The 72,089-nt window shown below is 34.6% G+C and overlaps 1 long non-coding RNA gene across 1 annotated transcript; it reads left to right on the forward strand.

Annotated features, from left to right (window-relative positions):
• The first annotated feature begins 17,899 nt into the window (after positions 1-17,899).
• LOC147069728 (uncharacterized) lies at positions 17,900-51,282 on the forward strand. The gene is made up of 3 exons (XR_015071199.1): positions 17,900-18,623; positions 25,396-25,456; positions 50,957-51,282. It is a non-coding gene; the product is annotated as an uncharacterized LOC147069728 (long non-coding RNA).
• The last annotated feature ends 20,807 nt before the right edge of the window (positions 51,283-72,089 follow it).

Genomic DNA, 72,089 nt, shown 5'->3' on the forward strand with positions numbered 1-72,089 from the left:
AATACATCGTACTGTAGGATATCGGCTTTGGTAATACTAGCGTTAAAGTTTCAAAGATTGTCACCTATCTCGGCATTCAATTGGACACTGTGTTGGATTTCGATCACCATGCCAGGACCCAGATCTATAAGGCTGGGATGAACTTCCAGAGAGTCGGCCGTATGGCTCATGACGGATGGGGTCTACGATTAAGGGCGTTTAAAATTGCCTACGACGCCATATTCATGGGTATCGCTGCCTACGCTGCTAGCGTTTGGTGTACACGTATCCACAAAAGTGTCAACATTAGGAATATCCTTTTTAAGTGGGCAGCGCAGTGCGTTATTATATATCACAAATATCTACCGCATACCTTGCACGGACGCGCTTCCTGTCCTGGCCGGAATCATTTCTCTTGACCTGCACATACAGGTACGCGGTGCATCCACGATGCTCTTCAAAGGTGAGAAGGCCGTTGTTGGTGACTTTCACCTTGCCCCGCCTCCAAACCTTGATGCTGAAAAAGTATCCTTGAGGAGGCGGACAATACGTCTTATGACGCTGGATGCGGCGTCGAAGACCTGGCAGTGAAAGTGGGATGCTTCTACCAAGGGCAGGCATACATATTTGTTTTTTTTTTCAGATATATAATGGGGATTGAAGATAACCAAATCGACTCCTGTCCATTACACCAGTCAGTTTTTGACAGGCCATAGTGGTTTCGATGCAAAACTCTACGAGTTTGGACTTGTTACCCGGCCAACATACCCATGTGGCGGAGAAGCACATAGGTCAAATATATTGCATTTAAAAAAAATGCTGCGTTTTATTGCGGACGTGAAGACCTCTTCAAATATATTTTTTTGTCCGTATTGTTTTAGTTTTGTTTTTTGTATCTTATAAATAATATCACTAAATTCATTCTCTCTGCCTTTCTCTCCCATGGAGATCTTCTATCTTAATCTTCATTTAAAGCTATTTTTTCAAAAACCTGTTTTCATTTTATTTACTTATAAGAAAACTGCACATTTATTTGATAAAACAAACCACGTGAATGCATGTCATATTAAACATTTTATGTCTGATGGTAAACCAATTTTATAAATTTAATTGTTATTAATTACCACCAGTACCTATGTTCTAAATCTACACAAAATAAAGTTTTTTTTAAGTTGTCACTAATAAAAAATATTTATTATAAGGTGTATACAAACTGTAAAGAAGTTAGGACTATTTTAAAGGTTTCGTGACACGAGTATATTTTTTTTGGAATATTATAAGCGCCAGATCACTCATCAAACTCATAAGTACAGTTTTTAGTAGGTATATATTTAAAACTTTTTTTATCATAAATAGTTTATTTGGAATATTTTATAATTATCATCCATTTTACTAACCTACTTCAATAATTATTGTAAATGGGATTATTACTCTTCATAAATAATTGTCAAGCATTTTTAGATTTCTTTGTGATTTTCCCAAGGAAATTGTAGGTATTACAATTTTATACAAGCAATAATGGTTTTTTGTATGGATGGCAAATCAAGCATTGCTGAGGTAACAGCAATGGCGGCACATTTCGGAACATCGACTTTCACTTGTTCAACCATAAGGACAAACGTGGCCACGTCTTTATAGAATTTGTATCCTAAACCGATTTCAGCAAAAGCGGTTTTCACAGATATCTGAAAAAATTACGTTTATATGTTTATACTATTAATATGTATAGTGTTACTATTAATCAAAGGGGTTTTAAATATATGATTTATATTCTATCCAGCTCTCAATATATTGTTAAAAAGCAACACACGACAGATATGACTTCTACCTGTGCAATACATAATAATATGTACCTAAAAGCATATTATTCATATAAATAAATGTAATAATTAAAGTAAAATAAAAGTTATAAAAATGCTACTTTTAAATTTATATAATATTTTGTTCAATAAACCAATGAGATTTATGTATAAAATGTGTGTTTTATTGCTAATATTAGTTGGATTAACATGAAAAAATAACAATATTACTTTGTGCGTAGTAAGGTAAGTCAATCATTTTTTGTGCAATTCCAGTTAAGTCAATTCCCTTTTTTTTAAACCAAATAAGTTTTAATGAAACAAAATAGTTAGAATACTTCTAGGACATATAGTTGAAAGCCAATTACATGTATTTTTATTTGTTACCCATAAAAAAACATAATTATAATTAAGGGAATGTGGGGAATTTTTTGAACTTTGTTTGTTTCTTTCTGACAATTTGTGACTTATCTGACTTCACATCCCGACCCACGAATTATTCTGTGACTGCATAAAGATCGGCCAATTTTGCGATAGTTCATGCGCGCTTCTCCATACATCGTCGCTGTCATAACTACATAGTTATTGATCGGCCGTTTAATTAATCGTTCATGCGTTTATAGCCTTATTAGTACTATTTGTCGTCAACCCCTTAAGAACCGTTGTAAGTCTGAAAATAGCGTTTTAGGTTTTATTCGCTTTTTATATTACCATATTTTTTGTGCATGTCTAGTGAAAATTTCAGATCTCTAGCATAAAAATTGACAAAGTTAGGTTTTCGACGATTGTGCAATATATCATCATAAGACTTGCTTCCTAGCGCTCGGACCGAACACACGTATCCGCAAATCGCTCCGACCCGAATTTTATTTCTCTACCTGAATTTGCTCTCTAGCCGATAACCATTTGAACCCAGCCGCCTCGCTCTGAGTTGAAAAGTTTGTTTTAAAATATTCGACTTTTGTGTTCTGCTTTCGCTTCATTTATATTGCCGCGAATACCGTGCATCCCGTTCTCGCGAGATTGCTGCGAGCCCAGGAGCGGCTCCGGGATAAGTCTGAAATAAGGAGACGCGCTCATCGTGTAAACAATATATGACAGAGCATTCTATAATTTCCGGCTTGCCCGTGTAAATTGCCCCAGTTCTCGCGGAGTCTCCAGAGATCGCCTCCCATGATACTCGAGATCGAAAGCTAAGTAATCTAACAAACAATAAAATTGCACCATAGAACCATTACCTTAAATCAATCACTATTTAATACCTAAAGTTCATAAATTACAGTCTCAATTTATCTCACTAAAATCATTTCATTACAATTAGTATACTAATTATCTCTGTAAAACCACTTAATTGACCTAACTTCAAAAATTAATTAAAATCGAAGCAAGTGCAACTCACTACCGATAGCATACAATACGTTACCTTGATAGAATACCATACCTACCGCCCGCAAATAGCTATCACAGTAAGAATATTATTCGTACGCAAACGGTAAATTCTACTCTATTCTATTACCAATTCGCTCTTAAATAATTCCATTGCAATCAGTATAGGTACTATAAATTATTGAGCTCCATCAGCATAATTTTCTAAAACCATAACTCGTTATCAGAAACTTTATACTAAACAGCACTCGCCTAGCCCTCTCAAATAAAAATTCAATTCAAATTAAATTTTAAAATAAATTAATTCAGTACATACCTAGTCCTGTACCACAGGTTATCAGTAGGTAGCTCACAAAATATCCAAAACTATATATGTAACTTAAAGCCACTTCAAACATAGCATCAGCCTTTACTTTATCTATATAATATATAACCATATACTTATTCATTTAATTCTAGAAAGCACGATCCGACCGCCCGATAAATAATAATTCCATACATACCTACCTACAAAAATAATCGTCAACTTAACAACCTAGCAGCCTTCAAAAAATTTATCTATTCACAAAAGTCTTCGCTCCAAACACAAAGTTACAAATTCTCAGAACTGCAGCCCTTAAATCAACCTTTTTTTTACCTACCTAATAACAATATCCTGAAACAAATTGGTTTTATATTCTTCATTTCAAAACATATCTGTTTGGTGGTAATTATTGTATGCGATTATTGCTATTGTGATGTTCTGAGGGAATGAGTTAGCAATACTAGTAACCTGTAGTAATTAATAGTACCTACCAACGTATGCTCTAATAACGTTTAGTAACGTCTGTCTACCTACCCTAAATCGCAGCGTTGCCAAACTGATTTGATCCAATTGCTTATTTGAAATAAATTTGTTAAAGTAGGTAACATCTTTGTTCTAAAATGGGTAAAAAATCGCCTGCCAAATCTGCCGAGGGCTCAACGATTAATTCCACTTGTCAAAAGACGCCTTCGTCTCTGACAACAGTGACCGTGACAGCAGTTACGTTTTTGGTGACCATCATCACAGAGGTTACGAAGGCTTCCGCAGAACTGGAAGCCCTCAAAAATGTCAGTCGGTCAGCGAAGGAGTCGATATCGAATAGTCTGGGCATAATCAGGCTTGCGTGTCAGGCTGCAGAGCTGGAAAAACGCGAGCTTGAGAGCGCCCTCATCAAATCTAAGGCGCGTGCTGAGGCGACCGGAGATCTGCTCAATCAAGAAAAGCGTCACACAACGCAGCTCTCAACTGATCGCCGACCTGTCACAAGAATCTTTAGCGAAGCACCTGCGCACATGGAGAGTGAACTGTTACCGCAAATCCTTACCCCTAAAAATTTGCGTAGTGCTAGCAACATTTCGCTGCGGCCAGCACAGCAGCATTCAGCCAGTTCCGCAAGACCCGAAACTGTCCTTCCCAATAGACCCGTACCGGCGAAGCGTTCCTTTGCGGAAGTTTCCGGGGCTACACGATCTTTTGGGAAGCCTGAGATTACACCTGTCTTGGAGTTCCCGGCTTCGACTGCAGCTGCATCGGAGAAAGTTCGTTCACGTCATGCTGTGATTTTGACAAGCAAAGACAATAATAAGACGAGCGAGGAGGTTGAAAAATGTATCAGAGAAACGGTGGACGTCTCCGGTCTAGGGATCGCTGTCGTGTCATTGGCGAGGGCAACTCACAACAAGTGCATCGTCAAAGTCATGAGCGAGGACGACTCCCGGAGACTGGTGGACGCTGTCAGCGGCTCGGAGGTTCTCACCGCATCGGTCTGCTCACTGAAAAGACCGAGGGTTGTCTTAAAGGGTATTGAGGAAAATTTTGATGGGGAACAATTGATAACTGCACTACGTTATCAAAATGCCTTCATCAGAACGTCACCGAACGATTCCTTCAGGGTTGTGTTCAAAACAAAAGGTCGCATCCAGGGCAAATCCAATTACATTCTGGAGGCGGAGTCCTCCTTGTATCATTAGATGGTGGAAGTTGGTGGCCTGAACGTTGGTTTCCAGCGGGTTCGAGTGCAGCCATGCTCTAGTGTTGTGCATTGCACGAAATGCCTGGGGTATGGGCATATTTGTCATACTTGCAAGGAAGCCTTTGCGTGTCGGGGATGTGGGGGGGACCACAAAATTGCGGAGTGTCCCAAAAAGGGAAAGTTGACATGCGTCAACTGCGTCCGGAAAAATAGGCGGCTCCATCTGACGGCTCCGACGGGTCACAGTCCTCTATCGCGCGCATGCATATTGCACCGCCAACAAGAAGCCAAGTCTACTTCCGCAACTGACTTCGGAAACCAATAATGGCTATACACCTAAAAGTTGCACAAGCGAATCTTGCACGGTGCGAGGTCGCCACAGTCTCTTTCATCAGGTATATGGAATCTAATAACGTGGACCTGGCTTTAATCCAGGAACCGTACACTGGCAACACGGGTCAAATCCGTTCGTCGCTTTTTTCAGGTATCATTTTTCAGAAGCCGAGCAGTCTGTATCCAGTGAAGGCAGCTATTCTTGTGCGTCGAATGTCATCTCTAACCCACTGCATTTTACTTTCCGAGTTTAGCTCATATAGTTGCGCTGTTGTAGAACTCGACTACTTAGGAGAAACGCTACTGGTCGGATCACTGTACTGCGCGCCGTCGGTGCACATCGATGAATCGCTGACCGGCATGAGCAGGCTAATGAACACTTCAAAGGATCACAGGCTGTTACTCGGAGGTGACGTAAACGCAAAGAGCATCTGGTGGGGCAGTCGACGCACTGATAGCAGAGGCACAGCCGTGTCAGATTTTTTAGCACAGCACGACCTAAACGTATTAAACGATGGTTCAGTCTCAACGTTTGAAACGATCAGAGGAACTCGTAAGCTGGAAAGCTATATTGATATTACTGCGTGTTCCAACGCTCTGCTCACCAGAGTTGAAAATTGGAGAGTATGTCGTGATGCAGCGTTGGGATCCGACCACAATGCGATTGTTTTTTCATTATAGGCTGCAGATAGCTACGCTGCAAACAAAACTTCAAATGTCAATCAACAGCGACCAGGTTTGTTTAAGACGTCCAAGGCTAATTGGATAGATTTCGGGCTTGCACTTATTTCCGAGATTCAGGATCGTGGTATCACTGTAGATAGTTTGGATAGCGTCACAGACGCACATGAGCTCGAAAACATTGTCAAAGAATGGTCGTTGGCGAACGAGTCAGCATGCGAGAGCACGATGGTGCGCTCTTCGGGCGAAGGATTTCAAAGAAAAAGTAATCCATGGTAGAGTCCGAAACTGGATACACTGAAGACGGCTTTTAGAGTAGCAAGGACAAAATTTCGAAATTCAGGCGTGGTTCGACGGCTGTTCACTCGACAGATTTTTGAAGCCGCAAAGAATAAGTATGAAACTGCAATTGCGGAAGCGAAATTAGAAAGCTGGAAGAACCATTGCTCGGCTCAGGGAAAAGAGAATGTATGGTCTAGTCTTCAGAGATTGCTCAAAAGTAAGGCGTTCAAACCACCCAAAACTCTGACAATCAACGGTCGCATGACCTCTTCGGCTCTCGAATCTGCAGAGGCTCTTCTTGCGTATTTTTTTCCAGACGACAGTATTGCAAACGAAACGGAGCAACAGACATTGATCCGAAATGTGGCCTCGATTCCTTCAGAGGAAGATGACGACGAGAACTTTACTCACGAGGAGGTCGAAAGAACAATGAGGCTGTTCAATCCAGCTAAAGCTCCGGGACACGACAGTTTCACGGCGGATATCTGTCTCAATTCATTCTTAACTGTTCCTAGCATAGTTGTCGCTCTTTATAATGCTTGTTTGCGAATTGGTCATTTTCCAAAAATCTGGAAGGTAGCTAGAGTGGTGGTCATTCCCAAGCCGGGAAAGGACGACTACGCTAACGTCTCGTCATATCGGCCCATCGGATTGCTGCCCGTGTTCGGTAAAGTACTCGAAAAATTATTTATTAATCGAGTTTCCTGGAAACTTCAGACTAAACATCTGCTCAGCGAATACCAGTACGGTTTCACCCCTCAAAAGAGTACTGAAGACGCGCTTCATGCAGCAATTGATAGAATCAGGGGGGCTAACCGCGATGGTCAGCTCGTAGTGGCGGTATCTCTTGATATCAAAGGCGCGTTTGACAACGCATGGTGGCCATATCTTCTTCAACAGTTGAAATCTAAAAATTGTCCCGCTAACATTTTCAGGCTCATCAAAAACTATCTATCCGACCGAGAAGTCTTCGTCGAATATGCTGGAGCATCTGCTACCAAAGAGACATCAAAGGGATGCATACAAGGTTCGTCTTGCGGCCCTGTGCTGTGGAACATAGTTCTCGACGATCTTCTCTCTATGCCGTTTCCTGAAGGTGTACACGCACAGGCCTTTGCTGATGATGTATTGCTGATTATGGAATCCAAAGAACTTGGTTCTCTAGAAACCATGACTAACAGCGTGCTGGAGAGCGTCGAGGCCTGGGGAAGGAAGGTCAAACTGTCTTTCTCCGCGGAGAAAACGAAGGCCTTATTCTTTACTAAGAGGCGCGTCTCTCCGCCTTCACTGGTGATGAATGGGCAACCTCTATCTTTTTCTAGGGATTTTAAACTTTTCTAAGGAAATACTAGTTAGGGAACCGTCAAACGAAAAAGTTTTAAAACCAGCGTTGTAGAAAAATGATGTAGGTAGGTATGTCATAAAGATTAAATGAATTCATTATGAATTATGATAGTTTAGTATCTCAAGTCACGATATTCATCTTGTCATATATTTTACCATATTTTAAGATGCTATAAACATAAATGGTTTAGTTATTGTAATTTAATCAGTCGAAGATGATTTCACAATATGTGGGCAACGTAACGTATATGAGAGATGATATTATTATGGTTTAAAACAGAATGTGTGACAGTTATTAAACAGCATATAATATCATAATATTGGTTTGCTTTACAACCAAAAGTGATCCTAATTAATGGCACTCAAATCGAGCGAGTCAACAAATATGTCTATCTTGCACAAAATTGTCAATTGACGGCAGTGGCGAAGAGTGGAGGTAGGCTGTTAAGATCCGACATAAATAGTACATACTAAACTTTCGTCAGTCGAACGTATTTGTTTTCATTGAACAATGACTATAATGCGTAGTAAAAAAATATTCGTTTATCTATAAAATATCTAAAATTATGCTATTAAACCATAGATACATACTTTTAGATATTTTATAGTTAGAGGAATATTTTTTATCTATTATGGTTTGGTTAGTCAAGCTCTAATGAATTTAAAAACAAACTAATCAACTCCATTTGTAATAATCTGTATTCTCAATTCAACGAAAACAAATGAGTGTATAAAGTGTGCAATTTTTTTGTCAGATCGCCCATAGCATATCTAAACTATGATGGTTTGGTTGAGGCAGGGTTTAATTGAATTTTAAAAACTACCCAACATCATCTGCAAATATTATTAGTTCAATGAACACAAATACGTATCAATGACAAAGTTATTTATGTCGAATCTTAACAGCCTACCTTCACCCCTTACCACTGATTGACCGTGATAAGTATGATAATATCCTTGCTCGCAGAACTAGAATGGCATGCAGTGCATTTTGGTTCAACTTCTTCACAACATATTATGCTTCACATCTAAACGTAGGGTCTCGTGATACGCTTGATGAATACCGAGTATGATGCGGGGCGGGTTGGCTTGGGGTCTATGTCTGTATTGTTTGCAATAAAAGAAGACTTTTGATTGCATATTTCAATCATCATTATTTTATAGTTTGCATTTGAAATATGAGCAATAACCAGCATTACCCTCGAATTTTGCAGTTTCCTGCCATGGCCTGGCTATAGTGTATGTTAAGCTGTTCCCGTTACAATAATATATAATATTGAATTATTATTGTTTTCTCAAAATGCCAGAACTCACTTCTCGTGAAGGCTAGCACTAATTTATACACAGTGCTACAGTGTTAAGTTTCACTTCCATAAAAGTAAGTGCGAATTCACGAGGCAGGCGCTTCAGATTTATCGCTCGTTTCATGAGCTTTGACACGTCTCCCCTTTAGGAGTCATTCGCGTTTAGCAGTTAGTGTTGTTTTATGTCAGCCTGTCTTGGCCAATCAAGAAAACGTAAATTGACATTTTGTATTAATTTAGCTAGCATATTATTATATAATATTCTTCTTCTGACGATATCCAAGGTCTATGAATTTTGACACACACTTCTACAGACTAACTTTTATATCAAGTCTACTACGTCTCAGCGCTGGCATTGTTAGGTCACGTGGTTTTTGCTCGCTGATACCATTACATCACGCGCTCTTTGATGTGTCATAGGAGACACTCTATTTCTTGCATTATTGACTGGAATTAAAAGCTTTCTTTTTTGTTTCTCTTCCTCACAATACTTCTACATTCTAAATAATGCACTTCGTCTTCTTCCGCAAACGTTTAAGAGCATACTTCAGTGAAACGGCAAATAATTTCCAACAATAGGTGCGACGTAATTTCGCACTCGTTGCCAATCGGAGAGCGATGACCTGTGAGCACGTCAATTTATTTTGTGATGGCGTCGGAGGAATATATTAGATGACTAAAAACGTTACGCATTTACTCGAAAAAGGAAACGTGTCAATGAATATATTATTATTATTACTGATATAACAATAAACATAACATTAAATGGATGCATGTTGAATTTTATTGACAAATTATGTTTTGTTCGTCACGCGTCGTTTGTACAATCTGCGCGTCGCGTAGTCACGATCTTTTTAGACCATGCCTCAGCTGAAGTATAGCCTTAAGCATTTTAATATCAATAAAGTCGACGCGATATTGAACACATACTGATTTATGGGTGCAGGGAATTTAATAGAGGATAAAGTAAATGTGAGAGGCAAGTTTTAGTTCCAGAATGAAGTGTTGACTTATCATAGCAAAGACTCTATCTCTGGAATTATTGAGAGACATAAAAAGCTTTCTTTTGTGTTTTTACTCCTCACAATTAATATATTCGAGATATTGCTTATCGTCTACTTACGCAAATGTTTAAGCATTTTAATGTCAATAACGTCGACACGATATCGAAAACACACTTAGTTATGGACGCGGGGAATGTAATAGCGGAGAAAATAAATGCGAGGGTGGTTTTTAGTTTTAGACCATGGTGTCGTAGAAGACTTGATATGGAAGTCGCACTATACATTCTATTTCTCTGGCACGACAACTTTGAGTGAAACTTGACTGAGTCAAGCAGACTCCTTCACTCTGCCCAGTCCTTCATTCAGTTACTCATAGCACACGTAAGTCAGGTTGCAGGCCATAAAGCCACCGTAGTCGTGGTCTTCCCGCGAACCATTTTCTTTCAGGACCATTAATAATGTAAGATGTTTTTTTGGTTTATTTTAAGGTTGCAACACACATTGTTATACATCTATAATATGTGGATCATTTTCGTAGGACACTCACACATTTAAAACCCTGCGTCAAAATGTAGTGTATTGAGATATCCCAAAAAAAAACTACCTTATTCTTAGGTCAATAATTATTATAAAGCAATCATTATTCGTAGGATAATTTATCACATTTGAATGATCAAAGACATAGCTTATAATCAGTATCTTTAGAATTATCTTCAAATGTGGTAATCTGGCCCATTTTTTGAATATTAAAATGCCTAATTCTTGTCAAATTTGGGATCACAGAAATTATAAATATAATTTGTTATCGTAAATATTTCACTATAATAACATAAATTTTACTAATGGTTTTATAAATGCGTTTAAAAATTAATAAATTTAAAAAATCTAAACACCACTGCACATGGGTGTGCTGAAATATGACTATATTCTAAAACATTAGATCGAGAGGTTTAAAAGAATACTATTTTATGTAAAAAAAATACTTTATGCAGTCATCAAATTAATGTTTAAAATAAATATAAAGGATAATAAGGTTTCAAAACTATATAAATAGATTATCTACAACGTTTAAGAAATGTTCAGGCTAATGCTTTGAAAATACCATAAAATCTCCATTTTGACCTACGTTGGGCATATGGACCGTTAAGAATATCATAAATGGTTATATCCATAGAGTGTATGTAGGTCGTATTAACAGATTTTTTCCCAATATATTAGCTCCGTTCTTGGTCCATGGACACTTCCTTGTACCTATCTAATTCATCTACTGATATATCTCTTTTTTTATGTAATACTGTTATATTTATATATCTTTGTTTCTAAATGTCATGTTGTGAACGTCTTAAACTTATAATTTGTAATGTCCACAATATGTTAAAGAAATAAATGAATGAATGAATAAATGAATGAAATTCGAACCAGGGACTCAGGGAACTCCATATAATTATATTGATATATTTATTTACTTAATTCCGACCATATCCGATCCTATGGGATCATATGGGCCTCCACAGAGTGGATGTTTGTATTAACAGAATATTGTTTTTACGAGAAATGGATGTTAGCCACTTGCTCAACCTAATAGATCCATTCTCCGACTCGAACACTAATTGAAAAAGAGTATCTGTATTTGCCAGACCCAGGATTCGAACCTGGGAGCCACGACACTAAAAGCCGACGCTTAAGCCGCTCGACCATCGTGGGCGTTGATACTAATATAATAATATATTTAATTAATAATTGTTAATTGTGGAAGTAATACATTTTCCTGACAATAGTAAAAAAATTATTGTTAAATCTTTTAATAATTAACAATAACTCTAAATGTTATTTGTTAGGATTGGCCTTATACATAGTTATCAATAAAATGTAACATCAAATAGTTAATAATAAACTTTTTTTTAAATTTGTTTCAGACGCCCAGCTGCCTACATCACCGGTGACCAACAAAAAAAACAAGACAGGATGAACGAGGCGTACTTCACAAAATAATTTTCCGAATATTACAACACTTCAAATCGTGTTGAAATTTCGGCGTAAAATAATATATCTGAGTTTACCGTTTTCCGGCAGCTAATTGAAAATTGATGAAAATTACGGAAAATAATTATTATAGAGAAGGAAATTTATGATTTTCGACGAAGTCTTCATAACTGCGCAGTTATTATTTCTTGAGTATTTTACTTTTGGGCTTGGTAAATATTTTGTTATGACCGTCTTCGGTAAAATGCTGATATTTCTAATCTACCATCACTCCTGATTAGCGATTCCAATCCCGGGATCCCGAATCCCGGGATCCCGGGATCCCGAGCTATTTTCGATACCTATGAATCCCGGGATTGATAAACATAATCCCGGGATTTCGGGATTGATTTTTTTTATCAATTTTTATGGAAAATAAAATAAAAGCGAAAATATAACAGAAAAAATACTTTCAATAAATAATAACTATGGTAGAAATAAACTTAGTTTGAATGAAGTTTGATTTATACCCATGTGTAGGTTGCCAATTCATTTTATTTTTTCACATAAATTATTAAAAATCTAATCTAGCTTCGCACTATTAACAAAGTTATTCCACCATGATATCCATACGTTTTACGGCAGTTTCAGATTTGGCTGACTAATTAGATTTATGAAGCGGAAAGGCCATAAGTACGCCATGATTATTTGCTATACTATTTTAAATCTCGCTAATCCATTCATTAAGTTTTTACTATCAGAAACAGCAATCTCCTATTACATTCACATTATTATTTATATTACAATATTATTTACTCCGTTAAACTTATGTATTTCCAAGATTGAACGTATACATTATTAACAATAAATGTCTTAAATAGTATAAATTATAGATTTATTTTTGACCGATTTTATCAATGTTATTTGTAAATATAAAAATTTTATATAAACAATGGAAAAAATGCCAATCCCGGGACCAGTCCCGGGATCCCGGGATTGTCAAATTATAATCCCGAAATCCCGGGATCAGAATTTTGGCTCGGGATTGGATTCCCTACTCCTGATGTTAAAACCCTTGACTGATTTCCTCCAAATATTTTTTCTATCATAAACAATCCAACGTCGACGTTTTCCATCAATTTGTCAGAGCAACTTATGCTGCAATATCGATAATCTCGATATGTTTCAGTGGAGACGAGTTTTATCATGGGTAGGGTACACGTGGCTAAATTGGCAAAGCAAATTGACCAGAATCCAATGGAATGCGGCTTCGAGTCCCGCCCGACAGCATATTTTTTTTTTAGATTATTTTCTAATATGTATAAAGATTTCACATAATAATATCAGTGGTTTATATTATTGTATACATGTACGTATTTGTTTATTTGTTTGAATGTTTATGTAAAATACCTCTTTAATGTTTGTTACAAAGATTTAATTATGCTTTGGGTATAAGTATTTTAAATATGAAATTTGTGAAAAACACGCAACTTTTTAAGTTAATGCTATATTTTTTTGTATAATTAAAGAAAATATATATTCTTTTTAACACTGCAACAGGTCTAGAGACCCAATGATAGTAGTGTATTTAGTAATTTAAGTGAAACAATCACAAATACCCATGCTTTGAGAAAATCACATAAATGTATATTGTGTCCTCGCCGGGAATTAAACCCGGAGCTCCCGGATGATATGCCAGCTCCTTACGCACTGCAACACGAGAGCCGCTTTTTAATATAGGCTTCAATTTATTCCTTAAGTATCTCTCTCTTCTTCTTGGTCGTGCACTCATGGCTGAGGATCGTGACCACATTTAAATTTCGCCATCCTTTGAGCGACCAAGACTTTACATCCTTCTCGATCTTCCGCTTCTCTCAGGGCAGAATGGATGGTGCCCCCAGTCAGCTCTTTCACTTGGTCGCTCCATCGCACAGACGCTCTTCCTCTGCTTCGCCTTCCCTGGAGGACCTACCAGTCTCTCCAGGTTGTCCGGTCCGCGCCTGACAATATGTCCAAAAAACTGCAGAATTCTTCTCAGACATATCGTCGAGAGCCGTTCCTTTATCTTCAGTCCCTGGATAATTGACTGGTTCGTCCTGTGCTCCGTCCAAGAAATGCGAAGCATTCGGCGCCAACACCACATCTCAAAGGCATCAATTGGCGTTCTCTTGCCTTCAGGGTCCACGACTCGACTCCGTATAGGAATATCGAGAACACTAATGTTTGCACAAGCATCATTTTTGTGGCAATCGAAATTCCCCGAACCTTCCATATAGTGGTAAGGGGTGTCATCACACTTTTTGCAATTTGTGTGCGCCTTCTTATTTCCGCTTCGCATCCGCCCTTTCCACTGATGGTCGATCCAAGATATACAAACTCGTCGACTGTTTCGAGGTTTTGGAGTGTACTTGGTGTTGGTAGCAGGTTGGCCCGATCAACAACCATTAACTTGGTTTTATTCCTATTAATAAGGAGGCCGTATTTTCGACTCTCTTCTTCTACCCGGTGTAGCAAGTCTGTGAGTTCTCTTTCATCAGCAGCGATTAGTGTGGTATCATCTGCGAATAAGTATATATAAGCAAAGACAGCAATTATTTTAATAAAAAATAGCAAGTATTTTATTCAAATAATTAGCAATTATTTAATTTCAACAGCAAGTAAAAACGGTTATTGGCAAGTAATAAAATAATCAATATGAAAGTATTTAAACAAGCATAGGGAATTATTTAAATCCATGTTATTAAAATAATTATTAATTATTTTTACAATCGATTTTTGAATATTATTACTCGCTGAAACAATATTCTACATTTAAAATTAAAACTGGAGGGTTTATACCGTTACTTTGAAATAAATACTAAAGTACCTACCATTTTATTAAAATTCTGACCATTGATATTAAAAACTTTTCAAAATTTTCTATTAATACTTGCTTCAAAAATGCGTGCCATAATTTATTATATGAGTAGTTTGAACTGTTTCGAGGTCCACTTTAAAATATTCTGACGAATCGATTGCGTCATCTACGCCGCTGCATCTTATTATGCGTTCATAAAAAGAATTAGTGCTCGTGAAATTTTACAATATTATTATTACAATACACATTTTGTAAACTTGAACTTGGAAAATTTGTTATTATTATTGAAAAGCGCCGAAAATCCTGAATCTAAAGTCGTTTATCAAATTAGCGAAGTTTTCGCCCAAAAGCTTTGGAAATTTAATTAAAATAATGAACGAATAATGAAATGGCTTTTACAAAAATAATACAAAAAATCTACTTCCGACGCGATTTTGTTTTCGATTTACATCTTTCTGGTGACGGAGTTACAATGTTTGCGGTTCCATTTTCACATTTTTTGAATTTACCATAAAAGAGACTTATTTAGTCCGTATCCGGAAATTTGTACGTAAACAGTTCACCGCAGGACACTTATTCGTGCGCCGCAGTACGTGAAACATGAGTTAATCTAATTAGAACAGTACTATTTGCAAACTATCGCCGCATTTTGTAACATACGCACAAATGTATTCCACGGAAGAACTCGTCATTTGATAAAATGTTATACAAACTCATGTTTCACGTACTACGGTACACGAATAAGTGTGCCACGATGAACTGCATACGTACAACTTACATGTAACCTATTTAGTCAGGGTAGCGTTAAATCACCTGAAGGAAAATAATGTGAGATAAAAAATCGTTACGAAATATCCCACTTCTCTGACACTAGTCAGACGAGATCTATATTTGGCTACGCATTCTTAATACTATTGAACTGTGTCCTCCTGATAACTCTCTTAGAATTTGTGTTGGGTAGGTCACTGTATCAGTTGAATTATGGCGTATGGTAAAGAGAGTTCAGATAAAAGTCTTGAGACTCCTTTACTTGAGACTGTATCTATCGGTGGTTATGTCCAACTAAATTTCTTCTGGATATAGTGTCAGAAGATATCTATATTTCGATATGCAATGTTTCCGAATTTTACGGGGCGTAAATGCTAACTCTGCCATTTTTGGTAATGCTGACCTTGTTGTGTCCCTGGCAACTAACGTAGAAATCAGAAAAATCGGTGTACTTTGTTCTCTCAGGGTGCAAGACTAGTCGGTAATGTCAATTGGGCGGGAAATAACTGTGTTTAACCAAATCGTTTCAGACATTAATTATTCCACCTGCATGAGGATGAGTTTCGTAATTCGAAATTCTTAAAATAGGGTCTACTTGTAACCATTAGTGTACTTCCATGTACCTACTTTATAGTTTGTGTATTAATTGTTAATACTATTTTTTATAATACTGCTTCTATATCTTTGATTTTACATAATATAATGTTTTGAATTTGTAATTTGTAAAGTTCACTACTTATATGTTAATAAATATTTCAGTAATTATCCAGAAGTTCGAAAAAAGATTCGGGGATTTCGAAAAAATATTTAATTATGTAGTACGTGTCATTTCCAAATCATATTTGAGCATTAAATGAATTGCTCCATTATCAGTGAAAATGACTTATTTAGCAATCCATCCTTTGAAAATGATATAGGTTTATTAGGTCATTTTCTGGAGGCCCGCTAGGGAGAAGAATCATTTTGTAAGTTCGTGCCTGTACAAAGATTACCCTATTATAATAGTAGATCCATGCCAGTTTTTATAATGAAAGATCATAGCCTACTTAAAGTTGGAGATACATAGAGCTTCTGATTTTTCGAGAATCGAAATTCTCAAGAAACATTTTTATTTCTCTTTTGGCACATATTTTCCACCGGCCGAATCCGTTCAAGTTTTTTTTAGCTAATAATAACATTTCGGTTCAAAATCAAGTTATATTTTTCTTCTTCAGGAAATTCAACAGTTTCCATTTTAGATCAGCTTTCTTTATCCGATTAAAATTCCCTTTAATATTTTTGTACTTATTTTTCGAATTCTCGAGATTCTCATTGATAATTTCCCGAGAAAAGAAATTCACATTTTACGATTTTCTGATTTCTCGATTACGAGCTCTAGACATATCTGCTCTTTATTATGTATGCAACAATCAAAACATGCTTGACGACACCTGTACAAATTGTGTGAAACTTTTTAATTTACCATACTCGTAAAGGAGTAATTATTATTAAAACTTGATCGTCCAATAGCGTACGTATTCGTCAAATTAATTATTTTTTAAGTTCACATCCCTTACTTGTTATAGAGCACGGGTGGCGAACCTATGGCACGTGTGCCACCAGTGGCACACGAGATGATTTTGCATGGCACGCGAATATTTTATTTTGAAGAGAAAAGAAATATTCCTATTTTATATAGGTATATTTAAAAAATATTTTTTTTTATAATAAAGTTTTACAAATAACTATATAAGTACTTAATTATAATAATATTAAAAAATAATGATGACATAATAATGCGTATTCTCTTTGATTTTTCATATTATGTTTATGTACCAATCGATGCGCAAACGGAAAAAACGAAATCCATGAATACATAATGACAAATCGTATTGTATAAAAAATTGCAGGCAAATCATTTAAAAAAATAACCATTACGTTTAATGTGAATAACAATTGCATAGGCCGGTCCTTAGGATCGGGGAATAGAAATAAAAATATACAATCAACAAACCTTATGAAATTAATTATCGGCAGTCATTCAAATATAATAACTGCTTGTTATTTTACCTCATACAATCTCTAAAAATGGAAAACCGCTCAGTGATGGAGAGTATAATATGAAAGAAGAGTGGTAAATGCTTCCACGATCTCTTTGAGTAATTTGAAAACAAGGAAAAAATATTCAAAGAATAAAAGATATGCCTTCAGCTATAAATGCGGTGAAAGATAGAATATCAATTACTCAATTGCAATTTTTAAACCTTTTTAATAGAATTCTTAAAAACTATTTTTTTTAGTAAACTTAAATAAAAAATTTCGCCATTAAAAAAACTGCTTGGCATGTCAGACAGTCGAAAAATATTATTTGGGAAATTTTGGCACACGTACGTAAAAAGGTTCGCTATCCCTGTTATAAAGCATTATTAGTGTTAGATTAGTCATGGTAAAAATACGTGCTAGATTGTGAGCTTAACCTTAGATGGAAACAAAATTAGGTACTTACCTCATTATTTGTGGAATGGAAGTGCGGTGAATAAACCATTATTATAGCCATACAATATATTATTTCTCTAAAATATATTTAATAATACTCCAGAAACACGTAAGGATTTCGAATGAAGGAAAAGAAAGCAATCAAAAGTTATCAACCAAAAATCTCCACACCATTTTATAAATAGACCACTTTTGAATATCGGACCAAACGATCAAATTTATTAAAAAAAACGTGTTAATAACATAATAATAGCAGATTTGTGTGAAAAAAATTAAATAGCTGAACATAAAAAAAGTGTTTCTAACAAAGGAGCTTTTGAAGTGGGCGGAAGTCGGCCGTCCATTTTGTGTGAAAAGCGCGCGAAAGTGAAGGTGGACCGGAAGTTTGGCGGGTGATGACCGGGCGCCATTCGACGGAAACCTGCTGTACAAGATGGCGGCCTTGCAAGAAGGTTAGTTGGCATATTTTGATATTTTAATGCTTTTGCCAGGTGGCGAGGGGTTTCTTACGGTAACTAAAAAAAGTCCTAAGTCAGTCATATTTCTGTTACTTTTGTTTCATCTTCAGTATTTACTGATACAAGATATTTCACTAAAAATACATATATTTTAAGAGATTTGGATACGAGAAGTAAATTGGTAGATACCTACCGTCAAAGTTGCCTATACGTTGTGGAAATATCATCAATATTGGTCTAGTAGTTTTTGTGTTATAAGTTATAACAAAGGAATACAAAAATAAGGGAAGCGGGTTATTTTCTTTATGTGTTTGTAAGAAAGTACGATTAGAGTGTGGAGAAATATAGAATACACTTAAACTCATGTTGATTTTTTTATATATTTACTTCTGTATGTGTCTGGCCGAGAACTACAGGATGCAAGCCACATCCTCTAGGAATGTTCGAGAACGTGCTCTGAGAGGGAAGAGATGCTCAAGCCCACCGGGGCGGGGCGCCCGACCTGGTCGCCACAAAGACCAATTATATTGCATTTAAAAAACGGCGCCTTATTATGGACGTGAAGATCTATTCACATAGTTTAGTTTTCTGTATTGTTTTAGCTTTGTTTTTTTTGTATCTCATATAATATCATTAAATTCATTTATTTTTGTTAAGTCTTCGTGCGTTTCTCTCACATGGCACTTTTTATTGAGTGACGTCTTTCGTTAACCTTGAGAACGTGGCGACTTTAATATCCGCTCCTGAGATATTCCCAGGCATAAAAAACTGCTGATGCTTCAGATCAAACGTGGGGCCTTGTGATACGCTCAATTAAGATAGAGTGTGGTGCGGGGTGGGTTGGTTTTGAGGGTCCATATTTGTGTTGTACTATATTACCATGCATTAAACTTTTTAAACATTCCGGGGGCTAATGGCCTGACCGTCACTTAGTCATCAAACCTTTGGTATATTGTCACTGTCTTTCGCACTTCTATGTTATTAATTTGTTATGTTATTATAACAGAACAAACGAATAACCTGCCAGACTACAATTTTATTTTTTTGTACCTAAATTAAATATTTCCTAAATACAAAAATTTACCAACGAAGAAAAAAAAATATCGAAAAGTTTAACTATTCTAGCATTTTGGAGTTCACGGTATTTAGCTATTGTGATAAATCAGTTAAGTAAGAACACTTATAAGCTACAATCCAGCGGCTTTAAATCGTTTTCGGCATACTTAAACAAACAATAAAATTATTGAAGAATTTAAACAACGATTTAATAAAACTAGCGGGATTTATGATGGATATATTGTTTCTGATTTGAAAAAATATAATTTAATATTGAAAGTTTCAGAAAATCCTGCGTATGTATAAAATAATTTGACCGTTATTATTATATATTATTATATATGTTACGCCGAATGTGCGAAATTGAATATTACATGAAATGGGCAAAATTTTGCCTAAATCATGAAAAATGCAAGCCCGTTACCTTATTCATGAATTAGACAAAATATCTGGAGATTGCGTGAATTCGGCAGTAATTTTTCTGTCTAATTCATGTATTGGACAAATTAGATAGTAGCGCTACGGTGGTATTTTTTGCAACTAAACTAAATGTATCAAAATGCTCATGCATTGGTCAAAATGTACATATATTATCTATGGTCAAAATAGATGATCGCGCTCCGGTGGTATTTTTTGCAACTAATCAAACTAAACAAATGTGTCAAATGTCATTGATTATAATATAAAAATATACCAATCAATAACTGCAATGACGTTCATATCCATTTACTATGCGCAAAAAAAAATCTAGAACTATAATATGATAACGGAAGAATTTTATTGAAAAGTATTTTCGTGATTTGATTCGTGCTTGGTCGATTGAATGTTTGTGATAGTTTGTTGACACTTGATAGCTAACCTCAAAATGGACATTCAGTTGAATACTTTAATTCAGAATTACAAAACCTAACCTAACCTAACCTAATAATAATAATATTATATTATGTCCAATTATAACTAATAAAACCATCCGTATTAAATTTACTTTTTCTTCTGTCATGTTGACAGTTCAAGAATTCCATACCCTGGCGAATTCATGTACTCAGCAGAAAATTTACCTAATTCATGAATAAGGCAACAGGCTTGACTATTACATGAATTTGCCAAAATTTTGCCCATTTCATGTAATAGTCAATTTTGCACATTCGGTGTAACATATATATATATTATTTTGAAGTTACATTGTCATATTGACTATAGCTTTAAAAAAAATTGCGGCTTCTTAAATTGCGGACAAGAAGATCTCTTCACATAGTTTTTGTATATCCTTATTTTATATATTTTATAGTTATATTTACATTATATTTATAGTTATATTATATTTATAATTTATAAGCCCCACGATAGCCGCGCGGCATAAGCGTCGGACTATAGCGACGTGGGTCCCAGGTTCGAATCCTGGGACTGGCAAGTACACAAATTGTTTTTCAATCTGTGTATGAGTCAGAGAATGGACCTAAGAGGTTGAGCAAGTGGCTGAAATCCATTTCTCCTAAAAACAAAATCTGTTAATACAAACCTCCACTCTGTGGAGGCCCATATTATGATCTTATTAGGATCAGACATGGTCGAGAAAAAAATTTAAATATTTTATACATTTGTATAGCTTTATCTTTGTATTATGTTTATAATTGAATTTATTATCTTTTATGTTAGTTTTCCGTACCTTTCTTTCATAAAGCACTTTTTATTACGTTAAGTCTACTCAGTAAATGCAGTAAAAGCTCACTTGAGAGCGTGGTGACCTCAGTCTTGAGAATCTGCTCCTGAGACATTACCAGGCGTAAAAAAACTGGTGATGATTAATATTCAAATGTACAGCCTTGTGATACACTCGATTAAGACCGAGTGTGGTGTGGGGCGGGTTGATTTGGTGGGCTGTGCTCATTGTTTGTGTTGTCATGTTGACTCATTACTAGCTTTTAAAAAAGCGTAATCACCAGTGGCGAAATCTGAGTGTAAGGACCAGATGCATAGTCATAAATGGCCATATGCATCACATGCAGGTATATATCAGTGACGACGGTTAAACGTGATAAAATAATAAAGGCTGTTATATTAGGGAACTGCTGTGGCGCGTTTAGTGACATAGAGGCCCAACGCACTGACCGATTTTGATGCCCCCTTCGATTAAAAATGAACAATTTTTAATTTTAAAAATAAATCCATGCATTCATAATCAATTTATCACTTTAATTTTGCATAAAGTGTACAAACATGCTATAATTGAAACAGTTTCCTCTCTTAAATAATGACCGCTAGGTAACTGAAAAAAACCGAATCAAAAGCTCTAAAAGTTCTACGGGTTCAATAGTTGAGCTTTTTATCCAATAAACCGCTAGGACAGAACCATATGTGCGTAAAATAACAGTTATATCTACATTTGAAGCATGGCACGTATTTTTTTGATCTCAATGCTATAGAATTCTTTCCGGTAAGATAGCTCACGGTAAACTGTACTACAGTGAAATGTAATACGTATAATTTACATGTAACCTATAGTTTCAGACAGACAGTTTTTAGACAGGTCGATAGTATTGGGATATAGTAGGCATACTATAATATGAACGATTTTTTTTGGAGAATGCAAGGATCCGTCTAGGGCCCTAGGGTTTTCAAACCATCAATGATGAGGATAAGGTATAAAAAGATATGAATTTCGCTAAATCTATAAGGAAAGTGAATATTTAATTTATTAAATGGTGAAATGGAAAGACTAGTATTCTCATATTATAACAGATTAGGGTACACTAGCGTTTCACAGTTTACAATCACTGGTCTTCCATATTAAACATTAAATAATGTTAAGCACTAGTTGGCTTTTTCAAGGCTTCGCAGTTTCCTGCTAGGCTCCAAAACTTAACTGGTAAAGTTTTCTGGATGCCTTCCAATTGGACGACGTCCAAATTCCAGGGTATTGTAGAACGGAAGGAGTATCTAATTCATTCACGGAAGTGTATGATTTGCACTTTGATTTTGATTTTGCCTACGAGATGTAATGTATCTAGAATTTATTGATTGGCTATCTGACTACGCATTTTTTTTATACATGGACTTTTAATTATGTTAAGTGAAACACAAAAAATCGTATGTCTTCGTGAAGAAAACAGAACTTAGTTTTTTTTTTTAATATTCGTACTTATTTCTGTGAAGGGTAACTGAATAGTTTTTGGAATATTCGTTTAGTTATCAAATATGTTCATAGGTTGTTTTAAGAGAAAGTCAAATGAAATATCATAAGTTTGCTGCAAAATACTGAAGATTAGGGATTGCAATACCGAATGAAAATATCAATACCGGTTTTTCGGTATTTATCATTGAATACCGGTATTCGTTAAAACATAAAAAACAGTAAATATATCTATTTAAATCAATTTAAAACATTATTTTATAGCGAAAACCTACCTACCTACATTTATCATGTTGACATTTAAAAATATGTATTGATCATGATTTTGTAGAACTGATGATTTTCACAAATAATTTCAATATATTGATAATTTTAACTAAAGCCCTCTAAAAGCCTGGTTCATTAAGTGCAAATAAGTGCGGCTGCAGGGAAAGCTCTTTCAACGCTTATACAGTCATATCAATAATTGTATTATAGAATAATTGACAATTTGTCACGGATGTTTTCTATTTCGAAATAATATTATGTTAATTTATCCGGACAATTTTATAAATATGTATATTTGATGGATTTTGTTTTGTTGTTATTTCACCTCAGTTGGATTCAGTAAATATATTTTAATTTTAGCAGCACATAACTTATACACTCAATACAGTACAAAGTAATGAAAAATAACATTAAATTCATTTTCAACACGTAAACGAGTGCGTTTTCTTAAAACCGAAAATTCCGGTATTTTGAACTCTTAAAACCGGTATTTCGGTATTGATAAACACTGGAATACCGGTTTTGTAATACCGGTATTGCAATCCCTACTGAATATATTAAAGTGGTTATCATACATTAGTTTTACGTTTATTATAATATGGAAATTACATCACTGACATATATATAGATTATTGCAATTTTCCGGGAATACTTAGAATTAAATATTTACTCGGCGAAAGGTCTGTTAGATTTTAAATACCATCACCATCAGTGGTCAAACAACCTACGGCGAGTTATAGCCTCTTTCAAGAACTTCTTACGTCTCGAAGTATCCTGGGATAATGCCCTCCAGATGTCTGCACCGAAAGCTCTAGCATTCTTATTGAAACCGTGGAACTACCGGAATATAAGTCTACCTAGGAATTGCAATACCGGTATTTAAAAACTTAAATTTCGTCGGGGTCACCACTTATAGACGTAATAGTCTTATGTTGTAAGTTGTGAAGATATAACGTCTATTATTTGCATGTAGAAGGTTGCTTTGTGTGTGTGCTAATAATGTTCGGGGGCACAATTGAAATGAGACACAGCTTTGATATGGATTGTTTTATATTGTCTTAAAACATTTAATATTAACACGGCACTAAAATAAGACTGTCACATTGTTTTCATACTTTGTCACTGAAGGTTACATTATGATTTTGAATATGACTCGAAACTTTAGGCGGAGTTGCTGGCATGATTGACTGTTCTGTTGGAGGCCGGATTTGCAACTGAATTATTATTGGCTGTCATTTCCGCTTGGTATTATTGTCTATGCTATACAATTGAACATAGACAATAATACCTCGGTTGTAGAGTTAAGTAAACCTCTACACCTGTATCCCAGTATTTTTCGATACCGAAATACCGGTTTTAAATTTAATAATTAACATAAAAACAGAACTGTATTTTTTACCGTGTTACGCGATGTTTGGTTTACTTCCGTGGTTTTTCATCGTCGTTGGTGACCAGCAATAACACATCGTCGCTGTAGGATTGGTTTGTCGAATAGACCAAATGGCAAATGTTCAGGAGATGACAAAAAAATCATTATCCTATATTTAAACACATGGAAAAATTTAAATTGTTGTTTTTACAGCATATGAATGCTGTATTCATTACAAAGCAATTTAAAGAAAAGGATGGTTCTAGTCCATTTAGATACAAAAAGTCATTCTGCATTAAAAGGTTGATTTCGACAAAAACGGATATTCGACAAACCAATCCTATAACGACGACATGCTATAAATTATTAATATTTTAAAAAGATTTTTACACATATTATATTTATTGGTAGATACTTCTGTTTTTCCAATTATTTTACAAATACCGGTATTCAATAGGAAATACCGAATTACCGGTATTGGTATTTTCATTCGGTATTGCAATCCCTAGGTATACCAGTCGACCTCTGACCGTCCGTTTTGTTTTCCAGGATGTCTTTTGGCGGTTGGGTAGGTACTGTCATCTTGCTAATAATAGAATTAAAAAAATAATTGAAACAAAGTAAACTATCGATATGCACACATAGTTATAATTAAGTAGTGTAATTAGATTTTGATGAATATATAATATACGATTATGAAAAACTATTATTATGTAAAGATGGATTTTGGAAGCCAGCGTAGCGTCCTCGTATTACTTAATTCTTATTGAATCCCTCGCAGCCTACTGCGGAAGTAAGAGAAAGAGAATACGAGAATTTGCGTGCTTTAGACTGAGGCTTAGTTTTCCGTTACCGTCGCACAGTAGGCTCTTTGCATAATTGAATAATTTTTGATGATGAGTGGAATGAGAAAGTCTTTTTAATTTTGATTTTTACTGTTACAGGATCATGGATTCGTCCAACCGGATGCAAGAAAAGAGCTCCGAAAATTGGACATTTTACAAGGTAGGCATTTTTTTTATTATAATACAAATTTTTTTAAAATAGGTATTATTTTTAGTCGATACCTACCGAATACACATAAGTGGTAGATACTTAATATTAAAAAATCAAAATTTTGAGATATCTCAGTAAACAAAACACATACTAAATTGAGGATGGCAATCCTTAGGAATAATGCCTAAATCGACTTATGATGGCCTTATACAGTGACGTCCTTAGACAAAATTTCATACAGTATTTTTAATCATCCTTTCATGACTCCAATATCTAAGAAATATGTTCTACTGTAATGATATGTTTAGCTTGAGATCGCAAAGGTTTAGGCATTATTAAATCGATAATCGATAATCGATGACGGCGTGACGCTTCGATACAGACTAAAATCGTGGACCCGGAGTAGTAGGTGGGACGCTCTGTAAGATGAGGGTGCATCTTTAATTTCGACGACCAGCGCAACTTCCGTGCGTACTGGTTAATAACTAAGACTATAATTCATAAATTTGCACGTGTTGTTTCTGGTCACCAAGGACGTAGAAGGGCAACGGAAGTAAACTAGACATCGCGAACCCAACAAAACCAGGGAGCTGATTTAAAAAAAAATAATAATAGGTATTTATATAATTATATTCCACATGATTCTCCTCGATTTGCCGCCCTTCAAGTAACTGCCGCCCCCAGGCAAAGCTCAATCTGTCTACCCCCACGGGACATCACTGGCTTTATAACCAGGGTTTAGCTACAATTTTTTAAAGATTATTAGTATTATTTATTTATTTTTCTACATACTGGCCCCCCTCACGGAGAGTTTTCGTAAATTTCAAGTTTTTTTTACGATAAATGGATGTTTCATGCCACTTGTTCAACATATTTTCAACACACATTAAAATTCAAAACCGAGACCCGAAACTTACCAAGCGGATACGTTTCCACCCGGCTATCGCGAGATTATTAGGTTTAAAAATTGTAAAATGTAACTGACTACCTGATCTTACGAATGTTAGCTGACCAAAAAATTCCGAGAATGCAAGATCAGGACGTATCGGGCCATGCTACACTCGTTGGCATCGATTATCCTTAAAATTTATTGGTTGAGCTTTTTAAGTGGACTGTAACTATTTTTAGGGAAGATGAGGAGGTCAGATCTAGTGGTGGGGGCGATGGAACAGAGTGACAGGCACTGATCTTTGTGATGATATGATGGCTCCGTGGTCTGGTTTTAACTTTCGCTCGAGCGGTATAATTGTTTTGGGTCACCCGGTTCGTACACTCCCGCACTTTATGACACAGTTTATGGATTATATGTGAGGGTGTATGAATGATGATGATAGTTTATGAATGAGTCTGTATCTATTGAGTCTATCACTTAAGCGACGGAATGCTATTAGAAGCTCGCACGCGTCCGCTGTCGAGATGCAACTGAATGTTATTTGTAACACCGTCTCTCATCACCCGTAATTGTTTATTGAATGTCTGGTAATAATAACACTGGGGATTAGGAGGTGGGTGAGGAGATAAGGAGTGGAATGGGAATATAAATGGCCCAACCATTTATAATGGCTACACTTGAATGCAAGTAGGTACATATTAATACTGTTCTAATCGATCACAGTAAATGTTTAATATTATTATAAATTAATAGTGGCACCTGTGAAAAAAAGCTAGAACTATTTTGTCAGCATATTTGATTCACTGCAGATAACTGCATATTTAAAATAAAAATTAATTTACACAAAAAAATATAAACGATGATACAGTTTGTTGCTGATACCTGGTCAGTCGGATATAGCCTATTGCCAAAGACGTCAGATTAACATTAGATCAGTGTCACTCTCCATTAAGTAAAGCGCTTCTAGATAATGATTCAATTTTGGGGTGCCATACGCTAGAGGTGTAACCGGCAATCTCACAGGAGAGATTAATAAATATAATTCCGGCAGACTATAACCCATGAGTATGTAGGTACATGAGTGTCCTATGAAATTGAACCACACACTATAGACGTGCAATAGTGTGTTTTGCAACCTTCAAATACACCAATGTTGAATGGGCGTCAGTGCATAAACCGAGAGCAGTTGTCAAAACGAAAGACAAGGTTAGAATGACGTATTATTGACACGTGTTTCAGTTTATCCCATATTCTTCCACACTCGAGATCGGTTACCTGATACTCCACACCCGTTAGGTATTTTATTTCCTATTAATTCTGTGTTCCCATGGCAATCCGCATTAATATTGCGCAGTATGTGATCTTAAGTGTCCTACCATCCTAGCCAGTCCCGCCATTCTGACCATCTTCTGATAGCCTATGTTAGCCTTTCGTCTTAGTGTATTCGACAAAAGACAACTTATCGTCAAGAATTACTCCAAGGTAGTTAACCCCTGGAGTTTTCCTTCAGATGAAGGACTTCAGTTTTGCTATTGGGGATAGTTAACAAATAATTCATGTGCATTTTGAAGAACTAGGGATTGCAATACCGAATGAAAATGACAATACCAGTATTTCTTAAACATTAAAAAAAACAAAAGTAGGTGCTTATCAATAAATATAGCTATTATTTTTTAAAAAAATACTATTTTATAGCAAAAACCTACATACTTACATTTATTATGTTGACATTTAATATTGATAACAATTGTAGAACTAGTGATTTTTTACAAATAATTTGAATATATTGATAGTTTTAACTAAAACCTTCAAAAGTTCATCAAGTGAAATTAAGCCCGGCTGCAGGAAAAGCTTATTAAATTCAACGTTTGTACAGTCATCAATAATTATAGAATAATTGAACATTTTTGTCACGGATGTTTTCTATTTCGAAATAATATTATGATAATTTGTAAAATATATTTGATGAAACTTTTTTATTATTTTTTCACCTCTGTTGGATTCACTCAATATATTTTCATTTTAGCAGCACATAACTTATAATTCATTTTCAAAAACGTAAACGAGTGTGCTTTCTTAATACCGAAGATTCTGGTATTTTGGATTTTATAAACCGGTATTTCGGTATTGATAAATACTGAAATACCAGTTTTGAAATACCGGTATTGCAATCCCTATGTAGAACCAAGTGTAAAAGTGTCCACGTATCTACTCCGTAAAACTGAACCGAAAAAAAGCATCTCACCATTCTCGTTCTGATTTTACATGTTATTTAGTAAATAGTTCATGGCTGCATAGCATATATACTACGATATTGGCTAGTTATATGATTATTGAAAACATACTCTATAGTCTATATAGTTTATAGCTGCTCGTGTAAGTGCGTCGTATAGTGTTTTTCTTCAAATTGCATTTTCATTTTCTTATCGAATGCGCGCATGAAAATCAATTTTCCACATGATTAGGTCTTTACGAGGTTTTAAACAACGGATATTAAAATAATGTCTATACCATTACGCTATACATTCTGCCCATTTAGGAAACCATTACTTGTTGCACCCTCAAGATAAAATATATATTCAGTAACTAATACATCTACCCCTTTCCTGAAAACTCCTCTATAATACATTGTTCTAACAAATTATATACAAAACATCTATAAAATATTTTAATTAAATTATATCTGTTTTTTCCCCATTGCATAAACGCCACTGTGAAATTCTTGATGACACTAATTATTAAGAAAGAAGGATTTTTTCAAATTTTTCGGACTAAAGTAATAAATTATGTCGTACAATATGTGCCTTATTGTGTTCTGCAAACTGATAGTAGTAGTCTTTGTTTTCACCCCTAGTGTTATTATGGAAGAATTTATTTATTGCACTATCCGAAGAATTAAAAAAAACCTTTTTTTGTCTCAGAGGCCAGTGGCGAACTAAGATGTAAACATTACCTACATATTATTAAGTATTTCTTTTTTACCGTTTTACCTAGATATTTTCATAGTTTCATAGTTCATATGCAAATGCAGACATAGTCCAAATAAGCATTAAGCATTCAAGTGAATCTTTCTGGTTGCAAACAATTCATCATGATTGGGTTTTATTTTTACACTGCCCAGACACGTGGTATGACTTAGATGGTAACCGGACAAAACAGAACATGACAAAACAAAACAATAACAATACAGAACATGATAAAACAGAACAGCCAGGTTTTTTCCGGGTGTTCTGTTTTGTCACATATTATAAATAAACATTTGAAATATCTCCCTTAAAATCTGTTCATCTAGATGATCTATATATATATACACTAAAATGTAAACGGGTACCAATAATAATATATTGTAGTGAGAATAATGAATACCTACCTACTACTATTGATAGGTATGTGCCTATGTACTTGTATAGGTATATGTATGTTTTTTAGTTTAGTTTAGTTTACCTTCTAGTTATGGCGAGCCTTTCTTCTGATGAAATACTTCTTCTCATAGCTGTGCTGTGTCAAAACTTTTTATTTTATTTTGTAAAACTGCTTACCTACCGAATGTATTAATAGTATTTACAACAAGTTTTTAGAAACAATGCAAGTATTCAAATTATTCACAATATTATGTTTTTATACTTCATCCTTTACTTAGTGGGTATCTATCTAGGTAATAAGGTTTTTACCCTTTCTTCGTGTATTAACTTATAATCTGTTTTTTTTATTGTATTAATAAATAATAATAGTACAAAACTTAAATCAATTAGAATTTAAATTCAAACTCCATCAAGTACCTTCGGTCGATAGTATTGATCAGACAAAGTTTATCATGATACATAATAGGCACAATAATAGGTAATTTTCAAAACGCTATCGATATAAAACAGTCCAGCTCCAAAAGAAGCAATAGTGGGAAAATAAATGTAGGTATAATGCAATATTATGTACTGATTTTATATTGATTTATTTACCCTTGTACACCACTGTAATGAGCGATAAATACTCTCGCAGCAGGGTGCAGTTTCAAAAAAAGGCGTTTATGAATCTCCTTGAAAACTGTGTTTTCTCTGTCCAGATGTTTGGACAGCATCGTCGATATATCGCCGTAAACGAAACGCAAACGAAACGCAAACAAAACGCATTCGACCCGAAAACGACGTTTGGCGGATGAATCCGAAACTTCGCTTTGCCGTGTGCGCGCAGCCTAAGGGCGTATTAATAAGCGTGTCCGGAAATTTGTACGTATGCAGTTCACCGTATCACTCTTCATCGTGAAATATTTTATCGGAAATATAATAAGGTCGTATACTTAGACTATAGATACATCCATTGCATTGCTAAATGAAGCTGGGTGCCGTGCGTTTGGTTTGTGGGAGAACGAACGCATTCGTATACAAATGTTTGAGACCATAGACCATTTCGCTAGTGCTCGCCCAAAGTGCTCGCACTAGATGCTCAGAATTAAAATATAATTTTCTATTTTTTTTACGTTATATACTATTTTTAAACGGTCAAAATGCAACCATTAGGTAAAATACTCATAATTTAAGTTATTTTAAAGAAACACTAGGTTACCTGATATTAAAATATATAATAATATACAAATAAATTATCACGAACATGTATCAACTTATAGGCCATCCATGGACTGAAACCGTATGCGGTTTAGAACAGTATGCCATACTTAGCTTATTTTTTCTATTCATGGAAATATATTTTCACAAACTATATTATAAACATCTGATCGTATCCGTTTATACCATAAACTTACACTTCTAGTGAAAATATATTTTCATAAACAAAAATCATAAGTTTAGTATGGCACACGGATCTAAACCGCATACGGTTTCAGTCCACGGATGGCCTATTATCTATGAAACGTAATACCATATTCTTGCTTATCAGTACGGCTACCACATTTTAATACAACGACAGAACCATCTTTTCTACTTGATTAACTAAAAATATTTACCACTGATTTTAAGTACCTACTGACATAAAATCTATGTCTAAATAAAACACGGTTCTTGTCGGTTTACACTTTACAGGAAGCCAGCAGCAACAAAATTTCGAAAATAGCCGATATACTGGATTATTTGAAAGGTTAGGTTAGGTTTTCATTATTAATTCATGAATTTTGCCAAAAATTGAATTCATGTTCATATTATTTAATCTAATAAAATTTGAGACCGTGTAGTATATGGTCATCTCTTTCCGATAAAAGCTCATGACGAACTTAGTTAATATATTTTTCTTCTTCTTAGTCGTTTCTTCATGACTGAAGATCGTGACAATCTTGGATTTTTTTCATCTTTTGAGCGACCAAGACTTTCTACCCCTTCGATCCTCTACTTCTCTCAGGGCAGAGTGAATGATATAATATACCCTTAATCAGTTATTTCACTTGGTCGCTCCAGCGTACCGACGCAATTCCCTGGAGGTTATCCAAAACCACCAGTCTCTCCAGGTTATCAGGTCCGCGCCTGGTCACAAAAATCGATAACGTTTACGTCAACGTATTTAAATAAGTAGATATGTTACGCCGAATGTGTGAAATTGCGTATTACATAAAATCCTATGAAAAATGCAAGCCCGTTGCCTTATTCATGAATTAGGCAAAATATCTGCCGAGTGCATGAATTCGGCAGTAATTTTTCTGCCTAGTTCATGCATTGGGCAAATTAGATAGTAACGCTATGGTGGTGTTTTTTTCAACTAAACCAAATGTGTCAAATGCTCATGCATTGGTCAAAATAGATGGTCGCGCTCCGGTGGTGTCAAACTAGCCAAATGTGTCAAAATATGTCATATTGATAAATAATTATATAAAAATATACCAATCAATAACTACAATGACGTTCATATCCATTTAATATGCCCAAAAAAAGTCTAGAACTATAATATGATAACGGAAGAATTTTATTAAAAGGAATTTTCGCGATTTGATTCGTGCTTGGATATCAGGCAATGGTCGATTGTTTGTTTGTGATATAGTATGATTTGATAGTTTGTTGACACTTGTTAGCTAACCTCAAAATGGACATTCAGTTGAATTCAGAATTACAAAACCTAACCTAACCTAATAATAATAATATTATATAATGTCCAATTATAAATAATAAAACCATCCGTATTAAATTTACTTTTTCTACCGTACTGTTGACAGTTTAAGAATTCCATACCCTGCCAAATTCACGTACTCGGCAGATAAATTGCCCAATTCAAGAATAATGCAAGCCCGTTGCCTTATTCATAAATTAGGCAAAATATTGCTGATTTCGTGTAATACGCAATTTCACACATTCGGTGTAACAGATACACTACTATGCATAGGCTCTGAGATACGAGGGTGGGTCAATAATTCCTTAGAAAAAAGCATTAAAACAGTTTTTATTTTTGTATTTTTTTTTTATTTCTCAACATAATCTCCTTGGAGCTCAATACACTTGGTTAGACGTTTCTCAATTTTTTTTAAACCGTCAGAAAAATAAATTTTCGGAAGGTCCTCAAAATAAGCATTTGTCCGATCGATGACTTCTTCATTTGAAAAAAAACGTTGTCCACTTAGCCATTTTTTTAAGTTTGGGAATAGGAAAAAGTCACTGGGGGCTAAATCTGGCGAATACGGTGGGTGGTCGAACAATTCGAACTTAAATTCTTCAATTTTAGCCATTGATCGTAAACATGTGTGAACACGGGCATTGTCCTGATGAAAGAGGATTTTTTTCCCGTTTAAATGAGGCCGTTTTTCTTCAATTTTGTTTTTTAGCTGGTCCAGTAAAGATGCATAATAATCCCCTGTTATTGTTTTTCCTTTTTCCAAATAGTCAACGAAAATAATTTCACGTGCATCCCAAAATACAGTAGCCATAACCTTACCAGCTGATTTTACGGTTTTCGCCTTCTTTGGACATGGTTTGCCTTCGCAATCCACTGCTTTGACTGTTCTTTCGTCTCGGGAGTATAGTGGTGTATCCATGTTTCATCTACAGTCACAAAGCGACGAAAAAATTCATCCGGATTGCGTTGCATGAGCGACAACAGGGCTTTAGAGGCCACCACCCTATTGCGTTTATTGTCGACTGTGAGCAAACGCGGCACCCATCTTGCAGAAATATTTTTCATGCCCAATTTGTCATGTAAAATAGAAATGACGCTACCTTTTGAGATCCCTGTAACCTCAATTATCTCACTCAACTTTAATCTTCGGTCACTTAACACCATATCGTGGATTTTATTGATCATTTCTGGTGTAGTCACCTCTACAGGACGTCCTGAGCGTGGTTCATCCTTTGTTGATGTACGACCACGTTTAAATTCATTTAACCAGTTATAAATAGTTGCAAGTGAAGGAGCAGATATGCCGTGAACTAAATCCAACTCATTTTTTATTTCCTTTGCTGTTAACCCTTTTATATTAAAATGTTTAATAACAGCTCTAAACTCAATTTTCTCCATTTTCCATTTTTCCATTTTCCACAAGCAATTTTTTTTTTTAAATGTACGAGAAACACACAACAACCCGACCAATCTGATTGAAACTTCGCAGCATACTGAATCGGTAGTGCCGCTGCATGAAAACAAACCGCTTACAGTACTAGTCGCGCCACCTGTCGGCTTTTCTAAGGACTTATTGACCCACCCTCGTATCTGTCATTTTTGCCGTCCACGCAATACTCAACATGCGCCTCCACCAACACATTTCATTGGAATTCTTAAGTGAGACAGTCTCTATAAAATGGAGATTTTGTATCATTGGAACACGCGTAAAAAAATAAACAAATGGACCAGTGGTCGTAAACCTTTCGCTCGCCGGAAAATAAAACGACGGCAATTTTGTAATTCGTTTTGATTGTTATTGCTTTTTTATGGCCGAGTGCCGTGATATATTGAATACATATATATTATATATACACTTTTGGCAGTTCTTTTATGTAGGTACCAATTACTTATATTGAAAAATACTTTACGACATTTTGTTGAAAAAGCTAAGCCAAGGGTGTATAGGGTTATAATTTGTCACGGGCTGCAGTGGATAAAAGTAAATAAATAATGATATAATATTATACTAGACGACACATACATTTTATTATTTTAAATTCAAATTCGAATTCAAATTTATTTATTTTAAATATAATGAACTTGAAAAATTATAAATTGAAGCATTCATGACATGACATAAAGTAAGTGTTAATAATTTTCAAATAAAAGCACATGGAAACACAGAGTGAACTAGGTTGATAGACCCTATCTTAAAAACATATAAAACAACTTCCACCTTAATTCACCCTCGTATAAATGGAATGTATCAATATTCGAAGCGATTTGATTAAACCTCCCTTGGCTCCCCAATTGGCATTACTAATGTTAGGTTAATTCTGCACTTTGGGAGAACAAATATTTACATGTTGGTGATTTGTTATTTTGGGCCGCGGTTTGTGCATCACTGGCATAAATATAAACTAAGCCAACGATTTTGGGTGTTTCTTAAAATTTTACCTAATTTCGTCACATTTTTGAATTTTTCGCCAATCTCATTCTTCAAGAGTAAGTGAAACACGATGTTATCGTTATTTAGTATACTATTTGACAGGTTGCGAAAATCGGTTAACCTCAAAATTAGTCTCTACGCGGTGTAGTTAATTTTTTACCGACAGGTTTGCTACTGTCGCGTGAAAATTCAGAGGCTTCTGATTTTCTTTGATTCATGCATGCAATCTTGCAATTTGCACGATAATACATGTTTACACGTGCATTTTTTCTTATGGCCACGATAATACGTACTGTAATCAGTAAATCCATGCATGTGTAAACGGAGTATAATACTATATACTTAGATTATTTTAGTATATATCAGTGGCGAAGACTCTATACTAGGCGATTATTTAAAGCCTACCTTCTTAAGAAAAATATTTTTTAATTCCATATTGACGTATTTATATACTTAATCACTTCATTATTTTATGTTATATAAAAATAATTCATTTTCCCAACGAGAGATGTAGTATATATAGGAATGTATTACAGTATTACACATTTTACAAAACAATCTGCAAAGGTATTAAAAAATATACCACAGCGCTCGTATCTTGACGTAAATAAATTTCCGATTATGTGTGAAATAATTCTGAATTTTTTTCGTATGGACTTTACGTCTCGTAACCTCAGCAAGTTTGTTGATTTGTATGAAATGAGGTAAGCTCCTATCGCAGAGCCTAAAACATTCGCGCATAATGTTGTTGTCACGACTGCGCACTTTGTCCAAAATCATTAATAATTAGATAATTAAAAAAATAATTTCAACGACATTTAATCGAATATTAATAAATAAGTAAGTATAGATTGTTTTTAAAAATAAAAATAAATTTTATCTAATGATTCTTGATGGGTATAAAATATGTTTTGAAAAATACGTAATTTAAACACATCGATCATTTTTATGTCGTCAATGAGTTTTTGAAATTTCATTGAATTAGTGTGTCGTTGTCATTTATTAGTGGTAAATATCGTACTATTCTCGTAAGTATACCTGACAAGTGTGCTCTTTTTATCAGATCTCCACAGCCTACCTCTTTTCAAAAGTCACCCTTCGCCACTGGTATGTATAGTATGTTTAATCTAAAAACTCTAAATTTACCGCAATCCACCAGATGCGTATTGTGCGCTGGAAAAAACACGTTATATTGGCAACGAAAGTTATGAATGTTTTATCTCTTTCTAGTGGACATTCTTTGCCACTGGATTATTGTGACATGCTTTACAAAAAACATAATTGTATACCTACGTACCAGTATTTTAAAAACATATATTTTTGTTTATTTACCACAATTAAGATTTAAATTGCCACTCCGACAGATAGCGAGCCAATAAAGATGTAAAATAACTTTTGGAATAATAACACTCGTATATATTATAAAAGGTACAGCGCCACCCGTAAAATTGTACAGAAAGTAATAAAGATAATAAATTTAGTCTGTTATCGTTAGTCGATATCATTGTGTTTGTCTCTCAGCGATCGGTGAACGAAAATAGATTGATTCAATTGACTCGTTCGTTTGGGTCGGTGAACTTAATTGCTTGCATTATAACAGGTGAGAGACGATTTATTTCTAGTGAATGCTGTGAGTATTTTCTTTGGGTGCCGGACGAAATCCCGAAGGCCGAAATCCCGAAGGCCTAAATCCCGAATGCTGCAATCCCGAATGGCCGAAATCTCGAATGGCCGGAATCCCAAAAAATAAAAAAATACAAACAGTAATAATTGCGCAATCTTAACACGAATTTTACAAGAGAGGCAAAATATCATTTTTTTGTAGAACAAATGGGTTTTGTCTCTCCTGTAAAAAAAATGCGCAATCTTAACATTTATCTCGAATTGCGCAAATTTTACATTTTCCCACAAACCCATTTTCCCACAAAAACGGTTTTTTGTCTCCCTTGTAAAATTTGCGCCATTCAAGATAAATGGTAAGATTGCGCAAATTATTGTTGTTTGTATTTTTTATTTTTCGGGATTTCGGCCTTCGTGATTTCGGCTTTCGGGATTTCAGCCATTCGGGATTTCGGCCATTCGGGATTTCAGCATTCGGGATTTCGGCCTTCGGGATTTCGACCCAAACCCTTTTCTTTAAGGGGGTTGTTCTCGTTTATTCACTGTATTGGTTATTACTTGTATCTTCCAGACACAATTGGATGGTTCACAATAATTATGTATCAAGTCCAATTTTCATAAAAATCGATCATTTTGTTTCAGTGGCTAGATAAAATAGATTTCTATATTGTGTGTTAATATCACAATCGTAGCTCTACATTTTCCCGCATAAATGGCAATACTAGTATTGATAAGACATCAAATTAAATGTGAATCATGTATATTTTCCAAAAATAATTGAATTATTCATTAAAACCCCTATATTATCTCCGATTCAGGTTTTTGGTACTTAGCGCTTATTTTATTTCGTGTATTCAGTCGTTTTTCTCGATTCGCATTTACATCAAGCCTATTACAACGCTTTTTCTCTGAATATGTGTTGTTTTCGATCAAAACAATCAAACCTTTCTATAATGTGGTATGTTTATACAATATAATTATAAATTATTATAATATATTCAACAGGCGTTGAATATTGTATTATTACTCATTAGGTATTAATTATTATCTATTAAGGTTTGCACAAACACTTGCAACTATTAATTCATATAAGTTGTCTTTAAATCAACCTGCATTATAGATAAACTATTTCTTTTATTCGTTGATAAAAATAATGGAGTAATCCACGACGTCGGTTAATAATTAAGGAATTAATTGATACCTACCTTAATTTAATATACTAAAACCAATAGCCAAACTTATAACGCAATTCGATAAGCATTTCATGTAACAACTACTAGTTAAAATCGTCATAATTATCTAAGGCGCCCGTAGTTTAATTGTTAAAACATACTGGCGCGAATCCAGCAGATACAGGTTCAATTCCCATCGGGTGTCGTATTTTACCACGTTTTTCTTAGCTCGTATTCTTGTTTGTCCGGTGGTTGTTTATCCAGTACAAATCTTACAATCGATTTTTAACTAATTTACCGACTAGCTAGACATTTGATTTTTTTAGAATGTATCAGAACACGATGCGAATGCATTCTTTTAATACGAAAAATGTTCCTGTACTATATATTTTTCAGAAATACTATAATTTTTACGCCTCGTACTATAATCAGCATATAAAAATATGGCAACACTGGTGTGGGTACTTTTTTTAATAGCCGTATCGAAACGTGTTTAAGATTATTTAATAGTTTAAAAAAAATATTGTTTTTGATGATAGCCTTGTGGGTATTTTTTTTGGTTTAGTTAATATCCGCTCATTATTGCTGCCAGTGCCGTATTTGTAAGGCTTAACGACCATAATTATTATTCTAACCTGCATTAACGAGCTTTAGTTCCTTTTTTTTCCTAGCACTAAAAATGTTTTATTAACATTTTATTGCTGATAAAAAAATACTGTTTTAAAACTAAAACAAAAGTGGTCAAACTTTTCTGATTATTGGTGATTCGATTAGTTTAATTATTCTTCTATACTGATTTGAATTTCTTTGCGTTAGCCGGCTCGCACATGTAAAATCGTTTCGTCTGCATCATGTCGAATACGTCGATGTGACGTAATTGTTATTCACAAAACACACGTTATCTTATGGACATAATATTTTTCACACTGCTTGAATAAAACATTTTTGTTTGAAAACAATAGCTAGTGTTGCTAGCAACAAATTTCACGCAACTCAGCCTGCAGATTATTTATCGTCCATGCTGTGGTTACGCAAACGTACACGCTACGAGTTGACCATTCCTATTCAGACTTCAACCTCGCCGGTCACCGTATCTCATATATTATCTACGTACAAAATGGCAGATGAGCGCAACAACATTTACGTGGTTCAAGAAATTGAGAAATATCAGTGTATATATATTATGGCTATACTAGATGTGCCTAACTAACGGATGCACCCGAAATGTGTGCCTTCTACTTCAATTTCTACAGTACTTAAGTATACATAATACTCGCTGTTTCGGCATCTGATGGCATTTTTGGCGTTTGACGACTTTCGAGAGGTGACGCGCTTCTCTGTCGCGAGGCGCCTGTGTGCACGGTAAAATATGCAACATGCATACGACTTCCCTAAAAAGTTTGATTTATGGCTGTGCCGTAGACGAGACGAGTTTAGATGTGCAAGCTGGATTATTTTTCAAACCGACGTTTTGTGCACATTTACAGTGATAAGGGTTGCCAATTGTCTCGATTTGGCCGGGATGGTCCCGGAATTAAAACCTTCGTCCAGGATTCCAGTTGAAGCTTACTCAGGACGTACATATTCTTTCTTCTCGATTACATAACAATTAAAATACCTCGTAAAAATCGACCGGAAGAGCTAAAAAAAAGATCACCACTTTCAAATTGAAGGCTACGAAGAGGAATAATATACTGATTTATTTATTCTTCCTTTCTATTTTTGTTCATTTTGTCATGACTGAGAAAAGTGATTAGTGGCAAAGTGAAGGTTGCCTCCAGTATGCTCCTTCACTTGGTTTCTCCAGAGCGTCTCTGCTTCGCTTTTCCAGGAGGCTACCCAAAACCACCAGTCTCTCCAGGTTATCCAGTTTGCGCCGAATAGTATGCCAAAAAAACTGCAGAATGCGTCTCAAACATATTGTCGAGAGCCATTCGAGAGTTCTTCCTGTATTATATTTATTTATGATTTTTACAAACGGTGCATGTTCTTCTTCTTCTTCTTCCACGGCGCTACATCCCGGGGTGGGATTCGGCCTCCTCCACAACCGCTCTCCACTAACTCCGGTCTCTCGCCACCCTTCTCTAGTTACCGAGTCTTCCTATATGAAGCCAGTCCACTTCTACGGCGTCAGCCCATCTTCTTCTTGGACGGCCTCTAGGTCTCTTCCATTGGGGTAGCCACTTAGTCATGATCCTTGGCGCTCTAACTTCAGGCATTCTCTCCACATGTCCCGCCCATCCTAGTCTTTGGGACGTACAGTATCTTATGATTGTTTGCTGTTCAATCAGCTCTACCAACTCGTGGTTCATTTTTATTCTGTAGTTCCCATTTTCCAACGTGGGTCCAAAGATTTTTCGGAGTATTTTGCGCTCGAAGACAGCTAATTTGTTTTCCTCGTTTTGAGTTAAGCACCAAGTCTCACAGCTATAAGTGACCACTCGCCTTATAATTGTTTTATAAATTAGAAGTTTACTTCTTCGGCCTAGAATTTTCGACCCCACCAGTCGCTTGCAGGCATGCCAGCATTTATTCCCGGAGATAAGGCGGATTTTTATCTCCTCTGCTGTCTTATTTTGGGTATGTAGGCTGGATCCGAGATACGTGAACTTGTCCACCCCTTCATATGCATGCTGTCCTATGTCTATATTAATGATGATTTTTACAAACGGTGCATGTACCTTAGAATAGTAAATTTAAAAAAAAAAAAATTAGATACAACTATAGTGTGACTTTTATATCAAGACTTCTACATCACTACCGGCGTTTCTGGAACTAAATCCTTCCCCCGCATTTACTTTCTCTGCTTTTACATTTTTTCTTCTTTTCTTCCGACCATGTCTGATCCTAATAGGATCATATGGGTCTCCACAGAGTGGAGGTTTGTATTGACAGATTTTTTTTTACGAGAAATGGATGTCAGCCACTTGCTCAACCTATTAGGTACATGCTCTGACTCATACACAAATTGAAAAGCAATATGTGTACTTGGCAGACCCATGCTTCGAACCTGGGACCCACGACGCAATAAACCAACGCTTAAGCCGCGCGGCCATCGTGGGTGATCACCATATCCATAATTCAGTGTGTATTCGATATCACGTTGACTTTATTGACATTAAAATGCTAAAGCTTTGCAGAAGCAGACAAAGAGCTTTATTTCGAATGTAGAAGTATTATGAGGAGGGAAACAATTAAGCTTTTAATTACTCTCAATAGTGCCAGAGTATCTAATATGACAAGTCAACATGCAAAGAGCATGCAATGCCAGCGTATGAATTGAATTAAATGAAGTATTTTGACCTTTATTTAGTAAGATATTTCATACCTAGGTTGCCAAAAACTGCCGATTTTTTTTAAGGATATCGCTAAATCTACTTCAATTTAAACTCAGAATTAGCTCGATAATATACCTACTTATATATACTATTAAAACCTAGTCCAGACATTGCAACTGTTTAAATCAGAGCGTTGGAGTAGACCCTTTTTTGAGTTGCTCCGCTCCAGCTCCGCTCCGGGACCAAATATTTGCTCCAGCTCCGCTCCAGGGTTTGCTCCGTTCCGGGTTAAAAGTTTTAATAGGTGTTATATGTAAATGATTGCTAAAATTTAAAAAAAAAAGTAGTTTTGGAATAAGGTCTATTATTCGTACTTTTCATTATTAATTCTATTAAACAAAATTCTCGGCAGCAAATCGTCTTTCATGATCTGCCTCTTCTGTCAAAAAAGTGAGGTTACCTATCACTCGGCAGTGTTGCCGTATTTCAAATAATTCCAGTGTTGCAAAGTGTCAAATATAATATTTTCATCGGATTATAGAACGAAAATTTAATAATAAAAAAAACATCCGAAGCAGTGGAGCACTACAAATTTTCGGTGCTACGGCTCCGGGTAAAACCTCATTGCTCCACTTCTCCGTGCTCTTGCTCCGAGCTCCGCTCCAACGCTTTGGTTTAAATAATACATTTGACACAGAGACTTGATATAAAAGTCGCACTGTACCTACTCAGAATAATTAGTACAGAAAAATACTATCATTATGCTTATTCACAGGTAAGGTTGCCTTAGGTAGTCCTAGCTAAACACAACAGATGGTCAACCAAAAAACAAAGTGCCTTCTCCATGTTTCGACTCATTATAAATTTTCTATCTCGAAAGCTTTCAGAAACAACATATAACTCGTTGAATGAAAATAAAACAGACGGTGTTTACTTTCGGAATGAAATAAATACATCAGAGTTCGCTTTGGTTAAAATCAAACTGATGTAAATATCGTGCAATCGGACCATTCGAATGGCTTCGATAATTATTTTATGCCATCTAATTCTGTCCAAATTTAACGGAATATCGATTCAATAGTTTTTGATGTCGGGCCCATACTTATAATAAAACGAGAGGTAAATGAGTTTAAAAATCTATTCACATGGAAATTTAATAAAAGAATATGTATTCTTCTCACCAATGCGATTTACGTTATCAAAATGTCATCGATTCGTCGATTGATCATTAGCAGATTGTCAACAACTAAATTAATGTGTGTCTTGTCTCCAGAACACGTCTTAAATCCCCTCTGTCCAGTCACATAGCCACAGTCACGGCAGACACTTAGCCGGCTTGCACATCAAAACTCGTTTCGTCTGCAACGTGTCGATATGACGTCATCATTATTCACAAAACACACGTTGCCAAATGGAGAATTAGATATTTTGTGTAGTATTCCCAAAAATGTTGAAAAAATCTTCTTATATTATACTATGTAGTCTAAATGTTTGAAAATGAAGCAAGAGAAAAATCTCTAATATACTGTTAAGGTGATACATCAGTGAAACGGCAAATAATTTTCAACTATAGGCGCGACGAAATTTTGGACTCGCTGCCATTCGGAGAGAGAACGTCGAGCTGGGAACACGTCAATTTCTCTCTCGACTCCCCTTGCGACTCTTCAAATTAAAGTCACTCTGATAGTTGCCATATAAGTTAACATCATGCATTCGCACTTCGGTGCAAGGTTGCATCACCAGTCCCGTGCGACTCTGCTCGGGACAAAATGAGGGCTTAAATTCTTTGATCTGGCACACGTAAGGGTTATGTTAGCCGGCCGCGTATGACGTAGCTGCATATACATAACGGAAGCGGAGGTGGGAGTTTTACACACCATGTTCTATTAGTAGCAATAATAATATATTCATTGATATGTTTTCTTTTTAAAGTAAATGGGAAACGTTTTTAGTCATCTTTACACGATTTAAGAATTAATACCCCCGTCGCCATCACGAAACAAATTGACGTATTCACACCTCGACGTTCGCTCTCCGAGTGCCAGCGAGTCCAAAATTTTGTCGCGCTTAGTTGAAAATTATTTGCCGTTTCACTGAAGTATCGCCTTAAGTTAGTACAATAGTGACTTGCATTTGCACACCATTGATTGCAGGTTCATTTGGAGAGAACTTCACACTTCTATTATGACGTTTCACTATAATTTGAAATTTCCTGAATTAGTGAATTGGAGACATGATTACAATATGTGCGAATATTGCTAAAATAAGCCGTAATCGATTTGACATTTAATGCATCTCACAATATAGTATTAACGTATCAATATTAGCAGATACTTGAATATAAAAAATAGTTAAAAATGCTTCCCTCGACAATTTTATGTTGTTGGCGGCCAAAAGAAATACATTGACCATTATTTAAAAAATGAATGATTACGTCAAAAACCAAGAAGAGCATACGTAGGTTAGGTAAACGAAGCAACAGTTTCGAAGGGTAGAGGTAGGCTGTGGGGATCTGACATACATATTGCACACTAAACTTTGTCAGTACTTGATTGTTTTCATTGATCTAAGAATACAAATTGCAGATGGTAGTGGTTAATTTTTAAAACTCAATTAAATGCTGTCTTAAACAAACCGAAATACATTTATATATATATCATATTATTTATATAAAGTAGTTATGTAACGATACTTATGATAATCTTCCGAGGTCCGAATCTCGATACAATGAGATGTTTTGCGGGACGATACGGAGATTGAGATAGTAGCGGATCAGAAACTTATATTCGAGTGACATTTCCGATGAATTATTATTCGCTATTTATACATTTCATACTCTGCCGTTCTTGGTGGTGTTGGCTTGTGTGTCTTTGATAATTACCTAGAAATCGAGGGTATCCGTTGTTTGTTTTTCCAAGATGCAGAACTAACCTACCATTAGTACTGCCAAATGGGAGAGCAATAACCATGACTAATAAAATCGCTTCGGATATTGATATATTCCACCTACGTGAGGATGAGTATAGGTGACGTTGTTTTATAAATTCTTAAAATAGGGTCTGCTTAACTCATTCGGTGTACTTCCTAATTAATATTTTCTGTATTTACACTTTTCAACTGTTTAATAACTAAATACTGATATATGTCTTTTTTATGTAATACTGTTTTAATAATATTTCTTTGATTCTAAATGGCATGTTGTGAACGTCTTAAATTAATTATTTGTAATGTTCACTTTATGTAAAAAATAAATAAAAAAAATACTTTTTTTTTTGAAAAAAATATCCTTTTTATTGAAATAATCGAGTCAGTTATTATCTGGCGTTTGTGTCAATGGATGACTAACTAAGTGAAAAACGGGTTTGTAGAATTTATTATTGAGGTCAGCAAGCACCTTACCGATTTTGCTATAATTTGACACTACGAAAAATAGATATTTAATTTGTAATTCTATGTCTCTATGCCAGTTATGCCAGTTATAATATGATAATTCACTTTTACTTTTACTGAATTTTATTATAAAATAAACTGTATTAGTTATTGTGAATTGGCTCCCTCACATTTCAATTTATTTTCATTTTTTTTTTTTAACATATTGTGGACATTACAAATTATTAGTTTAAGACGTTCACAACATGACATTTAGAAACAAAGATATATAAATATAACAGTATTACATAAAAAAGAGATAGATCCGTAGATAAATTAGATATGTACAAGGAAGTACACCGGATAAGTTAAGCAGACCCTATTTTAAGAATTTATAAAACAACGTCCACCTAAACTCTTTCTCACGTAGGTGGAATATATCAACACCCAAAGAAATTTCGTTGAATATAGTTATCGCCCTCCCAATTGGCATTACCAGTGGCAGGGAGCCAAGGCAGTGGAGCCTTCCCCCAATAAGCAGTCTTGGCACTATTATAATATGGAAATGGTAATGTAAAAAAAACCTAAAAGAAGACATATGATTGATCTGCTTTCCGCATGAATACAAACTGATATTTAGGTCATCTGACTGCCTAGAATCTATCTATACCATCATGAATTATTTATCAATTATTCATTGTTGATAGGTTGTTCCCCCATTCTTTACCTTTACATTAATCACCACAAGATTGAATGATTTCCTCTTGTATATTATCAAGAGATTAAAATAACAAAAGAGTAACGTTGCAATCTTGAGATATTGAAATACCATCATAATTAGGGATTCCAATCCCGGGATTCCGAGCTATTTTCGATACCTATGAATCCCAGGATTGATAAATTAATATAATCCCGAAATTTTCGGGATTGATTTTTTTTTTCAATTTTTATGGAAAATAACATAAAAACGAAAATATAACAGAAAAATACTTTTAATAACAAAGAACTACATTAGAAATAAACCGAGTTTGAATGAAGTTTGATTTATACCCATGTGTAAGTTGCCGATTCATTTTTTTTTTTTACATAAATTAATAAAAATGAGAAAGATTGGAAAAAACAATGAATGCTTCGCACTATTAAATAAAGTAATTCCACCATGATCTCATAAGTTTTACGGTAGTTTCATATTTGTCTGACTAATTAGATTTATGAAGCGGAAAGGCCATAAGTACACCATGATTTGCTTTACTTTTTTAAATCTCGCTAACCCATTCATTAAGTCTTTACTATCAAAAACAGCAATCTCATATTAAATTCACTTTATTATTTATATTGCAATATTATTTACTACATTAAACTTTTGTATTTCCAAGATTGAACGTATACAATATTAACAGTTAATGTCTTAAATAGTATAAATTATACTAGATTAATTTTTGACCAATTTTATCAATGTTATTAAATAAAAATTTTATATTAACAATGGAAAAAAATGCCAATCCCGGGATTGTCAAATTGTAATCCCGAAATCCCGGGATCCGAATTTTGGCTCGGGATTGGATTCCCTAATCAAAATAGTTAGTGGAATGCTCGTTCAAAGATGTACGAAATAATAATATATCTAAATTCTTGTTAAATATCATGAAACATATTATGCTGGCATAATTGTTGCCAGATCATTATTTTACAAAATCGAGATTTTTACCATGTGAAATAAAAAAAAATGGAACTTAGGAGAAAAAGGCGGGACAACTTAAAAACCGCATAGTGGAATATTTTTAATGTTTATTTCTGTAAAATCAATCATAAATGACACAACACAAACTATAAAAATACTAATATAAAACTATATCTTTTCCCTACACTTGTCTATTTTACAACGTTTTTCTTAGGTCGTATTCTTATTTGTCCGGTACAAATCTTGCAATCGATTTTTAACTAACTCCACGACTAGTTAGACATTTGAAACTTTTAGAATATATCAGAACACGATGCCAATGCATTTTTTTAATACTTTTAGCCATCTTTAAGTAGAATTGAATTCATGTTTAGTTAATTCTGTTCTGTATGAAAAGTTATTTCGGAAGAAATCCGTAATCCAATCCACTATTATTGGTTGCTAGGGATCTGGGGTCCTAGCAACTAAATTATTAATATATACGTGTGTTACTATGGAAATCAATATGAATGTCAAAATGACATTTCAGTATTATTTCTATCAGTACACATTTTTTTGATCGTTTAAGCTAGTCAAGTTAAGTTTATATGATTCAACAGAGAATTTAAAAACGTTGTACATAAAAAGTTCTTTTTATCTTGTAATTATTTGTACCTCGCTGATTTTACTTTCTGCTACATTGGTAAAATGAATGAGTACTCATATCATGTTCTTTTTCTTGGTCGTACACTCATGGCTGAGGATCGTGACCGCTTTTTAATTTTGCTATTCTTTGAGCGACCAAGACTTTCCATCCTTCTCGATCTTCCGCTTCTCTCAGGGTACAATAATGAATGGTGCCCCCAGTCAGCTCTTTCACTTGGTCGCTCCAGCGCGCAGACGCTCTTCCTCTGCTTCGCCTTCCTTGGATGCCACCCAAAACCACTAGTCTCTCCATGTTGATTGAACAAATAATTCCGATTTTATCAACTAAATATAACATCTTTTAACGGCGATGAGCTAATTTCATGTGAAACCACTATATTGAAGAGTTATTCAAACGGTTAAAAAATAATGAAAAACATAAATAATTTTACTTATATGAAGAGAAGACGAAGTTTCAACACTTTTTTGAAATAATTAAGATACATATATCGATGGATTCGTTATTAAAATCTCTACTTGAAAATTTATCGCCTTTTTCAAAATCCGCTACGATTAACTGTCATTTATGAAACAAAATCAATGCGTCTATCAATTACCGCTATAACACTACTGAAACATTCAAAGACGATTTTAGTTCAAAAAGTTTTTATTGATTTTCTCAACATAATGAAAAAGTGTTGTAGCGGATTTTGAAACTCAGCGGCACAAGTATAAGAAAAGAAAAATACAATGAAAAACCAGTGCTCCATTCGTAAATGTTTGAGCAACTTAATTTAAAAGAGGCACGAGAACAAAGCAGGTCTACTCGATTAATGTGAAGAGTCGAACCACCGTACAATAGTAACCTAGATTAGTTGTATCTGTATGAACGTATAGAAGTGACTCTGGGTCATGATTTTTTTACCGCTGTTAAGAAAAATTCCTTGCGTGTGTGTTTTTTTTTATTTCTACAGTATAAAGTAACGTAAATGGTCAGAATATCTATTCCCATAAATATTTTTGCATGCTTTGCAAAATGTTCACTACTATTTTTGGAACCACCAACAAAATATAATAATAATAATATACACGTATAATTGTGGCAATAACTACTTTTTCATGCGAATGACAGTAACGCATTGCAAAGAAAATGTCTTGCTATGTAAAAGTATCTTTTCCACAGTTAATATTATTACAGAAATCATCCGAATGGGACTTGAAACAGCTCAAACCAGTCATACAATCGTTAAAGCATACTTACTTAAAAAAAATTTTTTTTTACAAATTGAGTAATTAGTTCCCATTCTTTGTTCCCTGGTCAGTGAGGGATGCAAGATTAGTCAGTGTGCTTCCCAAAATGTGATGTGTATTTTGTTTATGATATTTTATTTCTCTTATCTCTTGTGAGGGTGTTTTAAAATACATAGACAAGTGTGTATTTTTATTTACCTTGTTTGATTAGAACCAGATTTTTTTTCAATTTATATCTCGTGCTGTGAACGTCCTGAACTAGGATTTGGTATGTCCATAATGTACTGTTTTTTTTACCACGTTTTTCTTAGCTCGTATTCTTGTTTGTCCGGTGGTTATTTATCCAGTACAAATCTTGCAATCGATTTTTATCTAACTCCCCGACCAGCTAGACATTTGAAACTTTTAGAAATCCGTAATCCAATCCACTATTATTGGTTGCTAAGGGGGTGGTCCTAGCAACCAAATTATTAATATATACGTGCGTTACTATGGAAATCAAAATGACATTTCAGTATTATATTATTTTTGTTTGTTTGTTGCAAAATAGCAAAAAAATGATTTGTTGATTATTATCCTAAATTATTAATAGATAGAATTGTCAAGTTTATATGATTCAACAGAAAATTTAAAAACGTGGTATATAAAAAGTTATTTTTATCTTGTAATTTTTTATTTACTTTGTTTGATTAAAACCAGATTTTTTTCAATTTATATCTCATGCTGTGAACGTCCTAAATTAGGATTTGTTATGTCCATAACGTGTTGTTCTTTTTAAATAAATAAGTTGCAGTAATAGCGTCATTTTGTATAACAATAAAAAAAATACATCATTAAACTGTCAGTATTGTGTCGACTGATTAATTATAGTTGCTCATTTCAGATATCGTATCGTGTCTGTATAGCGAACAGTTTGACTACCATTAACCAGTCATGTTCCGTAAAACAAATAACATACAGCAACACGTATAATTACGCCAACTGAACGTTGGCAGAAAGGTATTTTTAGAAGAGTTTAAGTATCATTATTGTATCGGATATAATATTATAGTAGGCATTATCTCTCGTATGAATAATTCATTTTCATGTTACGAATAAAATGATAACGCAGTGAACGTTCGATTCTGACCTAAATTTGTGTCAATCTCGGTAAACTGATATATAATTATTACGATGGTATATTATTAGATATACAGACTGTACAAGAAAGCTTATATCTTTTTTTTTTACTTTTTGTCGCTACTTTTATTTTTATTTTTGATGCATAGTAGAGGTGGGAAAACTGGTCGATTTTGAAGACTAAATATACTTACTAGCAGTATAAAAAAATACTTAGTATCGAAACTTGTTCCAAAATACTTACTAGTATTTGGAATACTATATAGAGCGTTTGGCGTGCGTATGCGACATAAAGTGTCATACTCAAATGGAACTAAAACCGACTCCACATTAGTATTTGAAATATCGGCTTCAATAGAATCGCTAAAAATACACTGAGCTCAGCTTTTCGAAATGTCCCATTTATTATAAAATTTTAAACACATTTTAAATTTATGAGATGTTTTTCTGTTAGGTTATAATATTCTTGTTTACATAAAATGAATAACAGTGATTTTTATATTATTTTAAAAATGTTTTGTGCGGTCCATAACAAGTCTGTGCGCCATCTTACCACATTCGTGAGGGAATGTGCTACTACAAAAAAAATATCATCTATTGTTCATACATACGATTATGTCATTCGAATGCAAGTGCTATCTCGCTCGCGCGCATTTAATGTCAATAGCGTTGAATGTCTACCAACTGGCGAGCGACTCGCGATGATATTATCATCACAAGTTTTTGGAACAAGTTTATTGGGCCACACATACTGAGTATGGGTAGTTTCATTCGAGACTTGAGTACACAAACTGGTGACAGTATTTCCAACTCACCTCTAGTGCATAGTATCAATGAATGAGTATTAATTGAGCGGGAGAGGTTTGATAGTAAACGACTATATTATATGTCACGCAGTGGCGAGGGGTCGAGGTAGGCTGTTAATGTTCAACATAAAAAGTGCACACTAAACTTTGTCAGTCATATATTTTCATTGAACTAAGAATACAATTTGCATATGGTGCTGGTTTGTTTTTAAAACTCAATTAAACCCTGCCCAAACCAAAACAGAATAGTTTAGATCTGCTATGGGCGATCCGACAATTAAAAGTGCACACTTTTTCAGTTATACTTATTTATTTTCGTTGAATTAAGAATACATATTGCATATGGTGCCGGTTAGTTTTTTTTTATTCATTAAGCCATTATTATATTAATTCATTAAATAATAATATTATTAACTTCATTCAAGTGGTGAGGGATGGAAGTAGTCTGTTAATATTCAACATAGATAGTGCACACTAAGCTTTGTCAGTCATACTTATTTATTTTCATTGAACTATGAATGGTGTTTATTGGTTTAACCAAACTCTGTTTAAACAAACCATAATCGATAAAAAATATTCTTTTATTTATAAAATATCTAAAATGATGTATGGTTTAATGGCATAATTTTAGATATTTTATAGATAAACGAGTATTTTTTTACTATTATTCACGAAGGCCCGGATTAGTCATGGTTTGATTGAATTTTAAAAACTAGCAAACATTATTTACACATTGTAGTATTTGTTCATTGAAAACAAAATACGTTTGACTGAAAGGGTTTAGTGTGTCCTATTTATGTTGAAGCTTAAAAGCCTAACTCCACCCTTCACCACTGCTTCAACGAAATTGCTTCGGGTGTTGATATATTCCACCTACGTGAGAATGAGTATAGGTGGACATTGTTTTATAAATTCTTAAAATAGGGTCTGCTTAACTCATCCGGTGTACTTCCTTTTCGTTTCTCTTCATCATTCTCTTTGACTTCATACTACGGAAGTCAATACCACCCGACCGAGGCATACCTGTTACACCCACGGTGAAGCTATGCGACCTGGAATACGCCGATGACGCTGTCCTATTCGACAACTCAATCGAGGGCATTCAAGAGACAATCGACAGGTTGCACAACAACTCCTCACGCGTTGTTTCAAAATCAACGCGAAGAAAACCAAGGTGTTGTGTAATAGCACCTGTCCTGATCCAGATTTCCCTCTGATTAGCGACGGACAAAACATCGAGATTCCAGCGTCCTGGAAGGCCGCTAAATACAATCTACAGAGTGTATACGGCGGAGCTACGGGATGCTGGTTTGACCTGGAACGAAGCAAGAAGACTGGTGAGCGACAGGGATTCTTGGAGGCGCCGCGTGGTGTCCATATGCTCCAGTTAAGGATATGGCAAAAGAAGAAGAAGTACTTCCTTGTACCTATCTAATTTATATTTTTTGTATTTACACATTTCTACTGTTTAATAACATACTATCTATCTCTATACTGATCTATCTCTTTTTTATGTAATACTGTTTTATATTTCTTTGTTTCTAAATGTCATGTTGTGAACGTCTTAAACTTATAATTTGTAATGTCCACAATATGTTAAAAATAAATAAATAATTGAATAAATTGAACACGTAAATATACCATATCAGAGTCAATAGAATCTTATACTAACACAAGCAAAACAAAGGCTTGAGATAATCTATTTTTTATGTAGTTTGACATGATTTTCCTAAGAGATTTTTGTTTTGTCATTATAATTCATTATTAATAAATACATTCAGTTTGCACATTAAATTGTCATTACTAGTAAACAATAGAACTAGGTAATGTGTTGGAAAATTAATAAAATTGGCTATTGATAAATGACACTAAATATAGATACCTTTTAAATAAAAAGCACATAAACAATATTAAGGTAAACCTAACCATAAACAGTAATCTGAATGCATAGACTAAAATATATTCGTTAAATTAATGTACGTATTTACAGGCTAAGTCCTCTTTCCTCCATTACCTACACAAAATTATAGTTTCCGTGATGCAGTCAAACACCAAAGTTTTGTTAAACATAAATATTTAATAAGCAAACCTCTCAAGTTGAAGCCATCGTCTGGTGGCTCTGTCTGCCGTTAACCGGAAGAGCAAAGGTTATAGTTACAATTAATATCTACTTGATAAGTTAATTTTATCAGAAAGATGACATCAAGGTTAATAATAAACCAAAATACGAATAGAAAACGGGAATAAACCGAATTCACGTTCGTGCAGAACGTGAAATATTAAATTTAGCAATCACGCCACAGGAGAATTAAATTTGATATAATAGGTACCTAATTGCCGACTGTTTCGTGATTCTGGCTTCAGCATATTATTAAGGTTAAAAGTAACCAATTAGGCACAACCGTAAAATTATGCTAATATTTCAGACATTATTTGGTACCTACAGGTATAAATAAATTGTAACAATTTAGTACCTGCTTGTACAGTATAATACAATATTATTTATCATGGTCCATATACCTAAGTACCTATATCTGGTTGCGCTTTTTATAGTAGATTGTAATTATTAGAAGATTTTTTTTATTTTATTAAGCTACGAAGTCTCAACTGAGGTATATTTAGCTTTTACACCGAATGTGTGAAATTGCGTATTACACGAAATCGGCAATATTTTGCCTAATTCATGAATAAGGCAACGGGCTTGCATTATTCATGAATTAGGAAATTTATCTGCCGAGTGCGTGAATTTGGCAGGGTATGGAATTCTTAAACTGTCAACATGACAATAGAAAAAGTAAATTTAATACGGATGGTTTTATTAGTTATAATTGGACATAATATAATATTATTATTATTAGGTTTGGTTTTGTAATTCTGAATTCAACTGAATGTCCATTTTGAGGTTAGCTAACAAGTGTCAACAAACTATCAAATCATACTAGGTATATCACAAACAAACAATCGACCATTGCCTGATATACCCAAGCACGAATTAAATCGCGAAAATACCTTTTAATAAAATTCTTCCGTTTTCATATAATAGTCTAGATTTTTTTTGATGGATATGAACGTCATTGTAGTTATTGATTGGTTTATTTTTATATAATCAATGACATTTGACACATTTGGTTAGTTTGATTAGTTGCAAAAAACACCACAGGAGCGCTAATATCTAATTTGCCCAATGCATGAACTAGGCAGAAAAATTACTGCCGAATTCACGCACTCCGCAGATATTTTGCCTAATTCATGAATAAGGCAACGGGCTTGCATTTTTCATGAAATATGCAAAATTTTGCCGATTTTATGTAATACGCAATTTCACACATTCGGCGTAACATAATAATATATACAATGTTAATACATATTATTACAATTACTCATGCAGCTATTAAAATTAAAATTTACAGGAGAGAATAAATGCAATTCACACTAATTGTAGGCCACACTCCTTCAGAAACACTTAGACACACTGGAACGCCTTGATATTCGGCCGAGCCAAAAATATCGAAAGATCCAGTGGCAATTGGTTCTTTTGTTTGCTTAGTTCTTCATGAAGCCTCTGTCTCTGGAAATCATACTGAGGACATTGCCAAAAAACATGATTATTATCTTCAATCTCACTTCTGCACTGATACCTAGGGTCATTATTATACCTAAACGAACCAGGGATGTTGCAAGATTATAATGGCTCGCTCTACAGTGATTAACTGTGACAATTGTTTCTCTATTTAGCATTTTATTTGTATACCATGGGTTGGTTTCAGAACTGTAATATGTTTGAAAGTACTTTTTCCCTTTTGACCAGACACTGACTTTTTATGTCGAGAGACCTGGCGCGCGCTGTAGCTAGTTCGGTGTTCACGCACTCACGCACTGGTAAACGGACGGTTCACTTGGGTTTTGAGATAAATGATGATGACAAATGCAGGATGGATGATAAACGCGACGTTCGCCAAAACCGTATCAGATTTAGCGCAATGAAGGTCGAATAGATGCATTTTGATTGAGCCGCTCTGTAGTTAACGACGGCTTAGCTTTAACAAGCCTAGGCGCGTCTGCTGTCTTGAAGTAACTGAATATAACTTCCAATAACGGTCGACTCATGACCCGTGACTGGTAGTCGCCGGGTCTTGCGACAATAATTGGGGATTAGAGATAGGTGGGAAGAAAGGGATGAGTGCCACCATAATTGGCCCTACTAATATCTACAATTTACATAGTTATGACTCATAACTATGAGTAACTGCTTTGTGGATCCGGCAGACCTATTACAATATAATATTAAACTCCAAAATTTTGAAAAAAATGGGAATGGGTAACTGGGCGCCAGGACAATTGGGCGCCGTACTGTCGAATGAAATAAATAGACGTTCGTTACGATTTTATACAGAAAGGAAACGAGGAATTTTAATCAGTTTCTATCTACTACTTCAGGGTTGGCGAACCTTTTTACGTAGGTACGCGTGCCAAAATTTCCCAAATAATATTTTTCCACTGTCTGACGTGCCAAGCAGTTTTTCATGGCAAAAAAAAAAGTTTTTTTTAAACTTTCTAAATGAATAGTTTTTAATAATTCAATTAAAAAGTTTTAAAATTATATTTGAGTTCTTGACTTTTTCCATCGTTCACCGTATTTCTAGCCGAATGCATAACTTTTATTATTTTAATATTTTTTTCCTTGTTTTCAAAATTCTCAAAGAGGTCTTGGAACCATTTAAACCACTCTCCTTATTATATTCTCCATCACTGAACGGTTTTCCATTTTTAGAGATTATGTTTGAGGCAAAATAACAAGCAGTTATTATATTATATTCGAATGACTACCGATAATTAATTTCATAAGGGTTGTTGATAAAATATTTTTATTTTTAATTGTCCGATCCTAGTGACCAACCTATGTATTTACATTAAACGTAATGATTATTCTTGAACAGGATTTGCCTGCTATTTTTATACAATGCGATTTATCATTTATGCATGAGTTTCGTCGTTTAGCATCGATTGATAAACATAATATGAAAAACCGAAGAAAATACACATGGCTATGTTGTCATTATTTTTTAAATATGATATATAAAATATTAAAATCTTTTCTCTTCATTCGCGTGCCGTGCAAAATCATCTCGCGTGCCACTTGTGGCACGCGTGCCATAGGTTCACCATCCCTGTACAATTGGTAGTTTTAATTAATTTTGCTCTTGACATAATGTTTTTTTATTGCGGATTGAGAATTATCATATCTGAGGTTTCATATAAAAATAAAAGAACTCTCTTATCGTTGGAATTTAAACACATATGTGTGTGTTTACGTTTATCCCATATTCTTCCACACTTCAAATCGGTCGCCTGTTACTCCACCCCCAGTAGGTGTTTCAGTTCCCATTAATTATGTGTTCTCTGATCAGAATATAGTCGTGGAATTGGTGCATTAGGTACTTCACCTAAATTTATCATTTGTACTAGTATTCATAATAATATATGATAATCTGTAACACGCAAATTAAACTTAATAAAAACCATTTCCGTGCCCAATAAGATAACGATTAAAATAATAAAATTTAAAGTGAACTTTCTAATCAATTGATTATGTTTTAACGTCGGGGGTTTTTAATAAAGCTTTTCTTAACACGCCAGTGTTAACTAAAAACGCAATTCTTGAAGCTCCCGCCCAACGGTAACACGCCATTTTAAAGCGACCAACTGTCACGCTATGTTGAAGCAATACTTTTGAAGCACTCGCAATAAAGTTTTTGATAAATATACTTAAATAAATTGGGAACGTAGGGTAATTTTCGTTTTATTTTTAGATGTCGTCTTTATTTTTGGGAGCTCGCGCTATTTTTACACGATTTTTAAGGTAAATAAAGCCATTAAGTGACTCATAGTGATCAACTATTTTCAACTATAATTAAAGGAAACCGTATATTTTTTTATATTAAAGCATTTGAAAGCAATTGCAGATCGATTATTGTATGAAAATAACATGAAAAAGCCTTACAAATTCCTACTGAGAGCTTCAGAATTTAAAAAAATCATGATAATGGTCCCACCAAATCACACCGCGCGTATCACGGGACTCTATGTTTGGTTTGAAGCATCATTTTCTTTTGACTGGGGATATCTCAGGAGCAGTCACCGAGGACTGAGGTTAAAGATAAGAGTACACATGGGAGAGAGGAGTACGTAGAGATAAAATTAAAAGTTGTAAATATCTATACAATATCTAAAATTACATTTAAATTATCTAAGATGGTGCTGGCTAGTTTTTTAACAATCATTTATCCCTGCCAAACCAAACCATAATCGATAAAAAATATTATTCTATCTATAAAATATCTAAAATTATGTTTGATTTAATGGAATAATTTTAGACATTTTATAGATAAACGAATATTTTTTACTATTATCTACTATGGCATGGATTAGATACGGTTTAATCGAATTTTAAAGATCAACAAACACTATCAGATAGATTCAATAAAAACAAATACGTTTGACTAACAAAGTTGAGTGTGCACTATTTATGTCAGATCTTAACATCCTACCTCCACCCATCGCCACTGCTATCTGAGGAATCCAATGATTTTTGATTTTTGAATGATTTTTTCTAATGGGCACCTATAATAATATGCATGAGATGTTTTCAAATTACGAGTATGTAGGTATATTCAAAAGATTTTTTGTCAGTTCTATGAAAAAATAACTTATGGTAATCTAAGTATGATCAAATGGCCTAAAACGTCTGGCTAAGTGGTATCGTATGGTCAAGTGGCAATAAGTAACGAATCGCCCTTGAGTGGATTCACGCCATGACCTTGGGCAGGGGCCATTAAAGTCTTATTACGGGCGCTTTGCATGGCGTGCAGCACTTCCAGTTTGTTAAATGCCCTCAGCAAGTTTCATTTGGAATATACCCCGGGGGTTTTCCCGACACTGCATGTTCTACGATAATGGCCGCACGAGAGTAAATTTTGTCTTGAGTCTTGACTTTGAATGAATGGACAGTGTGGGATACGCCCAAAAATGTTTAAGAAACACTGTTTTATACAGTCACGTCCGTAGACAAAATGCCGCCCCATTTTTTTTATACAGTATCATTCTAAGAAATGTATTGTTGTTTTAATTTAATAAAACGCATTTTTTTGTAGTATTTATTCCACTTTTAATCAATAAATTAGGACCGGAGGGACATTTTCAACTGAATACATTTTTTTTTTATAAAACAATATTTATCAAACAAAATCCAAAGCGACAAAAATAATATAACAATAGGTACATAAATTATCCGTCTAATAATACCTTCCTAATAACAGATTAATTTAAAATTAATGAAGTTGGACAATTAATATTTCATACTACATCAAGGGCACTCAGCAAATTATTTTAAAATATTAACAAAACACTAGATATGAAACAATCAACACTTACAATAACATTAATATCAACAAATATTTATGATTAGTCTTAATTTATTGATTAACAGTGGAATAAGTAGTACAAAAAAATGCGTTTTATTAAATTAAAACAACAAAACAATGCATTTCCACCATGAATTGACAGTTAACAAAATAAAAGAAACCTAAGAAATGTTTTGTACCTATGGATTCACTAAAACATACAAAATTAAATTTATAAATATTTTTTTCCCCAAAAGTGGGGATTTTTTTGACGTTGGTAATACAGTCGCTTCTTCCAGTCATTTTTGCTATACATTAATATTATTTGCTCTGTCTAGGTGAATTAAGGGCGATCTTTTCTTATTCACAAAACTTGGCAACATTAATTGTAATGATATTTTTAGCCTGATACCGCAATTACACCGCATTATTACATCGATTTCTGGTCACAAAGGACGTCGAAGGGCAACGGAAGTAAACTAGACATCGCGGAAAAAAATACAGTCCCACTTCAACCTTATATGTAAATTAATACATTTTATTTACAACCAGTGAGCAGATTTTTTACAACGTTTTTATGGTTGTATTCTTATTTTTCCGGTGGTTGTTTGTCCGGTACAAATCTTGTAATCGATTTTTAACTAACTTCCGGACTAGCTAGACATTTAAAACTTTTAAAATATATAAGAACACGATGCCAATGCTTTTTTTAATACTTTTAGCCATTTTTAAGTAGAATTAAATGCATTTTCAGTTAATTCTGTTTTGTATGAAAAGTTATTTCGGAAGAAATCCGTAATCCAATTCACTATTACTGGTTGCTAGGGTTCTAACAACTAAATATTAATATATACGTGCGTTACAATGGAAATCAATATGAGTGTCAAAATGACATTTTAGTATTATTTCTATCAAATACAATTTTTTTATCGTTTAAGCTAGTCAAGTCAAGTTTATATGATTCAACAGAAAATTTAAAAACGTTGTATATAAAAAGTTCTTTTTATCTTGTAATTATTTAATTGAAAGATATGTTCGTTATTACTAAGTTTAGGTGGCTATTTCTATAAATATACCAAAAGATTCTCCTCGATTTGCTATCCTTCGAGTAACTGCCGCACCCAAGCGACGCTCAATCTGCCTACCCCCACGGGACGTCACTGGTTTTATAAATGTAGAGTTTCTTTTCTCATAGTTCTCTGTATCTATATAGTTTATGAGAACGTTCTGTCTCACTGTCTTTATTATGGTGTTTCAGACTCAATTATTTCTCATTGACATGCTCTGTGTAAGTCTTCTGACTTTGCAAGCAAGCCATCACTAAACTCATTAATTTATCAAGCGGGGACACTTTTTTTGACACAGATTTTCATTTTGTATGTTGCCTAAGGTTACAGTAGGTTACATAACCTTATTCCTATTTTAATTACCATTAAATCTCTAGTATGTTTAGTACAATGAAGACAAATAATTAGTATGACTGACAGCGCTCGAAATGGAAAATTTTACGAACCGGAGCGCTTGATAATTTTACGAAAATATTAACACTGTTACTTATCCAACTCTATACATATATGTATTTAAAAAAACGATTTTGTTAGATTTTTTTTATAATATGACATATCTCGCTCAGACGGTCAAATTAATATTTAACACGAGACGGAGCGATAATTTTGGGGATTGTATGAACCGGAACGGCGCTCCGGTGCATTCCGGTCCGTTTCGAGCCCTGATGACTGACAAAGTTTAGTGCCCACTATTTATACCTAATCTTAACAGTCTACCTCCATTCCTCGGGGTCCTGGGTCTGGAAAATACATATATTGTTTTCCAATGTGTGTTTGGAGTCAGACTATGGACCCAATAGGTTGGGCAAGTGGCTAACATACATCTCTCGACATGTCCAGCGCATTGCTATTTTATCTACTTAGCGATCTCTATAACATCGCGTACACTTGTCTGCTTCCTTGTCCATTAGTTTTTTTTGTGATCTTTCCCTGTTAGCTTTTCATTCTTGAAATTCATGAATTTCGCCAAAATCGGCTATGACAATTATTAGCCTGGCTTCCCCATAACCTACTAGTAACTACCGGTTATTTTAAATAAATGTCTTTTACATTAAACTGCCATATTGCCTTGCCAAGTAAAAAGACAGTACGTATTTTGGTTTTAAGGCTTAATTACATTTGCAGACGCGCAGACCCAACCCGATCCAATAACCGTTTTTGCCAACGTTTTAACACTATTTGCAATTACATGCAACGATTCAATCACGTTGGTCCTTGCCTTTGATTGGTTTAAAATTAACAAAGTGTTGCTATTATTAAAAGTATAGGTTGACCGAAAACTAGATATTTATTAGATTGGTGGCTGAATTAAACGTATTCCCGCGCAATTTTACGTCAAAAAAACTGAGCTGTCAAACCTAGCGAGCATCAGCTGTTGAAATTTGCGCGGCCGTTTGACATTTTTCGACGAGGACTGTGCCCTCAGCGCTAGTCCATACATTTTTTTGAGATTTCGCCATCTTGTAGTTATTGAAATCGAGCAGTAGAATGAACGACCATTTGCGTGGCTCGCGAGCGGGCGCGTTTTCGGCTATTTTCGTACGCTTTCGGCAATCTTCGCTTGCTAATGAATGGATCGCACGACGGAATAATAGAAAACTTTCCACTTTTGTCCCGATTGCTAACGATCCTTGAAAACTATAGAGAATAGAGTTTGACAGTCGTGGCAGACGATCAGGCCAGACGCAATCTGCCAATGTAATTTGAGCTTTAGTGAAGTCAGAAACCAAATTTAATTACCTTTTATTTTAATTATGTAAAATAAGAGAAAAAGTAGTTTAGAACTTTTAGAAGGGGTTTCCGATGTCACTAAAATAAAAAAGGCTTTTTACTTAGCAGGGCATCATAAAACTGAGTAGTGCCGTATTTCCTTATTCATTTTGTCTATGCTTGGCTAACCTTGCCCGTAAACAATGAAATGTGCACGCTACGTGTGTTGGTAAACGTTAAATTTTCTTTAAGACATAATAATATCATTGCAATATCGTGAAATTCTGAATTTATTGTCGGATGGGTGCTTCACAATATTGGCTTAAATTTATAGTTTTCGTGAAATGCATGAGAGATTATGAATAAAACATTTGGATACATTTTGCAATATATAACTATGTACATTTCTCTGAGATTTAGTTATGATATTCATCTCTGCAGGTCTATTCTTAACGGCCCACATGCTCAGCGTAGATCAAAATGGAGCTTTTATGGTATTTTCAGAGCATAGCCCTAGACATTCCTTAAACGTTGTAGAAACGAAATAAAAAATATTTTTTTAAAAAACGGTACGTGTTCAAACACGCGTTCTTACTCCCTACTTCATTTATCGTTTGTAAATTTATGAGTACAGCCGTATGTTGTAGCGTATTTAAAAAAAATACTACCTTATTCTTAGGTCAATAATTATTATAAAGCAATCATTATTCGTAGGATGTTTATCACACTTGAATGGTCAAAGACGTAGCTTATAATCAGTACCTTTAGAATTATCTTCAAATGTGTTAATCGTGCCCATTTTTTGAATAATAAAATGCCTAATTCTTGTCAAATTTGGGATCAGATAAAATATAGTTTTTTATCGTAAGTATGTAACTATAATAATGTCGACATAAATTTTACTAATGGTTTTATAAATGCGTTTAAAAATTAATAAATCTAAACAATCTTAACACCACTGCACATGGATGTACTGAAATATGATTATATTCTAAAAAATTAGAGCGAGAGGTTAAAAAGGAATACCATGTTATGTAATAAAAATACTTTATGCAGTTATCAAATGTTTAAAATAAATATAAATGATAATAAGGCTTCAAAATTATATAAATAAATTATCTACAACGTTTAAGGAATGTTCTGGGTTATGCTCTGAAAATACCATAAAAGCTCAATTTTGACTTACGCTGGGCATGTGGGCCCTTAACGGTTATTACTTTAGCTCATTTTACACAGAAGACATTCTATACACTAAACGATCTCCTATTCATAATACGGCGAAAATTTAGGTTGGTAGACAAGTTGGTCGAATTCGGTTATATTCGTGCTGCTGAACCCAAGCGGATAAAGCACAAACCAGCACTATCTAGCCACAAGAATTCCGTATTGACACGTCAGACATACCTATCAACATAACCTACAATTTTATTAGTCATGTCATTGCGATTGCAGCAAAATAGTCGTATCTTGCATCTCAATTCTCAATATTTAAAATTTACATACTCTGTCTCTTTTTCAATGTTAGCAACGGTAGTGTCATTAGAAAGACATCTTAGTTTAAAAATAATCGTAATAATATAATACTATAGTTTAAAACTTTTATCTACAAATAATACTGCACAGTATGTTTTTCGATACTATCCAATTTTACTACATAATAATATCTTCATTATTTTATATTCTACAAAAAAAAATGCCAATGAGATATTGTCTGTATGTATGTATTATAAATTGATTGTTGACTTGGTCAACCAGACGGCACGTAGCAATTCCACGAATACGTACCAAACTTTAACATAAATACAATAATTATTGATTTCTATACTGAATGAAAATGTCAATAGCGGTTTTTCGGTATTTCTTATTAAATAACGGTATAAGATAGAATAGAAGAAAAAGAAGAAGAAAATGGTTGTATCAATTCAGAAACCTTTGCGGGCGTGAGCACAATACTTGATCAAAATTTCATTGCAATCGGATGACTGGTATAGGAACGCATGCGAATAGAAGAAGATGGTTGTACTAATTCAGAAACCTTTGCGGGCGTGCGCACAATAACTCGTCAAAATTTCATCGCGATCAGATGAATGGTATAAGAATGCATACGAATAGAAGAAGATAGAATAGAAGAAAATGGTTGTATCAATTCAGAAACCTTTGCGGGCGTGAGCATAACACTTGATCAAAATTTCATTGCAATCGGATGAAAAGTATAGGAACGCATAGAAATAGAAGAAGAATAAGATGGTTGTACTAATTCAGAAACCTTCGCGGGCGTGCGCACAACAACTTGTCAAAATTTCATCGCAATGAGATGAATGGTATAAGAACGCATACGAATCGAAGAAGATAGAATAGATGAAAAAGAAGAAGAAAATGGTTGTACTAATTTAGAAACCTTTACGGGTGTTACCAAAACAACTGATGAAGGTTTCATCGCAATCGGATGAATGGTATAGGAACCATACGAATAAAAGAAGATATAATGAAGAAGAAGATGGTTTTTCTAATTTAGAAACCTTTGCGGGTGTGCGTACAATAACTGACGAGTTTCGTCGCAATCAGATGAATGGTATGGCGGCGCATAAAATACGAACAAACAAACAAACAAATATTGATTTTTATATATTAGATGAACATTTTTGTCACGGATGTTTTTTATTCCTAAATAATATCATGATAATTCGTTGCGACAATTACTTGTATAAATATATTTGATGAAATTTGTTTTATTATTTTTTCACCTCTGTTGGATTCACTCAATATATTTGCATTTTAGCAGCACATAACTTTAATTTCTTAACCGGTCCTTATTTATTGATTAATTAAAAGTGGAATAAGTACTACAAAAAAAATGCGTTTTATTAAACTAAACAACAAGCACATAACTTATAATTCATATTCAAAAACGTAAACGAGTGTGCTTTCTTAATACCAAAAAATCCGTTATTTTGGATTTTTAAAACCGGTATTTCGGTATTGATAACTGGAATACCGGTTTTTAAATACCAGTATTGTAATCCCTAAATACAATCTAATAAAAGCGTTAACAAATTCAGTACATTTCACGCATACAACACATTCAAATGATCACACGTATTTAAAAAAAAAACACACATGCATACAATGTCATAATCTAAGGACATGTTTACAGTGATATATTGTATGTACCTATATTCTTTATTTTTCGCTGCCGTATTTGATGCAAAACGGTCCTTAGACAAAACGCTGAACTACCAAGACAGTATAATTATTTTATAGCCCGAGTTTGAATTGCGGTTAGGCATTACTTTTTTCGGAAAATATCTATTATAATAAGGTATACTTAATATAATATTATTTGTTCAGTAAAATCCTAAAGATGAAAAAAATTAAATTTAAGTCCTGTAAATAATATGACTGTTGTAGGATTTTCTTTCAGTTATTTACCACATTAAAGTTACCTTTCGCCACCTGATGCCTAAATGTATTAAAATACAATCATAAAATTGTCGATTATCTGGTGTCCTTATGAGGTTTCCTATAAGCTTATTTTAGAACGCATCCAGAAAAAATTTCTTGGATGTCTTTGAACTATTTTCCTTTCAATAATTCGTCAAATGATTATTTTCCGACTGTCTTTCTACAAGGCATGCTTACTTTTCACTCTCTTGAATCTCGCCAGTCTCTTCTTCTCTTGCAACACTTTTGCTTGTTAGCGCGAGGGATAGTTTCCAATCCTGGTGTCCTAATAAATTTGAATTTACATGCGTCTGCCAATTACCTACGTGGTCGCAGCCATGATTTATTCTGGATCGGAACCGTTTCCTCGTGTCAAGCCTATCAGGCACCATTAGCGAGGGGTGCAAGATTAGTAAATGCGCACCGTAAAGACAGACATTTTCAGTGATGTACTTTGCATTTTGTTTTTGAAACTTTATTTTTCTGTGTAAAATTGTATGTTTTTGTTTTCAAAAATTAATTTTTCTATATTAAATTGTACTTAAGTATGTTTTGACTAATTTGTTTTTCTGTAATTATTATTATTATTATATTCTATATTATCTTCTCCTCTCTTGTGAGGGTAATATTTGTTATAATGTAAATCTCATGTTGTGTACGTCTTGAATTTAGATATCCACAATGTTTTGTATTCCTAAATAAAAAAATCAAAATATTCCAATTATTCTTCTTGCCAAGCTGGCATCAATCTACCTACCTCTAACGTGCACCCTTTGCTACTAGTATATAAGACATAACATTACAAAATCTTGGAGTCAAACAAACCCCTTGATTTTATAAAATTTAATTTTAAACTATGAAATATTTTCAACCCTTATCAAAGCTTATTTTTTTACTAGAATCGTTACTAACATTATATTTTTTATTAATTACTGGATAAGCTTTGACTCAGGGGCGGCTCTACATTAAGAGTTTGTATGGACCATCCCACATCATTATCATGTCAAAAATACACGTCCAATATTTTTATCATTGTCATAGTATACCTATTTAATTACCTAATTAAATGAACCATTAGTTTATAACTACAATGTACGAGGGTGGGTCAATAATTCCTTAGAAAAAAGCATTAAAACAGGTTTTATTTTTGTATTTTTTTTTTATTTCTCAACATAATTTCCTTGGAGCTCAATAAATTTGGTTAGACGTTTCTCAATTTTTTTTAAACCGTCAGAAAAATAAGTTTTCGGAAGGTCCTCAAAATAAGCATTTGTCCGATCGATGACTTCTTCATTTGAAAAAAAACGTTGTCCACTTAGCCATTTTTTTAAGTTTGGGAAAAGGAAAAAGTCACTGGGGGCTAAATCTGGCGAATACGGTGGGTGGTCGACCAATTCGAACTTCAATTCTTCAATTTTAGCCATTGATCGTAAACATGTGTGAACACGGGCATTGTCCTGATGAAAGAGAATTTTTTTCCTGTTTAAATGAGGCCGTTTTTCTTCAATTTTGTTTTTTAGCTGGTCCAATAAAGATGCATAATAATCCCCTGTTATTGTTTTTCCTTTTTCCAAATAGTCAACGAAAATAATTTCACGTGCATCCCAAAATACAGTAGCCATAACCTTACCAGCTGATTTTACGGTTTTCGCCTTCTTTGGACATGGTTTGCCTTCGCAATCCACTGCTTTGATTGTTCTTTCGTCTCGGGAGTATAGTGGTGTATCCATGTTTCATCTACAGTCACAAAGCGACGAAAAAATTCATCCGGATTGCGTTGCATGAGCGACAACAGGGCTTTAGAGGCCACCACCCTACTGCGTTTATTGTCGACTGTGAGCAAACGCGGCACCCATCTTGCAGAAATATTTTTCATGCCCAATTTGTCATGTAAAATAGAAATGACGCTAGCTTCTGAGATCCCTGTAACCTCAATTATCTCACTCAACTTTAATCTTCGGTCACTTAACACCATATCGTGGATTTTATTGATCATTTCTGGTGTAGTCACCTCTACAGGACGTCCTGAGCGTGGTTCATCCTTTGTTGATGTACGACCACGTTTAAATTCATTTAACCAGTTATAAATAGTTGCAAGTGAAGGAGCAGATATGCCGTGAACTAAATCCAACTCATATTTTATTTCCTTTGCTGTTAACCCTTTTATATTAAAATGTTTAATAACAACTCTAAACTCAATTTTCTCCATTTCCATTTTTCCATTTTCCACAAGCAAATTTTTTTTTTAAATGTACGAGAAACACACAACAACCCGACCAATCTGATTGAAACTTCGCAGCATACTGAATCGGTAGTGCCGCTGCATGAAAACAAACCGCTTGCAGTACTAGTCGCGCCACCTGTCGGCTTTTCTAAGGACTTATTGACCCACCCTCGTAGCTTGCAACATAATATTGTTAAAATTGCAAAACAAGCAATTTATGTGAGTCAATCAAATTTCAACAGAAAGCTAATTTAGCAAAATACTATAATAATTCAATTAATCAATAATATCGCAAATTAATAAATAATGATATATAAGTTTACCATGATAAGCACAAAAGCTGTTGTATGAAAATCAATCTTACGTAATTATTAAAACTGCATAATTGTTCAAATTAAAATCAATTTTTATAATTTACGAAACGAATCATGCATTGCACAATAAACGTCATAAGCATGATTATCAAAAATATTCAAGTAGTTGATAGCAGCATTTTCTATTGTATCGAATCAATATAAAACACTCAATAGAAGAAAACAACATAGTCATTCAGTTATCAAAGATTTAACCGTAAGGTTATCGTTTCGCCTCGCCCGATCAAACCCGTAACCCATCAGAATGCATACTCGTGATTTCACCCATCTCAATTATTCTGTAAACTTATCTGTAATAGTTAAATTAATATTTTTTTGGAAGGAGATAATAAAACCAGGGTTCATTTCATTCGCGCACCAAATTCTGAGTTATTCATTTGGGAGTCAAACCAACCTACCCTCTGGTTCCTTATCTCATCTCCTAGCCAAAGTAATAATATTATATAAATAAATAATGCAATGATTGTTAATTATGTAATAAAATAATGATGATTACGAGGTATTAAAATAATTAATTAAATTAAATGCGTAATATTTCACGGTGATACTTATATACAAATTAAGATAACTATTGCGTCCATTTTTTTTTTGAGTCAATCTGTCCCATCCCATCACCGCGGTACAAATCTCGTTCTACGAGGATGTGAATGCATTAGCGTTAGTATACACATACTGGGGAGCGAATCAAATAACCCTTAGGTGAGTAAAAACGCTTGCTGTATGCCGTTGTTTACAATTGATAATAGCAAATTTATAATAATTATTACGACGAATTAAGTTACTATTTTTTGCACGCTTTTTAGATGTGATTAAGTAACGACTCAGATATTCATACTATTTATTCTGAAAAACTACTCATTTCCTTATTAGCAAAATCATATTATACATAATGTATAATATCAGAAAGTATGTAGGTATGTATATTTAATAATTAATAGCTAAACCACACCACCTAGTAAGTCGTCAAGCCGCCACTGAGCTTGATGAAGAAAGTAGGAACTGATTTATATTTTAAATAAAAAACGGTAAACTAAACAAAACACGAACCGCTTCGGTAGTCTGCAGTTGAACGATCAATTTACCTGGTATAATGGGGCCTTTGGCAAGTAAAAGGTTAACGTTGAAACTCTTTGATAATATGAAATAGTATATTATTACGGTGGTATTACACCGAAAGACCCATCTCAAAATAAAGTCAATTCCAGATGACAATTTTGAGTCGTATCGACAGATTGCTCGAGTTTGAGAAATAGTTAATCCTAAACCGTGCAAATTGGTTATAATTCGTTGTCACACTGAAGTGTGAAAGTTATATTTTATTATAACATGATATAACCCAGGCGTGCAAACTAAGGGAGGGTTTCGGGTCCAAACCCCTCAGATACGGAAAAAATACAATTTTTTAGGCAAATTGAATATTATTTTTGTTATTTTTCATCAGGACCTCATGACTGAGGTTCATGACCCGAATAATTTACTGTCAAACAGCTTTCTCAACGGAGTGGTCCCGCTCTTCTCGGTATTCTACGTTACGCAAGGTTTGTGGCCATTGAAAAACCCCATGGCACTCATAAATGATTACAACTATCTGGTGCATCCAATGTTTGTTATAATATTCCGATGCATCGTATCTAAAAGATAAGACAGCGCGGACGACACTAACAATCCTAATAATTCACTTGTAGATGGCATAGGCGAGCACCCTTAGTTATACCTGCAGCCCAGCTGTTTATGGCTGAGTCAAAAGTCTGGGTATTGGGAATTTATTTAAGAAAACAAAAACATTGTGGACATAACAAATCTAAATTCAAGACGTTTACAACATGAGATTTAAATTATAACAAATATTACCTTCACAAGAGAATAAATATAAAATAATAATAATAAAACGTAAGTGCAATTTTATACTTACAGAAAAATAAAATTTCGAATAGGTACAAAATACATAGCATGTCACCGAAAATTTCTACGTCTTGCCTAGTCTTGCACCTCTCGCTAATGGTGCCTGATAACCTTGACACGAGGAAACGGTTCCAATCCAGAATAAATCATGGCTGCGACCACGTAGGTAATTGGCAGGCGTATGTAAATTAATATTCATTAGGACACCAGGATTGGAAACCATCACTCGCGATAACAGGGAAAAGTGTTTCAAGAGCAGAAGAGACCTACGAGATTCATGAGAGTGAAAAATAAACTTGCCTTGTAGAAAGGTAGACAGAAAATAATCATTTGATGGATTATCGAAAGGAACATAGTTATATTTTGTCCTGAATCACCAGGATTTCCATACAAATTTCAGTTAGAACCTTGTAGTAAAGGCGATTTGTTTGAGTTTCAGGTGGACAAAGTTCTAACTGAATTTATGATATAAAAAATTAACCATTAAACACTAGTTTTAACGTAGTTTTATTGATAGTTACAACATAGCAGTACCATCATTGATATATTCAATCAAAAAAATAATTGAAAACATTCACAATTAACAAAATACAAGCGTTCAAAACTTCAACAGCCCATAACTTTTTTGCTGCAGTTGTTCACTTAGAACTCTGTAGTTCTCGGGTCGCGATATGTCTCTTTTGTATGAATGTACCTGGAATATTGCGGTATTATACGGATGGGGTAAATATGGATATAAGTAGCACCTGGTAGATGCCTTAAAACATATAAAAAAATATTATACATAGATATTTTTTCAAAATGGGCCGCAAACAGTTTTCCTGTGTATGCGCTTGATATAACCAAACATCTTGAAAAACTATCTTCTATAGAGATGAAGCCTTAAAAGACCACTGGTGAATTCGCGGTTTAATTTGTAAATAACTCCACACTACTTTTATGACATTTATTCGCCAATTTTCAGGGCGTATAAAACGACAATCAGTCACTATGATTAGATAAAAAGTCATTAATAATACTACACTTTGGAAGAAATGAAAATATAAATAATATTAAATTATACAGGTTTTTAAAAAGGGGTTTTGTCGATAGCTATTTCGGTTTTAGCACCATAATTCAATTCATTTAATTCAATTCATTCAATTCATTTATTTTTTTTAACATATTGTGGACATTACAAATTATAAGTTTAAGACGTTCACAACATGACATTTAAAATCAAAGATATATAAATATAACAGTATTACATAAAAAAAAGAGATATATCAGTAGATGAATTAGATAGGTACAAGGAAGTACACCGGATGGGTTAAGCAGACCCTATTTTAAGAATTTATAAAACAACATCCACCTAAACCCATTCTCACGTAGGTGGAATATATCAACACCCGAAGAAATTCAAAAAAAAGTTATCACTCTCCCAATCGGCATTACCAGTGGCAGGTTGGTTCTGCACCTTGGGAGAATAAACAACTGATGGTCTCTATTTCTAAGATAGTTATCAGGGACACACAGGTCAACACTGCCCAGAATGGCAGAGTTCTCATTTATACCTTGTATAAGTCGAAAAAAATACGTAGCTAAATAAAGCTAAACAATCAAGACTATTCATATAGACCGTTTGTCTCTCAACTCCAACTCTAGGCGTACGCCCCACCTGAGGGAAATATGTTTTGGGGGGCAAAAAGGTAATCTTCAAAATCATTTAAAGACGAAGCATAGCACAAGGATCGAACTAATCTTCTTCTGAGTTGCACATGTAACGTAGTACTTATACATATTTACTTTCGAAAGTTAAATTTAAAATAAATATGCTTATGTCTATGTCTATGTTTTATTTGAAGAAATTCATTTTTTTCAGAATTAGTTAGGTAACTATAACATTTTGACAGGGGGGCATAGAGATTTTTGAAGCATTGAAGTGGGGCTTGAAAAATGTCTTACTCCCTCTAAAACTTAACACAGCCAAGAAAGGGGCTGTTAAAACATAGCACTTTTTTTCATATACGGTTAACTTATTGTAACAATAAACCGTATCAATACATACGCATGATAAACTACCGTATATAGCCGCATTGTGTATAAAATAGACCCGCTGATGGAAAGTGATATATGACACCTACAACAGAATATACAGTATAGATAGATGTGTTGCGGAATATTTACTTTTGGTATGTAAAATTATTTTTCTGACAGTAGTTTTGGATAATCTAAATCATTATTATAATAGATAATCTTGAATGGACAATAGGTGCAATTTTTCGCGAGATTGTAATTAAAAATCTTCTTCTTCTTCTTTGCCCATATCCGCCCCTTAGCTGGAGCATATGGACACCACGCGGCGCCTCCAAGAATCCCTGTCGCTCGCCAGTCTTCTTGCTTCGTTCCAGGTCAAACCAGCATCCCGTAGCTCCGCCGTATACACTCTGTAGATTGTATTTAGCGGCCTTCCAGGACGCCGGAATCCGGTCAGCTTGAAGAACAGGCAAGCCAGGTTAAAGTTCTCTTCTAGCATCCGCAGCACGTGGCCGAGCCAGGTCCAACGTCGCCTCTTCACTTTCAGTGTGATGAGAGGCTGCTTGGTACGTTCTCTTATCTCCTCGTTGCTCCTAAAGTCATACCACCGCACACCCAGTATTCGTCGCAAACATCTGTTTTCGAAGCTCAGTATACGGTTGCTCTGAGCCTTCGTAAGGTGCCATGATTCGCTACCGTAAAGCAGCACCGTCAGAATGCAAGCGTCGAATAGGCGGCATTTGGTTTTGACCGAGTTCAATCGTGAGTCCCAGACATTCCACATCGAGTTGAATGTTGCTCCAGCCATTCCCATTCGGATAGCGAGCTCTTTCTGCAAAATGCCATCTCCCGTGATGTGTACCCCTAGATACTTAAAGCTGTCGACGCTCTCGATGCTTTGTCCATTCCAATTAAAAATACCATAAGTAAAACCTTTTATATACTACACGGGTTAAATTACGGTATGATGAGTTTGTATTTATCGTTACCCTAAAATTAGACCCAGATCCTTTAGTGTAATAAAATATTACGAGCTTAAAACACTGAGTTAAGTTTAAATAGGTAACGTAACCTTTTCGCTGCGTCGGAGCTAAGGTAAACTTTCCTCAGGTGAGATCGAAGTGCAAACTGCTTAAATAACATTGCATGGGCACATTTGCATAATTACTATTAAAACTTGGGTCGGTTTTATACTTACAGACTTAATCTGAAGTAGTATACAGTGTCTGACGTAATTTATACTGTACAATTTTTAAATATACACAATCTCAATTTATTACCTGATAGCGTTTTTCAGTGGACTGTAAATAATGGCATGATTCGTCAATCAAGGACCTGGTACAGAGAAACGAATTCATGAGGTGACCTGCAACTATCCTTATTACCCTTCACACATTGCATATAGAAATGCGGCGTCCTACCCGAATAAAATAAATTAATACCCGACAGATGTCGTTTTTCTTTTTTTTTTTTTTCTAAAAAAGATTTTTTCTTGTGGGTTGATTGATGGGCATGAGTTGTTTTCAAATTATGTATGTTCAATATATAGAATGTTAGGGCCATTCTCAAATTTTGCGTGTTATTCGATGAATAATAAAGTCGAACTTGGTTATTACGAGGAAGATGAGACCGACTGAATTTGCTCGTTATAAGCGTTACTCGTTATATCAGAGAATAGGTATTTTATATGAGCGATCACATTACACAAAAAGGCGAAAAAGGCGAAAAAGTCGAAAATAAAAAATCTGAAAACCATCGTAAAAATCCCCGAAACAAGCATGGAATTCATAAACTACAAAAGAAGTTGTTTATTGTAACGAACGCTAGTAGGTACCTACGGACTTCACAAACCTTGGATTTTTCAACCATATGTGTGGATACCTTTTTATTATTGTCGGCGAAACATTAATTAGGTAGGTACTTCGACGCTTAACTAGTGTCATAATCGTAATCCGACCCTGGCGGCATCCTGTCTAATCGGATTTTATTGCTTATGCGTCAATAACATTGAACTACTTTACAAGCTGTTTGTTGGCGAATTTAAAAGCGGGCGATTCAGTTACTGCGATTGTGATGATGACACACAAAACTTTCCATTCGCTGAGAAGCCAACAAACTAGCTACTATTTTGACAGAACGTAGTTCGTTTTTTACCAGGAAGTCGCTACTACGCTCCGCTGCGCAGACGCAGTAGGCCTACACGCTGGCGTGTAGTTTGTG

The sequence above is a fragment of the Rhyacophila brunnea genome, unplaced genomic scaffold (genome assembly GCF_057557595.1).
Source record: "Rhyacophila brunnea isolate RB1 unplaced genomic scaffold, BYU_Rbru_1.0 scaffold_23, whole genome shotgun sequence".
Classification (NCBI taxonomy): domain Eukaryota; kingdom Metazoa; phylum Arthropoda; class Insecta; order Trichoptera; family Rhyacophilidae; genus Rhyacophila; species Rhyacophila brunnea.